Source organism: Protomyctophum bolini (genome assembly GCF_963924005.1).
Source record: "Protomyctophum bolini genome assembly, chromosome: 9".
In the NCBI taxonomy this organism is placed as follows: domain Eukaryota; kingdom Metazoa; phylum Chordata; class Actinopteri; order Myctophiformes; family Myctophidae; genus Protomyctophum; species Protomyctophum bolini.
The window spans coordinates 39,879,725-39,951,257 of NC_137870.1; the positions used below are offsets into that span (position 1 = coordinate 39,879,725).

Consider the following 71,533-nt stretch of genomic DNA (forward strand, 5'->3'; position numbering starts at 1 on the left):
TGGTTCTGGAATCTGGTTAGGATGCCTCTCGGACGTCTCCCTAGGGAGGGACGTCACTGGGAAGAGACCCCGGGGCAGACCAAGGCGCAGTTGGAGGAAACACATCGACTCACTGGCCTTGGAACGTCTCGGGATCCCCCAGGAGGAAGTCACTAATGTTGCTCTGGAGAGGGAAGTCTGGAGCTGTTGCCCCCCACGACCCGACTACGGATAAGCGGTTGAAGATGGATGGATAATGTGTTGTTGTGAACTGGTCTCTCACCTCTTTGAAATACATAATGACGTGGTCGTCCTTCTGCTCTACACGATCCACCAGCAGCGCCTTTTTCAGCTGTGGAGAAACCATCACATTGATCTGGTTATCTGTGAACTCTGCACTCAAATAGAAACATGTACAAAGGTAATGTTAAAAGGTTTTTATACACTCAGGCAAAAAAAGGTGTACAATAACTCACCTTTTTCAAAGACTCTGGGTCTGGGATGAATCCAGAAAGCATCGTTACAACCAACACCATGTTTGTTGTTGCTTCAGGTCCAGTATATCTGTACGTATAAAATAATTGAAAATATATACAGTATTACATTATCATTGGTACATTCTTTATGATCAGTACTTTATTTTAGATTTTTTACAAACACATAAAACAGAGAACTTAAAATACAAACACAAACAACAACAGCAGAGTACGTATTCATGGACAGGCAAGATAGATAAGAAAAAAAGGAAAAAGAAAAATCAAATTAAAATGTGAAAATAGTTTACATTATTTACACGACCAAACGCAGCATCATCAACCGTATCATAATGTGTAGTAATACAATAAACAATCAAGAGGGCATTGCCTGACCATGGATCACACCAAGGGACCTGCAACATGACTGAGGAACACGTCCCACTTCAGATCATATTTATCCAACTGATTATTCATCTTAAAGGATAACCTCTCCAAAGCAGCCACAATACAGAGCTGAGTGAACCATACATGTGCTGGAGGTAAAACCTCAGACTTCCATTCCTTAACAATGATTTTCCTACCCACCATTAATGCTGTTTGAATCCAGTCAGCTAGAGGTGCAGGGAGGTGTTTTAGTGGCGATGGATCACCCAGAATAAAGAGAGCCGGTGTATATGAAATATCCTGGTTTGTGATTTGCATTATATTCTCATGAATAGCACACCATAGCGTCTGTACCCTAGGGCACTCCCACAGTACATGAATAAGTGTACCAAGGTCCTATCATTGGTACATTCTTTAATATGTTTAACTTTTTTAGTTAGTGTGGATTTCATTTTTCTGTGCGGCATTGAGTTTATCGTGTCATTGACATGTCTGTCTCTACAGGTGATCCTTACAGGCTTTGTAGTTTCAGAGTCATCGTCCGTCTCAGAGAGTTGCTGTTGCATTCGGCCTCGGGCGTGACCTTGATGGACAAACTGCTTTCCTCGACTGGTGTCGGGATGTTGTAGTTAAGAGACATCTTGAGGAAACGGAAGTATAGAGTTTGATTTGTACAGAGAGTAATAAAGAGCCCTTCTCTTACATCATTACAACTACAAGGCATGACGAATAAGAGTTCTAAGTACTGTAGTGTATTTATAGATAGTGAGCTGACCTGCGCTGAGACACACGCAGTGCCCTTGACCTCCAGGCTGTACTTCCCCGTCACGTCCTGCAGCGCCCTCTCCTGGTAAAGCAGTCTGTTGCTCTGATCCACCTGGAAGACTTGGTCCCCCTGGGAGGATTTGACCGTCACAGTGCTGGAGCCCTCTGGGCTGAAGACCAGAGTTGAGTAGCGAGCCAGAGCCTGCAGAGCCACTACGGTGTCCTACAAGAGCACACAAACCACCAGCTGACATCAGTCTGCCACGTACGAAACAAAGGTAGGGGGACATAAACATTCAGTGATGTAAATAGGTTTTCAATGTAATGAGTCCCCCTGGCCAGCCGGGGCGCCTGATGGAGGGGAAAGGAACTGGTTGGAATAACGTGTTCCTTCCACGCGCTATACGTCCAACCAGGGAAACTCCCCCCTGTCAGGTGTAAAAGGAGCAACTTGGGACACTCATGCATGAAGGCAGCATGAGTTCAAGTCCGTTGCTCACCCGTTGCTTATTTTCATGTAGAAAACAGAAGAAGAAATAATTATTATAAGCAAAATAAACTAGAATGCGTCCCTTAACTATAAACTGCGCTTTGGGATGCAAATCTCTGAAACATTGTATTGTCTGAAGGTTGTTTGGCACTACTACAATTGCTTTAGCATGAAGAATGAGTCATTTTTAACTGGTGTCATGCTTGTTTTCTGCAATGTGCAGCAGTCTCAGAGCAGACGCTAGTTTCCGTGTGCCTAATGAACACATTCAATGAATTAGACTATATTATCTTGTGGAAACACTTGTATGAAGTTCATTAGTATCTAATTGTATACATATTTTGTTCATTATGTCTATGGGGTTGGCAGTGTCCCAGACAGAACAGATCTCTCCAGGAGGGACGAGATCATTTTAACGACGTGCGACCTATAGGTCACGACGTGTAAGCCACACGTCGCGACATAAGCCATATCTGTCACGACGTATATTGATTGATTGATTATTTATTTATTTTCGTGTCCTGCACACAAAGTTGGCCAGCCCTCATGGGTTTATAAGACAAACATTTTACATTTGCGTTTACAGCATTATATTATATTATATTCATAATCCATTGCATTACAGCCCAGAGTTATACAGAGTACACTCTGCCTTCTCTCCCAAGCTTGACAAATAAAATCTGCCGCAACAAAAGTCCCTTTTGGCAAAACATATCTCAGTTTTTTCATAATCATGTAACTCTAGGAAATCCACCCAAATAGAAGACATCTTGTTAACCAGAATGTCCCTTATGTCATCATATTTAGGGCAATAAAGCAAAAGGTGAACCTCGTTTTCAATTTCACCCAAGTTCACAGAACAAGTAATATCTCTCTTCTTCTGGAGTGGCATTAAAACTGGCAGCCTCCAGTGCTAATTGAAATGTTCCTGACCGTATTTGTGCACAGAGAGATCGTTGTCTTTTGTTTAATACATTGTAATACATTTTAAATGGTGCAATCTTATAATCATCTCGTTGTGTGTGTGTGTGTGTGTCATTTTACAGGTAGAGGCTGAACTCCAGAAAACGGGAAGACGAATGATGGAAGGAACTGAGTGAAACGCTGATGTGAAGTCTGTGGACATGAACGTGGACATGAAGCTGGGGAGAAGCAGAGGTATCAGTTCGGTCTGGAGGCATTGGGAACATGTCGTTCCATCAGAGGAGGTAAGATGATGGAAGGACATTTTCCCAAGGCCAGCGTCAGACGAGCATTTTTGCCCTTCCCCCAGGTCGCCCACTAGTAATGTTGAGAGAAGAATGTTTCCTGTCATTACTACATACCCTTAATTTTCTGTGCACGGTAGGTACGAAGTGGGTAAGTTGTATAATCATGTGACAATATCCACTTAACTGTATTGTTTTCAGTAGCATATTTGATTGTGTTTTCCCGGGATCTTATAATCATCTCGTTGTGTGTGTGTGTGTGTGTGTGTCATTTTACAGGTAGAGGCTGAACTCCAGAAAACGGGAAGACGAATGATGGAAGGAACTGAGTGAAACGCTGATGTGAAGTCTGTGGACATGAAGCTGGGGAGAAGCAGAGGTATCAGTTCGGTCTGGAGGCATTGGGAACATGTCGTTCCATCAGAGGAGGTAAGATGATGGAAGGACATTTTCCCAAGGCCAGCGTCAGACGAGCATTTTTGCCCTTCCCCCAGGTCGCCCACTAGTAATGTTGAGAGAAGAATGTTTCCTGTCATTACTACATACCCTTCATTTTCTGTGCACGGTAGGTACGAAGTGGGTAAGTTGTATAATCATGTGACAATATCCACTTAACTGTATTGTTTTCAGTAGCATATTTGATTGTGTTTTCCCGGGATCTTATAATCATCTCGTTGTGTGTGTGTGTGTGTGTCATTTTACAGGTAGAGGCTGAACTCCAGAAAACGGGAAGACGAATGATGGAAGGAACTGAGTGAAACGCTGATGTGAAGTCTGTGGACATGAAGCTGGGGAGAAGCAGAGGTATCAGTTCGGTCTGGAGGCATTGGGAACATGTCGTTCCATCAGAGGAGGTAAGATGATGGAAGGACATTTTCCCAAGGCCAGCGTCAGACGAGCTTTTTTGCCCTTCCCCCAGGTCGCCCACTAGTAATGTTGAGAGAAGAATGTTTCCTGTCATTACTACATACCCTTCATTTTCTGTGCACGGTAGGTACGAAGTGGGTAAGTTGTATAATCATGTGACAATATCCACTTAACTGTATTGTTTTCAGTAGCATATTTGATTGTGTTTTCCCGGGATCTTATAATCATCTCGTTGTGTGTGTGTGTGTGTGTCATTTTACAGGTAGAGGCTGAACTCCAGAAAACGGGAAGACGAATGATGGAAGGAACTGAGTGAAACGCTGATGTGAAGTCTGTGGACATGAACGTGGACATGAAGCTGGGGAGAAGCAGAGGTATCAGTTCGGTCTGGAGGCATTGGGAACATGTCGTTCCATCAGAGGAGGTAAGATGATGGAAGGACATTTTCCCAAGGCCAGCGTCAGACGAGCATTTTTGCCCTTCCCCCAGGTCGCCCACTAGTAATGTTGAGAGAAGAATGTTTCCTGTCATTACTACATACCCTTAATTTTCTGTGCACGGTAGGTACGAAGTGGGTAAGTTGTATAATCATGTGACAATATCCACTTAACTGTATTGTTTTCAGTAGCATATTTGATTGTGTTTTCCCGGGATCTTATAATCATCTCGTTGTGTGTGTGTGTGTGTCATTTTACAGGTAGAGGCTGAACTCCAGAAAACGGGAAGACGAATGATGGAAGGAACTGAGTGAAACGCTGATGTGAAGTCTGTGGACATGAACGTGGACATGAAGCTGGGGAGAAGCAGAGGTATCAGTTCGGTCTGGAGGCATTGGGAACATGTCGTTCCATCAGAGGAGGTAAGATGATGGAAGGACATTTTCCCAAGGCCAGCGTCAGACGAGCATTTTTGCCCTTCCCCCAGGTCGCCCACTAGTAATGTTGAGAGAAGAATGTTTCCTGTCATTACTACATACCCTTAATTTTCTGTGCACGGTAGGTACGAAGTGGGTAAGTTGTATAATCATGTGACAATATCCACTTAACTGTATTGTTTTCAGTAGCATATTTGATTGTGTTTTCCCGGGATCTTATAATCATCTCGTTGTGTGTGTGTGTGTGTGTCATTTTACAGGTAGAGGCTGAACTCCAGAAAACGGGAAGACGAATGATGGAAGGAACTGAGTGAAACGCTGATGTGAAGTCTGTGGACATGAAGCTGGGGAGAAGCAGAGGTATCAGTTCGGTCTGGAGGCATTGGGAACATGTCGTTCCATCAGAGGAGGTAAGATGATGGAAGGACATTTTCCCAAGGCCAGCGTCAGACGAGCTTTTTTGCCCTTCCCCCAGGTCGCCCACTAGTAATGTTGAGAGAAGAATGTTTCCTGTCATTACTACATACCCTTCATTTTCTGTGCACGGTAGGTACGAAGTGGGTAAGTTGTATAATCATGTGACAATATCCACTTAACTGTATTGTTTTCAGTAGCATATTTGATTGTGTTTTCCCGGGATCTTATAATCATCTCGTTGTGTGTGTGTGTGTGTCATTTTACAGGTAGAGGCTGAACTCCAGAAAACGGGAAGACGAATGATGGAAGGAACTGAGTGAAACGCTGATGTGAAGTCTGTGGACATGAACGTGGACATGAAGCTGGGGAGAAGCAGAGGTATCAGTTCGGTCTGGAGGCATTGGGAACATGTCGTTCCATCAGAGGAGGTAAGATGATGGAAGGACATTTTCCCAAGGCCAGCGTCAGACGAGCATTTTTGCCCTTCCCCCAGGTCGCCCACTAGTAATGTTGAGAGAAGAATGTTTCCTGTCATTACTACATACCCTTAATTTTCTGTGCACGGTAGGTACGAAGTGGGTAAGTTGTATAATCATGTGACAATATCCACTTAACTGTATTGTTTTCAGTAGCATATTTGATTGTGTTTTCCCGGGATCTTATAATCATCTCGTTGTGTGTGTGTGTGTGTGTCATTTTACAGGTAGAGGCTGAACTCCAGAAAACGGGAAGACGAATGATGGAAGGAACTGAGTGAAACGCTGATGTGAAGTCTGTGGACATGAAGCTGGGGAGAAGCAGAGGTATCAGTTCGGTCTGGAGGCATTGGGAACATGTCGTTCCATCAGAGGAGGTAAGATGATGGAAGGACATTTTCCCAAGGCCAGCGTCAGACGAGCTTTTTTGCCCTTCCCCCAGGTCGCCCACTAGTAATGTTGAGAGAAGAATGTTTCCTGTCATTACTACATACCCTTCATTTTCTGTGCACGGTAGGTACGAAGTGGGTAAGTTGTATAATCATGTGACAATATCCACTTAACTGTATTGTTTTCAGTAGCATATTTGATTGTGTTTTCCCGGGATCTTATAATCATCTCGTTGTGTGTGTGTGTGTGTGTCATTTTACAGGTAGAGGCTGAACTCCAGAAAACGGGAAGACGAATGATGGAAGGAACTGAGTGAAACGCTGATGTGAAGTCTGTGGACATGAACGTGGACATGAAGCTGGGGAGAAGCAGAGGTATCAGTTCGGTCTGGAGGCATTGGGAACATGTCGTTCCATCAGAGGAGGTAAGATGATGGAAGGACATTTTCCCAAGGCCAGCGTCAGACGAGCATTTTTGCCCTTCCCCCAGGTCGCCCACTAGTAATGTTGAGAGAAGAATGTTTCCTGTCATTACTACATACCCTTCATTTTCTGTGCACGGTAGGTACGAAGTGGGTAAGTTGTATAATCATGTGACAATATCCACTTAACTGTATTGTTTTCAGTAGCATATTTGATTGTGTTTTCCCGGGATCTTATAATCATCTCGGTGTGTGTGTGTGTGTGTGTGTCATTTTACAGGTAGAGGCTGAACTCCAGAAAACGGGAAGACGAATGATGGAAGGAACTGAGTGAAACGCTGATGTGAAGTCTGTGGACATGAACGTGGACATGAAGCTGGGGAGAAGCAGAGGTATCAGTTCGGTCTGGAGGCATTGGGAACATGTCGTTCCATCAGAGGAGGTAAGATGATGGAAGGACATTTTCCCAAGGCCAGCGTCAGACGAGCTTTTTTGCCCTTCCCCCAGGTCGCCCACTAGTAATGTTGAGAGAAGAATGTTTCCTGTCATTACTACATACCCTTCATTTTCTGTGCACGGTAGGTACGAAGTGGGTAAGTTGTATAATCATGTGACAATATCCACTTAACTGTATTGTTTTCAGTAGCATATTTGATTGTGTTTTCCCGGGATCTTATAATCATCTCGTTGTGTGTGTGTGTGTGTGTGTGTGTGTCATTTTACAGGTAGAGGCTGAACTCCAGAAAACGGGAAGACGAATGATGGAAGGAACTGAGTGAAACGCTGATGTGAAGTCTGTGGACATGAACGTGGACATGAAGCTGGGGAGAAGCAGAGGTATCAGTTCGGTCTGGAGGCATTGGGAACATGTCGTTCCATCAGAGGAGGTAAGATGATGGAAGGACATTTTCCCAAGGCCAGCGTCAGACGAGCTTTTTTGCCCTTCCCCCAGGTCGCCCACTAGTAATGTTGAGAGAAGAATGTTTCCTGTCATTACTACATACTAGGGCTGCCGTAATTGTCCAAAAATTGGATTCGGATATTCGTTTTAAAAACCCACGTGGATTCGAGCAATTCGAGCCATTCGGATTTCGGATTTCAATTCGAGCCAATCGGATTTTTTAATAATTATATTTACACCAATACAACCTTAGACATAACATTTGATTTAAGATCGCATTGCTGGCGCAACTCTCTCTCTCCGCGCATTGGTGTTGCTGAAAACTGAGATGGAACGGAACGCATACATTCTCCCTTCTCCAGTAACATTTTTTTCTTAAATGAGCAATCCTACCACACAGCCTTATCAAAACGAGGCACGGAGGCAGTGTTAATTCTGCTGCATTATTATTATCTGTGGACTGTGGGTCTGCTGCCGACGTTATGAAACTTTTTAGCTGGCTAGCGCCTATGCTCCGCTGTTATGCTCAAATTAGTGACCCTAAAGAATTCTGAGGCAACATGGCTGGAGACGAGGCAGCCAATCAGAACTGCGCTGCGCTGCGCTGTATAGTCTGTGTTTAGGAAATGTGCGAGGCAGCTGATTTATTCTTCAATGTATGCCGTTGTCGGCGTGTCGCATGGCAAATATAACTAATCTACAAGCTCACAAGTCACAACGCTTACCCATGGCACGGAAAACTAATAATAATAATAAATAAATAAATATTTTGTATTATTATTTTTAATTCGAACCTTAATTTTATATATTCGGTTATTAATTAAAAAAATTGATTCGAATCTATATTCGGATATAGAATATTCGTTGGCAGCACTACTACATACCCTTCATTTTCTGTGCACGGTAGGTACGAAGTGGGTAAGTTGTATAATCATGTGACAATATCCACTTAACTGTATTGTTTTCAGTAGCATATTTGATTGTGTTTTCCCGGGATCTTATAATCATCTCGTTGTGTGTGTGTGTGTGTGTGTGTGTGTGTGTCATTTTACAGGTAGAGGCTGAACTCCAGAAAACGGGAAGACGAATGATGGAAGGAACTGAGTGAAACGCTGATGTGAAGTCTGTGGACATGAACGTGGACATGAAGCTGGGGAGAAGCAGAGGTATCAGTTCGGTCTGGAGGCATTGGGAACATGTCGTTCCATCAGAGGAGGTAAGATGATGGAAGGACATTTTCCCAAGGCCAGCGTCAGACGAGCATTTTTGCCGTTCCCCCAGCTCGCCCACTAGTAATGTTGAGAGAAGAATGTTTCCTGTCATTACTACATGCGCTTCATTTTCTGTGCACGGTAGGTACGAAGTGGGTAAGTTGTATAATCATGTGACAATATCCACTTAACTGTATTGTTTTCAGTAGCATATTTGATTGTGTTTTCCCGGGATCTTATAATCATCTCGTTGTGTGTGTGTGTGTGTGTCATTTTACAGGTAGAGGCTGAACTCCAGAAAACGGGAAGACGAATGATGGAAGGAACTGAGTGAAACGCTGATGTGAAGTCTGTGGACATGAACGTGGACATGAAGCTGGGGAGAAGCAGAGGTATCAGTTCGGTCTGGAGGCATTGGGAACATGTCGTTCCATCAGAGGAGGTAAGATGATGGAAGGACATTTTCCCAAGGCCAGCGTCAGACGAGCATTTTTGCCCTTCCCCCAGGTCGCCCACTAGTAATGTTGAGAGAAGAATGTTTCCTGTCATTACTACATACCCTTCATTTTCTGTGCACGGTAGGTACGAAGTGGGTAAGTTGTATAATCATGTGACAATATCCACTTAACTGTATTGTTTTCAGTAGCATATTTGATTGTGTTTTCCCGGGATCTTATAATCATCTCGGTGTGTGTGTGTGTGTGTGTGTGTCATTTTACAGGTAGAGGCTGAACTCCAGAAAACGGGAAGACGAATGATGGAAGGAACTGAGTGAAACGCTGATGTGAAGTCTGTGGACATGAACGTGGACATGAAGCTGGGGAGAAGCAGAGGTATCAGTTCGGTCTGGAGGCATTGGGAACATGTCGTTCCATCAGAGGAGGTAAGATGATGGAAGGACATTTTCCCAAGGCCAGCGTCAGACGAGCTTTTTTGCCCTTCCCCCAGGTCGCCCACTAGTAATGTTGAGAGAAGAATGTTTCCTGTCATTACTACATACCCTTCATTTTCTGTGCACGGTAGGTACGAAGTGGGTAAGTTGTATAATCATGTGACAATATCCACTTAACTGTATTGTTTTCAGTAGCATATTTGATTGTGTTTTCCCGGGATCTTATAATCATCTCGTTGTGTGTGTGTGTGTGTGTGTGTGTGTGTCATTTTACAGGTAGAGGCTGAACTCCAGAAAACGGGAAGACGAATGATGGAAGGAACTGAGTGAAACGCTGATGTGAAGTCTGTGGACATGAACGTGGACATGAAGCTGGGGAGAAGCAGAGGTATCAGTTCGGTCTGGAGGCATTGGGAACATGTCGTTCCATCAGAGGAGGTAAGATGATGGAAGGACATTTTCCCAAGGCCAGCGTCAGACGAGCTTTTTTGCCCTTCCCCCAGGTCGCCCACTAGTAATGTTGAGAGAAGAATGTTTCCTGTCATTACTACATACCCTTCATTTTCTGTGCACGGTAGGTACGAAGTGGGTAAGTTGTATAATCATGTGACAATATCCACTTAACTGTATTGTTTTCAGTAGCATATTTGATTGTGTTTTCCCGGGATCTTATAATCATCTCGTTGTGTGTGTGTGTGTGTGTGTGTGTGTGTGTGTCATTTTACAGGTAGAGGCTGAACTCCAGAAAACGGGAAGACGAATGATGGAAGGAACTGAGTGAAACGCTGATGTGAAGTCTGTGGACATGAACGTGGACATGAAGCTGGGGAGAAGCAGAGGTATCAGTTCGGTCTGGAGGCATTGGGAACATGTCGTTCCATCAGAGGAGGTAAGATGATGGAAGGACATTTTCCCAAGGCCAGCGTCAGACGAGCATTTTTGCCGTTCCCCCAGCTCGCCCACTAGTAATGTTGAGAGAAGAATGTTTCCTGTCATTACTACATGCGCTTCATTTTCTGTGCACGGTAGGTACGAAGTGGGTAAGTTGTATAATCATGTGACAATATCCACTTAACTGTATTGTTTTCAGTAGCATATTTGATTGTGTTTTCCCGGGATCTTATAATCATCTCGTTGTGTGTGTGTGTCATTTTACAGATAGAAGCTGACATCCAGAAAAACGGAAGATGAAAGCGACGAGGAAGTGAAATGCTGAAGTTTGTGGACGTGAAGGTGGACATGAAGCTGGAGAGAAGATGAGGTCTCAGTTCGGCATTGTGCAGCTGAAATGTAATCCAATCATTCTCACTTTAAAGTTTACTTCAAAGTACTTTTTGTCAACAAAATCAGTTTACTTGTTGATCCTGACAAACTCACAGACCAAGAAATTGTATTAGCCTTTATATCAGAACTGTACACGTCTCCTGTATACTGCTACTGCTCTTTGCACTTCTAATGGTTATTTAATCCCTCCTCGTGGAAGCACACGACAGCCAGACATTCAGCAGTTCTTTTCTCTTTTACGTTTTTAAATCACTAATTCTACTAATTCTGTTTGTCAATCTACAAGCTCATGTGTTGAGACCTTGTAGACCTTGTTTGTCTCTGTACTACTTGTTGAAAATGACATTGTAACATTTTGATGATCTGTGTACCGTCAAATATGTATATATGTAAATGGCAAACTATAGCAAAGGTCTCATGTACATTTTGTAAATACCTATGAATTGTGTAAATATCCATTAATATAATAAATTGATAATTTTTAACCATGAGAATTTTGGGTCTGACTCTTGAATTTGAGGTATAATCTTTCAGTAGTATAGTAAAGTTTAAAAGAAAATGTGTAATTCACATTGACTCCACACGGTTTACTAATGTTTCTGTGTAATGTACAATACTTACAATGAATCTAAAATGTACCTTTGCATACTTCATATTTTATAGAAACAATGTATTCAGATATATTATATTCCTATAATATTAGTTGAACAGTGAAAGTTAACTATTCTATGTTGATCTCCTCAAGTGGTCCCTGGACCACTGGTTGAAAACCACTGCTCTAGTGAGAACAGAAATAGAATATGTTTGCAGCTGATGTGGACATGAAACGAAACATGAAATATGACCTTATAGGCTTACATCCACAACTAAAAACAAAGAAATAGTGACATCAATCCCCATTCCCCATACCTTCTCTTTAAATAGAGCATTATTGCCACCTCTTGGACATGTGCGGTTACTGCAGCATGAAACCAGTCTCAAGTGTTCCTGATCCAATATTCTAATTAATTGAAGTAAATAAGGAGACCATGTAAAAACTATACCAAAAGTTATTTACAAATTCAAACTGTCAGTGTAATCAGGGAGGCCTATTAATATATCCTTAAGTGATTGTTTAAAATGTAGGCTACATTTGCACTTGCTTGGTCCTGTTAAATGAATATATAGGCTACAGGAATGCTATTTTGAACAGACTAAAAGATGAATGTCTTGAGGGACAATGGGGGTTAAGTGGTTAATGTAGACTATTCATAATGTACTTTTTCCTTTCTAGAAATGTAGTGTAGTCAAAAGTACTATATTTGTCTTTGATATATTGTATAGTGGAGTTATTTTTTTTATATATAAAAATGAAATGGCTGTGTGTGTGTGTGTGTGTGTGTGTGTGTGTGTGTGTGTGTGTGTGTGTGTGTGTGTGTGTGTGTGTGCGTGCGTGCGTGCGTGCGTGCGTGTGTGTGTGTGTGTGTGTGTGTGTGTTTTATATTAGTCATATATATATAATCTCATTTTGGGAAATTCAATGTCAAGTCGTGTAGCCTACTTGACATGCTGCGTCATGTAGCTTATCATAAATGCGCATTGATGATGTGACGTCCTCGGTCCTCGGGAGCGACAGATGATCGAGTTTATTGTCAACGATCGCTGCGGGAACCATGTAAGTTTACCGGTTCCATATTTATTTTGTAAATGGTCTAGTTGGTTCATATACTTTATACCTAACGCTTAAATCATTTAGCAGAGGTTTATGCTGAACCATGGTGAACATCCAAGGTGTAGTGCAGTCTCATTGGAAGTTTGCGAACAGCTAGGATAACCGTTACTATTTTAGCCCAGGTCCAGTGCGTCAGTAGCGTTGGCAGTCAGCGCCTTTCGGATTGGAAACCCTTGTTGTTTTTTCGACTAACACCAAACAAAACTAATTTAACTGGTCTATCGAGCGATATTTCAAGTTAAATTTGCGGGAGGATAGATCTAACGTCAAACTAGGATGATTGCACAATTATTTTTGACCAGTCGACACTCACTGCGGATGATAATGCTTGTTGGCATACTTGATGCCGTATGCCGAAGAAGTCCTACACGTTCGTTAGTTGACTTAAAATCCCTCTCAAGGTATTGTTATATGGGTGTCTACAGTTCCTGAAAACATATATGATAATTGCTTAGAATTTAGTAGGCCTACATAATTTATGGGTAAGGGTCAGATGCATAGAACGAAATCGGCATGTGCACTGCAAGTGCAAAGTATGAATCCATAAGGGTTGTTTATCTTCTAGACTTCTAGTCACTTAATTGTCATGCTGAATTTTCCTTTTACACCTATATACTGCAATATTTTAGAATTTTCGCCACAATGTTAATATTACTAAAATTGACAAATCATAATGTGTTTTCCTCTCTATTATATTTTAGTAGGTAAAACACCAGAAACCCTGAAACAGTTGGTTCACCAACTTCAAGATGGATGTCCACAATGTTAACAAGAGGAATTCATATGATTCTGGTCTTGTTGACAATTATGACACACCAGCAAAAAAGGTCTGCATTCCAAATAGTGCTTCTCCTGACCCTGGCTGTTTTGTAGGCTCTGTTTCAAGCACCTCCTCACCCTTGTCACAAGATGAACTGAAAAATAAGCAGCCAGTACAAACTGTGAACTCAAGCAGTAGTGAAAAGGATTCAAATGCATCAAGCGGCATCCTGCCTGGTTTAGAGCACTCCCCGGATCGATCTGAGAAAGTTGCAGTAAGCCTCGGCCCTACTTTTGACTCTGACGTCAAGGAGATCCTTTGTCTGAGCCCCATTAAGAAAAGCTCCTGCCTGTCTGAACCTTCTATAATGAGCGCAGACTGCGAGAAGAGTGTGGTGGGCATAGGGGAGATGAAGGACTGCCAGGGCAAACTGAAGGAGGTATGCTTTTTGGCATGCTTTTTGTTCTTGCCTAATGTAAATCGCTCTGGATTAAGAGCGTCTGTCAAATGGCTAAATTGTAAATTGTAGAAGAGGTCACTGTGGAGACAAGATTGTAAGATTAGCTTGGAGAATACCCTTCTTAAAGTGCTAGTATGGATAATGCAGTAGTCACATTCTTGATCCTCTAGTCTTTATTTAAACCTGAGTTGTGACATACTTGGACAACTTTTCTGTCTGTTCACCAGCATATAGATGCTGGGGTTCAAGTGGTTAATGTATCCAACAGAGTCACAGTAGTTTCATACATATTTAAAGGGATAATGAATTAACTTTATTGCATAATAGAGGGTATGTGCATGCATAAAGTGAGTGGCGAAATGAGTTTAACATTGTTTAACGTTTAATGCAATCACATAGGACTTGTTTGGATGTATTTGCCACTCAGTAGGCGTTCCGCATAACTTCCAGGTATGATAATGATGTCACACATCCCCTCTATTGTGGCACACACAAATAGGAAAAATAGCTTGTAGGCTTGTAGATCTTCTATTTTAACTACTTTTTATAATTATCATTCATAAATTGTAATCGAAGCAAATATTTGAAATAATCACGATACTGATTTTATGTCATATTGACCAGCCCTACTTATTTACACATGTTTTGCATTCTTTCCCTTGTACTACGGTAACTCTCTTGAATCAAGGTGAAGTCTGAGGTGGTCGCGGTTCCGAGCCAGAAGATGGAATCAGAGCCGTCTCAGGCCGTGCCAGAGACCACCAGTGCTAAACCAAACCAGAGTCAAAGGTTGTGTTCAAGGCTTATTGACACGAGGCGATAATGTGGAAATTGTGATCAAAGTATAATGTTTTAACATTTGTAGAGGTGACCATGCCTGAGAATATTTGTATATAGTTAAATCCATTCATAATAGATTCTGCGTCTCTTTTGTGTTCTCCATTTAGCATTGCTTGTGACTGTACTGTAACTAACTGGCTAACAAAGTATTCAATCGATCAATGTTGATGTTTTACTGCCCTCTCTGTGCCAAAGTGCCACAGTGATGTCGAATGCAGACTGTGAGGCGGGCGTAGGGGAGACGCAGGGCTGCCAAGGCAAAGAGGAGGGAGATGTCACCCCGGAGACTAGCTTCAACGATACCAGCTTCGAGGATACCCCTATCAAAGTACAGGTGTGGATTATGCAGCTAATGTATCCAATACAGTCAAGGTAGTGGGTGCAGTACTTGGGGCAGCACACCTAAACCTAACCTTAACCCTCTCTCAACCCTTAACGCACCCCTCACCAACCTTATGTCTAACCAATGACTAAGTATGCCTCCCAAGATGGTATCCTAGTTATTTAGTAGGGCTGTCACGATTTGCCTAATCCACGATTCAATTCATCTTTCGATTTTAAGGTCACAATTCGATTCAATATATATATTTTTAAACCTATTTTCAGCACAGAGCGTTATGTGATTGATTATTAATCACTGTATCGAACGTCAATTACGATTCAATTTCGATACATATCAAGAATCGTGACTGCCTTATTATTTAGTATTTACCAATATTTGTGTGTGTCCTCCCCCCTACTCTTTTGTGTTAAGGTGAAGTCCAAGGTGGTCGTTCCAAGCCGCCGGAACGTGCAAGCTTACAAGAACAGCAGTACTACAGCGACAGACCAGAGTCTAAGGTTGTGTTCAGTGCTCTGGGTTGCCTCTAGATCTCAAGTGGGGGGTAACGTTTGCATAGGACCACAAGTCTTAAGTATTTTACTGTATCTCTGTGCTGTTTACATTTTTGACTAACAAAGTATTCAATCAATCAATCAATTACTAGCTAGAAGGTCCTGGGTTCGATTCCCGCTTGGGGCGCTGTGGGTGCTGGCGGCGTGTTTCCTCCTCCACGTCATCAGTGCCCATACCCGAGGCGGGGTTGGCGAAAGTGTGGAGTTTGCATGTTCTCCCCGTGTCCCCTAGGGTAGGTACCCTCACAAAAACATGCAGTAATCCTGGTCTCTAAACTGCCTCCCCCTGGCCGGCCGGGGCGCCTGATGGAGGGGAAAGGAACTGGTTGGAATAACGTGTTCCTTCCACGCGCTACGTCCAACCAGGGAAACTCCCCCCTGTCAGGTGTAAAGGAGCAACTTGGACACTCAAGCATGAAGGAAGCATGAGTTAAGTCCGTTGCTCTCCCCAGGTTGGCGGAGGGTGTGTAGAGCCCAGGATCACATTAGATGATTGACACAGGGGTGAAAAATGGGTTACAAAATCGTGGGATAAAAAATATAATTTTTTGAATCAATCAATGACTTGATATAGATCAATTTAACCACTTTGACCATATACATTGGTACATTGATACTGTATATATCGGTTACATCGGTTCGATATACATCGGTTTTGCCACATTAGAGTAAATTCTTTGAAATTAGTTAGTTTTTGGAATATTTTATCAAAATTGTATGGGGTTCCCTGGCAGAAAATATTCAGATGGGTTCAACGGCCAAATACATATTCATTTTGGGATCCCTGACCAGATTTTTGCCTTTATTGAAAGATATATAGTTGGTTGACAGACAACGGGATGGGGAGGGGGCATGCAGCAAAGGTCGTCGGGATCGGGACTCGAACTAGCAACACGCAGTCAGTCAGGCTGGATTACCAGCCTAGTTGCCCGGATTTTGGATTTATATGTATTTTGTTTATTATTAATGGTATTGTAGCGTTCAATTTGAATGGGGAAGTGGGGGCGGGGGGGGAGGGGGGTGGGTGGTTACGAGACTTTTGTATTTGGGGGGTTTTCGCCAGCCCAAAAGGTGGAGAGAACACCTGCTCTATATATAGGGTGCTGTCACTGTGCTAGCAGATAAGGCATGATGTGTAAATTGTGGATAAAGTATGATGTTCTAACTTTCGTAAAGACGACTGCCCGAGAATATTTGAATGCCACAGACGAAGAACAGTCTAAGTCCACACTATTGATCTATAATGTATAAATGATAGATAAGGGTTCAGGACAACGAGGCCTTTTCGTGGAGGGGTCAGAAAGAAATTTGGACTTAGACTGTTTTTCGTCTGTGGTACTCATTTATACTCATAATAAATACTTTTATCCTTTTATGATTAGATGCTTCTGTTTTCCCCAGGTCGTCCTTTAATGCAGATTACCATCGTGCGAAGCAGCAGTATGTGGGGGCAGTCAGAAGGCACGTGGAGGAGAATCCAGGTTTGGCCACAATTTGTGTGAATGTTTGTTACCTGCCCTCCAGAGACTTTACCACCAGGCCTTGTTTCATGAATGTTTGTTACCTGCCCTCCAGAAACTTTACCACCAGGCCTTGATTCATTAATGTTTGTTACCTGCCCTCCAGAGACTTTACCACCAGGCCTTGATTCATTAATGTTTGTTACCTGCCCTCCAGAGACTTTACCACCAGGCCTTGATTCATTAATGTTTGTTACCTGCCCTCCAGAGACTTTACCAGGCCTTAATGTTTGTTACCTGCCCTCCAGAGACTTTACCACCAGGCCTTGATTCATTAATGTTTGTTACCTGCCCTCCAGAGACTTTACCACCAGGCCTTGATTCATTAATGTTTGTTACCTGCCCTCCAGAGACTTTACCACCAGGCCTTGATTCATTAATGTTTGTTACCTGCCCTCCAGAAACTTTACCACCAGGCCATGTTTCATGGAGATTTTCGTTGTCAAGCTGATTACATTTTGTGTATTTGTGTTTTCCTTGAGGTGTAATGGCTGAGCTGCAGAACACGATGCACAATGTTGCTAACCGGCGATGGCACTCTGCAAGTGGCCACCAGTGGCAGCATCCATCTGACCTCACAGTCAGGTTAGTTGTACGCGTGTGTGTGTGTGTGTGTGTGTGTGTGTGTGTGTGTGTGTGTGTGTGTGTGTGTGTGTGTGTGTGTGTGTGTGTGTGTGTGCGTGTGCGTGTGTTTGTGTGTGCATGCGTGCCCATTCTGAGAAAAAATATATAGGGAACTGCTGGTACCCATTTCACCAAGAATGTCTTTTTTGGGCATCAAACACAAATAACCCAATACTTGGAATATCAAAGTATGAATTTGCAATCATAAAGGTGGATGATTATGGAAGAGCACATCCTCCCCAGATCCCAAAACGTGGATGGAAGATATGGTAGAAATCATATGAACGGATGTTGGCAAGATTAAATAATAATGAAGGGGACAGCTTTTCTTTCTCGATAACTCCATTTGTTGTGCTGTGGGTTTCTCCTAAAGTTCTTTCCTGATGCCGTCATGAATTAGCCTTTCACACACAGCGAGCAAAACCTCGCCAATCAAAGCCCGATCTTTGGTCGAGATCGGGAGTTTTGTCGGCGAGCGCCAAAAATGGTCCCCGACAGCATAATCGGAGCAAATATCGTGCAGTGTGTACATGCCATAAGATAGCATTTGATACAGACTTATAGCACGTCATGTAGACAGCACTATAATTGCATAGTATGTAGTCATAGCACTTCATAGTACATATGTATAGCATAGTATAGTATATATGTATAGTTTATATGTATAGTTTCATTATATAGATATTCCACTGTTACGTTCTTAGCTTACGCATGTTTCATGATAAATGCTTTTTATATATGTGATGTATTCCCATGATTTTTTTGTTCTTGCCTAATGTAAATCGCTCTGGATTAAGCGTCTGCTAAATGCCTAAATTGTAAATTGTAAATTGCAGTCTACTCTAGAGTGGCTCTTGCCAGACTTCTGCAGTGCAGCGCAGGGCTTACTAGGTAGTACTTACTAGGTAGAAGTCCTAAATTAGTGTAGGGTTTAAGTCGTTATGAAGTTAGACAGTAAAATCCTTCGCTTCTCTTTTAACAATTATATATTTCTTGTATTTATTTGACAGGGACAGTTTTCACATCCATGTAAATGGGCCAGAGTTAGCCAAAGGCTCATTTTCATCTGTAGTCCCTGAGCAGGCTCAAAATGTTTGGTTACATTTTGTACACATTCAAATGGATTAACATTGAGGATTTTGTTAGATGACAGTCCTACTCTAATTCAAACAAAATGTCCTTTTCAGAAACTATCGAAGGCCATTTGAACACAAGACTCATGTGAGATCTCTTCACGAGTGGCGGGCCCAAAACGCTGGGAGTGGTGCACGCTTTTTCACAGTCCCACACACATTTCAGCGAAGTCCAGTTGTTTTCCCCTAACGTTTTGTTTACACTGTAATATGTTGTTTTTGTGTTTAATATAAGTGTAGCTTTTTATTTTAATATACGTGTGGTTTTGTCTCTTGTTTGCACGGTTATATTGTTTTTGTGTTATATACATGTGGCTTAGATTGTTTTTGTTTGCACTATTGTTTATATTTTTGTTTTAATTTAAGTGTGGCTTAAGATGTTGGGCTCAATTCATTTGTATTAATACAATTTCATACAACTCTTCCCCGGATTTATTCATTTTATCGCATTCCCAAACAGTGAGAAATTTGTTCCTTGGGTCTTGCATCTCTCATCTTGACAGTACACCATAGTTTCTCTATATATTTATATTTAAAATTTTAATCAACTGACATATTTGCAATTTCATTTGCAAAGGTCTTTTTTGTACCTACCCATTACCGTCACTGTGTTAAGATGCAATGGGAGCTCATGAGCTGTGTTAGCCTAAGATTTAGACTCTTGTAGATGTATTTTATCGATTCTGACATTTTCAGTCTTTGAAAATGTCCGAATTGATAAAATACATCTACAAGAGTCTAAATCTTAGGCTATAGAGCTGTGTAGGATATTAGTACAATCTTACTCACAATTGTTTACAGTAAAACAACAAAATAATTGGGGGCAGATGACAAGTTCACAAGTTTTGTTTTATTTGATAGATCACGAATATATAGAAACAATGCACTTAACGCGTGCTATAGTATGCCGTACGATATGGGCTATAGCCCATGGTCAAAAATGATGAAAAACGAGGATAATTTTTTTTCAAATACTCAAAAATGATGAAAAACGGCGTGCTATAGTATGCCGTTCGATATGGGCTATAGCCCATGGTCAAAGATGATGAAAAACGAGGATATTTTTTTTTCAAAAATTCAAAGAACTATGGGCTATAACTCACTGTCTGTGAGCATACATGTCCATCTTTCATGGGTGACAGGTCCATACTGTGGAAGTTGTTGACTTTTCCTGTGTGGGGGCGTGTGTGTGTGTGTGTGTGTGTGTGTGTGTGTGTGTGTGTGTGTGTGTGTGTGTGTGTGTGTGTGTGTGTGTGTGTGTGTGTGTGTGTGTTGTGTGTGTGTGTGTGTGTGTGCGTGCGTGCATGTCACGTGACCCTCTCACGCGGCTCTCACATCGTGACCAGAACCAACCAATCACGTTACGGGGGTAAGAAACACGCCTCTCCCTTTGCACCAATGAGCAAACGGCCGCAGCAAGCAACCCGGAAGATGTAGAAGGAACGTTGGAGAAAGTTCCAAATATGAAGGAAAACATTTCTACCAAAACTTCATAGAGATTATTAATGACGGCGCAGGTAAGATACATACCGTATTCATTATGTGTGGTGTGTCAGCACTAATAGTAGTATTATTGGTTATTTAGTAGTGGTTGGAGCCAGGACTGATAACAGCAATAGTATTGAATCATTTTATGTACTTTTTCTTGGGATGTCTGGAGCCTTGTTTTAAGGGCATTTGAGGTGCTGTGGTAGCAAGAGGTGCATGCGAGGGCTCCTGTTAGGGTCTTCAATATGTTTTTGTTGACCAGTCATTGTGATGACTGATAATAATCTCAATTACAGAGGAAAGCAACCAATGTGTAACTGCCAGTGACAGTTGGTTCTGCAATAATTTCTTTAGTTTGAAGTCTGTTTATTCTTTATTTATTGTTTGTCTTATTTTGTTGTTTGTTTGGATACTTCCTGTAATTTGGCATACTTTTACTTTGACACCTCCTGTTACCTGTCCATATATAGCTGAAGCCTGTTAGCTTCACTCACCTCAAACCAATAGACTCATTTCACACAGCCAGACTCCAGACTGTGAGCAGAGGGAGAGAGCACCAGTGTGTGTGTGTGTTTGCACCAGACCACACGGTATGAAATGTTTGACTGTTTGTGACTCTTATTATGTTTGTATTCTTATTGATTAAGCAGCATTGAAGCCTGTGACATTTGCAGTGGTAGTGAACTTGTAGTGACTGAAGTTGTCTATTGTCTACAGTGCCTGTCCTATATGTAAATGTGACCATCGGTGACGGTTGGTTCGGTGACTGTTGGTTCAAGTTGGTTATGCAGCCCTTTAGCACCCTCGATACGCGGAGTGAGGTATACATGATTATTTATTTGTCTAGTTTCCATTTGGAGTATCATTCATGATTGTATTTGTTTGGTTTTCGTTTGGTTGTGGTACTTTTGGTTATTGTGCATTTTCCTTGTCTTATAATTGAAATGACTTGAGTTTTGTATCACTGTATTTATAATTGACCATAAATTAACCATTTTTATTGTTGATTGTACTGCTGAAGTGACAAGTTTAATGCACAGATTTTAGTAGTGAAACTATGAGATTATTCGATTGTAACTGTATTTATTCTATATCCTTATAGTTTTCACGGTGTTGGAACAATAAACACACCCGTCGAGACCACCCAAACTTGTCATTCTTTCATCAATCGAGGGGCAGCTACACAATGAACTGTACTTTCCTGTGCTTTTTTCTGCAAACTGTTAATAAAGTATTACACCAATCAATACTAGTATTAGTAGTAGTAATATTACTAACAGTAGTAGACTATAGTACTAGTAGTAAAAAAAAGTTGGTGAAATTATTTTATTCATGCATCATTTGGTAGTTTTGGTGAGAGTAGTTAGAGAGTTAAGGAAACCAACACAGGATTGTTTATTGTTTATAAGGATCCCCATTAGCTTTTGCCTTGACAAAAGCTAGTCTTCCTGGGGTCCGACACAGACAAACATTTAACATAGGCAATACTTACAATTGTTTACAAACACTAACTCAAAATAAAACATAGTAAAATAAAATATAAAATAAGAAATAAAAAACAAAGAAAAACATAGCAAAAATCACTTTAAACAAATTATACATTTTAATTATTTTCCCAGGGTTACAACGGGTACCATTTGGTTCCATTTATACATTGTCAGAGTTAAGGGACGACCTTGAAATGTAAAAGTTTGAGAACCGCTGGTATCTAGTATCTACAGTACGAAAACTAGTAGTAATATAATAGTATAATAGTATTATATAGATAATAGTAGTAGTAGTAAATAGTCATGTAATTTACAATGTAGGCATTTAGCAGATGATCATCCAGAGAGACTTACAGGTGTGATATCTATCAGAGTAAATGTCATCATAACTCTGTAAAAAAAAGTATAGCACTGCTGCACTAGTCAGGTGTAGTGCCTCAAAATAACTACACCAGGTGAACTCAAACCTCGCACCTGTCTAAACCAAATAGCATTCCTAATTTGTGGCCATGCAAAACAAATATAACTAAACGTGTGAGAAGTTGCCGGTATGCACTGCATTTCTAGCTTCCCCACCATTTCTTTAACTATGAAATATCCTCTAAATTCCCGCTGTCATCCATGGTTTATCCTGGCAATTGATTGCTTTCCTCTGTAATTGAGATTATTATCAGTCATCATTCACAATGACATTGTCAATGTCTTGTCACTTCAGTTGAACCACTTAAAACCTCTATAGTATACTTAGTAAGACGGACCACCAAACCTCGCCAAAAAATAGCAGATCTTTGGTGGACGCACTCTGAGCCCCCCCACCACACCACTGAATGAAATGCACGTTTTGGCCAGAAAAGAAACTAAAGTAACTAAAACATATTCTTTTCTTCCGGGGAAATATTTTCTTTTCTGTCCAAAAAGTCTGTGCACTAGGGAAATTAGGCCTCTTTGTATTGGTGGTCTTTTTTTTGCAGTCGATACAGGAAGTGTCATTTTATTTTCAGTTTCATGCGTGCGCAGGAAGTTGAATACCATAGTGTTAAGGACTTACTCTTCTCTATTTCTCTTCTCTCTCTGCATGGTTTGTAAGTGTTGTATTTAACTCTATATTTCACTTCTCTCTCTGCATGGTTGTAAGTGTTGTATTTAACTCTATATTTCACTTCTCTCTCTGCATGGTTTGTAAGTGTTGTATTTAACTCTATATTTCACTTCTCTCTCTGCATGGTTGTAATTGTAAGTGTTGTATTTAACTCTATATTTCTCTTCTCTCTCTGCATGGTTGTAACTGTTGTATTTATCTCTCTAATAGTCTATATTTCTCTTCTCTCTCAGGTGTTGGTGTTGTATTTTGCACAGAGTGCAGAGGTAGCTGGACTCAGGTCAGAGACCTTGACTCTGCCGGCACAGCTCTCCAGTAGCCTCCTGTGGCAACAGCTGGTACTACGACACCCACGGTAAATGCAGTATTAATATTATCAATATATTATATTATAGAGGGTATGCGCATGCTTAAAGTGAATGGCACATTGAGTGGCAAAGCAACATGCAAAGTGAGTTTAACATTGTTTAATGTTGTTTAATGCAATCAGATATGACTTTTCTGTTTGGATGTCTGGGCTGTCGAGGCCAGAAAGTAGTTTTTTGCCACTCAGTAGGCATTCCTGCATAACTTCCGGGTTTGATGATGTCACACGCATACCCTCTATTATTAGGGATGTCAAAATAACGGAGTTAATTCATTTGTGAAATTAATTCGATCCACTCTGCACTATCTATCTGGATGGGGAAAGAGTCAGTTATTGCCTTAAAATGCTGCACAATTTACATAGGCATGTAGCTCAAATCGCATAGCACGACAACGGGGTGTGAGACACCATCCTACCACACTGGATTTGTTATAAAGAATAAAACATACGTACAGTATGTAAAATCTATATATCTGCCTTCTGTTATTTATCTTTGCATTCCCACAACAATATACAGAAAAACATGGCATATTTTGGACATAGTTCAAATGGTGATTCATCAGGATTAATTGATTTTTAAGCAGTAATTAATCAGATAAAATAATGTAATCGTTTGACAGCCCTAATTATTATTGTAGTTATTATTGATGTGATTATTGGCATCAAACAACAAAACATGTGTTGCTCTTCTCTCCCTCTCCCGCGCTCTCATGATATTTCATTGGCATGAATGTACCACAAATAATATTGGCAAAGCAAGCAATTATATCAGAATCAGAAGACATTATTGCCATGACATGTAAACATGTTAGGAATTTGGTTTGGTGGGACAGCAGAGTGCAGTTACAACAACATTAGGACAAGTGCAAAACAGGACAAGAATAGTGAATAAAATAAAGTGCAGAGAGTTCAAGTGATCCGTTCAGAGCACAAGTCAGTCCATTCCACTCTTGAGTGGGGGTGGAGGGATTATGGCATGGAAATAATGATTAATGATTAATAAAAACAACAAAAATACTACTTGAACAGACTGACATTTTGGGTTATACTGTAGTATACTATACTCTCTCGCTATGTCTCTCTCTGTCTTTTGGGACAGATAAACAGCACATAGCATATATGGCAAAAAAATCATTGCACATCGACATCTTGTCACCCATTTAATTAAAAAAATATTAACATCACAAAGCATCACAGACAAACACAAACATAAAAGCGACAATTTGTGGCACAGAGGGAGGGAAAACTATGGAATGCATTGTCTTATATAAATCCTTACAGCACCTAATTCCCACATCGTACCATCTATTAAATGAGTCAATAGTAGTTTGATGGGAGCATATATAGAAGGTGAAAGAAATTTAAAGTGACGTCAAAATTGGATCCAAACTTTTAAAGTTGATAATACTGTGGTATAGGGAAGGAGATAGAGGAAGATACTAGGTACACTATCTCGGGTACGTGTAACCAGTAATTTATCTTGTGAAATTAGCTCCACCATCTCCTGTCTTTCTCTACTCTTCTCTACTGAACCACTGCTTAGTTCTCTTCACCCTTCTCTAAGCTCTCTCTCTCTCTCTCTCTCGTCCTCCAGACTGGACATACTGAGTGACCAGGTGGTCCTGGCAGTGGGCCAGCAGTACGTGGAAGTGGGCGACCAGGAGGTGACGCTGTCGGACGGCGAGGAGGTCGCGGTCATCACACCCGTCAGTGGAGGCTAGAGGGGAACCCAAGGTGGGACACTTGTTTTCAAATGTAAAGTCCTTTTCCACATGTCCCCCATTGGTGGGAATGGATGGAGCTTGAAACCTGATACCCCAAAAAATCTGATAACAAGCTTATTGAGTACCCATTATCAATAAGCTTTGGGCTTATCAAGCCTGCGATCGAGCATAGCGGCCCATGAGGCGATCAAGAAATTAATGTAATTGCCCATGCTGCCACAAACATGTTGGTCTAAAAGTGTATTGATGCCTGCCAACCAGCGCTGCCCGGGTAACAAAATTATGATTTTAAAAGTACGGTACACACAATAACCAGTTAACAGTTTCTTAAATATTATTTAAGTAAAAATGGTTTTAAACGATTGAATTGTGGTTTTGGCATTGAACATTGGAACATATGAATAGTGAATACAAATGTATTTTCTGTCTGCCTTTTAAGGCTTCGTAATCAAATATTGCACAGGGTAGATATGACAAATACCTTAAATATACAAAGATTAGATATAATGCTATACTTATTATAAGAAATGGTAACTAGATCTAGACAACTAAAACTAGACTAAAACAAAAATGTGACTGAAACTAAATAAAATATGACTGTGAAAATGAACACCGATCAGGATATCGTTATTGCTGATGAGCTTAGCCGAGGAGGTGGAGGAGGAAAAGAACGCCAAGCGAAGGGATGAGAACGGAGGTGCAGAACAAGCCATGGAGGAGAGGAAGGGCAGCGATTGGCTGAAACTGACGAGCGAGCTGCTATCGGTGGACGATGCCACACGCCTCGTCGGCGACGATGGCTGTGGAGCCATCGCTATGTTTATAGGTACTGCACAAAGTGTGTGTGTGTCAGTGTCAGTGTGTGCGGTGTTGTTTTTGGTAGCACATTTCTATTTTAGTTTAGTCATAGTCTTTGGAACGAAACTTAATTTGGTTTTAGTCACATTTTAGTCACCTGGAATGTGACCTGTGTTACCTGTAACCTGTGTTACGTGCTGCGACATGTTGTGAACTTGTAGATCTGCTATTTTCAACATGCAACCAAGTGTAAAATGACTTGTCTTACTTATACTGGATCTTTTGTCCACTAATCCCTTTCAAACATTTTAGTCTAGTTTTTATTTATATATTTAGTCTTACTTTTAGTCATCATAGCTTAGTTTTCATGTAGTTTCCATTTAGTTTTCGTCAGTGAAAAGAGGTAGTCGACAAACCTCATAGTTTTAGTCGTCGAAATCAAGTGTGTGTGTGTGTGTGTGTGTGTGTGTGTGTGTGTGTGTGTGTGTGTGTGTGTGTGGGTGCGTGGGTGCGTGGGCGCTCCAGGCACGACGAGGGACACATTCGAGGGGAGGCGTGTGATTCGCCTGGAGTACGAGGCATATGAGGCCATGGCCCAATCGGAGCTAAGAAAGGTGTGCCGAGGCGCCAGGGAGGCGTGGCCAGGCGTGAGACACATCTGCATCCATCACAGACTGGGGTATTGATTGATTATATTAGCTATCGTATCGTCACTGGCGGGTAGAAATGATATATATACTATGTGTGTGTGTGTGTGTGTGTGTGTGTGTGTGTGTGTGTGTGTGTGTGTGTGTGTCCAGCATCGTGCCAGTGGGCGAGGCCAGTGTTGTCATAGCGATATCGTCACCCCATCGTCAAGACTCCCTTCAGGCTGTCCAGTACTGCATCAATACCCTGAAATCTACTGTCCCCATCTGGAAAAAGGTACTACTACTTTAGGAGTACAGTGATTCATACTCAGGGGTTCTCAACCCGTGGGTCGCGACCCCTTGGGGGTCGCCAAATTATTTTGGGGGGGGGGGTCCCCTAATTATTGAAAAAAATAAAATAATAACTTCCAACTGAATGGCTGGAAAATGGAAATGAAGAGTTTACACATAGTACATGCGTACACCTTCCCTAATATAACGATTATATCTGGTTTCAGTATTTATTTATGGTGTATTGTCTCTATTATTAAGGTTATTGTAGAAGTCAATTAATATTGGGGGCGGGGCGGGGGTCCAGAGACATTGCCAAAGCATTTCCGGGGGTCTCCGGCCAAAAACGTTGAGAACCCCTGTACTAGGAGAACAGTGATTCATAGTGGTGCACCACTATTATATTATAGTATATGTACTACTAGTTTAGTAAATGTTTCTATTATCAGTGGTGCTCACACCTTCTTGGGCCCCTCAAAATATATGTATTTGGTCGCTGAGCCCCATCTCAAAAGATGTCGCGGGGCCCCCAAAAGCAAAGATTTGAGTTAATTGATTTTGCTATAGAAAATCTTGAAGATCAGCGATTTATACTATGACACTATTGACAAAGTGCAAAAACAATGACCAATTTCTGTAGAATTTTGAGGGGCAATTTGTGTAAAAATAATAGTAATTGATAATTACTAAGAAGATCACTACTAGTAGTACTAGTTATAGTAGTACAACAGTAGTTGTATTAATGTACAGTAATTGGTATAATAGTAGTAATGTGTTTTAGGGGGCACGGTGGCACAGTTGGTAGTGCTGTCGCCTCACAGCTAGAAGGTCCTGGGTTCGATTCCCGCTGGGGACGCTGTGGGCACTGGCGGCGTGTTCCCTCCTCCGCGTCATCAGTGCCCATACCCGAGGCGGGGGTTGGCGATAGGGCCTTTCTGTGTGGAGTTTGCATGTTCTCCCCGTGTCCCCTAGGGTAGATACCCTCACAAAAACATGCCGTAATCCTGGTCTCTAAAACTACCTCCCCCTGGCCAGCCGGGGCGCCTGATGGAGGGGAAAGGAACTGGTCGGAATAACGTGTCCCTTCCACGCGCTACGTCCGGCCGGGGAAATTCCCCTCTGTCAGGTGAAAAGAAGCAGCTTGGACTCCTCATGCATAGAAGGAGGCATGAGGTCAGTCCGCTGCCCCCCAGGTTGGCAGAGGAAGTGTAGCGCCCAGGATTACATTAGATAATTGGCACTGGGTGAAAAGAAAACTGGGTTACAAAATCGTGGGATAAAAATTTAAAAAAAAAAAGTAATGTGTTTTCTACACTGAATTTAGCGTGTGTGTGTGTGTGTGTGTGTGTGTGTGTGTGTGTGTGTGTGTGTGTGTGTGTGTGTGTGTGTGTGTGTGTGTGTGTGTGTGTGTGTGTGTGTGTACACAGGAGGTATATGAGGACGATGGTGCGAGCTGGAAGGAGAATCAGGAATGTCCATGGGGTCACTCTAAACGAACCTGAATCTATTATTATTAGTTATTGTAATGATTATAATAACAATATGTCTTATCATTATAATGTTAATGTTTTATAATTATATACTATTATCTCTATTGCTCTATTTAATATTATAATTTACAGTGCTAGTATTGGCTTTTACTGTTAGCAATATTAAAGGCTCTAGAGTCTAGAGGTACTTTTTAGTACTGACAGGCTAGATGGAGAAAATCTAATAAAACTCTGGCTGTATTCATTTATTTCATTGTAGTCATGTTAATTCATTAGCAATACTGGTAATGCAAAATTCTATTTATTTTTATGAACACTACTTGCAATCGTACAAGCAAAAGCACAATTTTCATAGTTTTCCCTGTGTAGAAATATTCTTTCTTGTAATACTAGTAACTGCCGTATAGTAATACCAAGTTCCATACCGATTTATGGGTCACAGATGATTGTGTACACTGGTGTGATGGGGCATTCTGAGTGTGGCATTGATTGTTTAGGTAAAGAGAAGGGAACCCGCACACTCGTATGCTCCAAAAGATAACTTTTATTGACGACGTTTCGAGCCAAGGCTCTTCATCTGGTTAAAACTCTTGATTGTTTAGGTGCCCTACTGTACCTGTACCTCTGCTCCTGTAGTCCTATCATCAAGTGGCAGGTAGTAGTTATAGAAACGAGAATATTTCAGCTCCAGCTCAGAGAAACATCACTGCAACAACAGTTTCTTCAAGGGGTAGAACACCCTTGTAGATAACCCTCAAGGCCCTTTATTATATATCCTGTTTTGTTTGTCTTACCATTTTCTGTAATCTGACTGGTATGACAATCTCAGTGTTGCACTGCACTTTCCAGTCAACAAATTTATATGCCTTGATATTGTAAATAATGGCTGATTTTATTTTACACACGCGATATACAAGCTCACAACGTCTCTGATGTCATGGACTACAATTCCCACAATTCTTTGGTGCACTGCTCCTCCTTGTGGACAGGGGGAGAGCTGTCTTACTGAGACAACATGTAGTCCAGGAAGGAAGTGAGCCCAGTGAGACATGAAACACTGAAAAGGAATCTTTGAAATGTGTTATAGTTTTAGAAATATAGTGCTTTCAAATTTGAAAAACGATGGGCTATAACCAATCGTTTTTTGATTTTATTTCTTTATCCTGTTTTTTTTTATTTTTGACCATGGGCTATAGCCCCTACCGTACGCCATACTATAGCACGCCGTTTTTCATCATTGAAAGCATTTCAGCATTTAGGTTTTTTGGTTAGGCATTTGGATTGTTTTGGTTGATGATTTTTGTTTTCTGCATATTGCTTTTGTTTTGTTATTTGACATGTTTAGTTTGTTTTGTTGTTTCAGTTTGTATATTGACTCATTTTTTTAACCTACAACGTTTGGTTTATAAATCCTTGTCTTTATTTTTATGCCACAAAGGCATGGGAGATGCATGGTGCAGAGTTCTGTCTCCATGCCCCCAATTACCCAGGTGTAAGCAGTCACTGATTAGTCCCTCCCCTATAAAGCCTGGTGGCCATTTTAGCTTTCCTGTTTGGTCTTTGTTTGTTTGCACTGACTGAGCAAAGTAGGAAACTGCTTTAGCACTTTTTGAGTTTAGGCCATTGTGCAGAAATGTTGCCTTTGTTAGAACCACAATATGAAGGTACAGATCACAGAGTTCTACTTATAGGCTTGTCTACTCTCGCCATTGTGGTTCTGACAGAGTTCTACTTATAGGCTTGTCTACTCTTGCCATTGTGGAACACATCAACAGTGTGGTTATCTTAGCACTTGTAATGGATTCCCAAGATGGAAAACCATCAAGTTGAATTTACTGAGCTGTTCTTACTCTGCCATGGTCACATATACAATTTCCATAGTCCTGTTCTTACCCCCAAATCTCAACTAGGAGGAACAAGACTTTTGTGCTTCCTGCTGGTCATGTGACTAGGTCAGGTGCAGTAGGTGCACCCATTCACCTGGATTCCCACATACATTTTGACCATATTTGAAAATAGCCGATCTACAAGCTCGCAATGCGGCGCATTGTTTGAGCTTGTAGCTGCTATTTTCGAAAAGGTTTTTATACATTTGAAAACTTGAAATGGGACATTCGGCACAATGAGCATAGGCGGATCTAGAGATAAAGGGCCCCTGGGCCACCGAACCCCGAATGTTTTTTTGATTGTTTTTTACACTCTCAAGCGTTAAAGATCTTATTTGTAGTAGTTAACAGTAGCACAATTAGAAATGTGCCCCCTATGGCCTGAAGAATAATGGCAGAATAGATATGATATGATAACACTTATTCAACACTGCAGAACATTTGAACAAACATGTGAGAAATAAAAATCACACCTGTGTGAAGTGAGGGTCACTCTTATCATTCATCATCTCATTCGGGCCAATCACAATTTGCGTCCTCACCTTCGTCATCAATAGTTGTGTTTACACAAACCCTCAGAGTGAGAGGCTAGCACCCCTCAAAAATAGATTTCTTCTGAAAATATCTACAAGCTGAGCTTGTAGCTTGGCCATTTTCACTATTTTTTAAACTGCCTGCTCTATTTTGAGGGGCACTGTCTTACACAAACATTAAATTCCCATTGACAATGAATGGACAATTTTACATCAGTGTCTGAGCAAATAGACATAGTGTCTATTATAGGCTACATCATGACGATGTAGAGAGCACCCCTCACTTCTTTTTTTTATACTATTTTAATAGGGTTATTAGTGGTTAATTTTTTTCTTCCTGGAAATAATGTCTGTGTTTCCGAGGCTAGTGTGGCTGCAGAGTAAAGCCACCATGTGCTAAAGGTGTAATCACAGAGCTATCTGGTCGTAGGACAGTGTCTACAAGAAAACATAAGTGGGTTTCAGATGAGCCGATCTTAATTTGTTAACTGGACAGTGTGACAATGAATTGAACATTTAGTGTAAACATACAACTACTGGACAGTGGACAGCAGTGAGACAGCATTTGACAGCCCTCCTGGGAGTAGCACCCAGATCGCGGCAGATCCCAACATATAGCTGGCATGTACTACCTACCAGGGCTTTGTTTGCTATGTCATCGCTACTTAGTACTTACCATCACTACTTGCATGTGACTAAATAAATTAAAATAGGGATGTGTTGCAGTGGTTGATAACGAACCGTCCAAAGCCTCAACTCTAAATATGACACTAGTTGGCAACATATGCTGAACACAGCATCCACAATCATGTACACTACACAAAGGCACCTACACATGCATGTCTCAAATAATGAATACACACAATCAGTACACCCTATAACAATCAATCCTTAGGATATTATTAGGCTAGCATGGATGGACACATAGCACACAACTTAGTACCTATTATAAAATCCCAGGTTGATCTAACAAATCAGTCCTGTGTGATCACCAACTCACCACAACTTGCCCTATTCTGCTATATTTGGTGATCTTAATTTAATTTTGGCCTACAGACAGAATAGCCCTGAAAAAAAAATCACTCTTAAACAACACAACTTAATCTACATGTTAATTTCACTCGTCCATATAATATTATGTTAAAATGTTATACCGGTACTTTCAAAAGTTTCAAAGTGTTTTAGCGGTCGGCTGCTCGGTTGCTAGGCAACACAGCACCTGTGTTGACGACAGTTTGGACCAATAAGCAGGACGCCTGTGCCAGCCCATGTGCCAGCCACGCACACGCTGGGCGCCTGTCAACCTATCACAAGCTTGGGTGCGGGAGGGGGAGGAGCAAATAGTCAGGTCCGAAAGCACAGTGTACCAGAATTTCAGAAGACGTCGTGCCACCACCCTGACCAGCAGCACCTGTCCGCAACTAACTAGTTTTATAGAGATAGACTGTTGACTAGTCTGTCCCGGACTCCCGGCGCTGTTTTTCCTTTATTTTTTGACGGCATGGGCTCTCAGATTGGCAACTGATCGATGGCAACGTGACTGTCAACTTTAACTGGACGGGTAAAGAGCAAGGAATAGTCGCAACGGCTTTTTTCGATGGTTTCGCCAGCAGATGGGCCTCCAAGCTTGGCGACGTTTAGCCCCTCTCGGAACCCTCCGAAAGCTTTTATGATCGGACCTAGCTTTGCTCAAAATGTCAGAAACTTTACTACATTTGGGTTCTGCTTGTGGGGCTAGGCGACGTTCACCACTAGGCCCGCTGGCCCAGGGACTCTTTTGGATACCACATTTCGGTTTTGAAGTTGTTTTTATGTATGTACTATAATGTACTAGTCTGTCTCGGCGCTGTTTTTCCTTTTTTGACGATGGGCATGAGCTCTCAGGTTGGCAACTGACCGACGACACGCACCGACCGTCAACTTTAACTGGACGGTGAAAGAGAAAGGAGCAGCCGCAACGGCTTTTTTCGACGGTTTCGCCAGCAGATGGGCCTCCAAGCTTGGCGACGTTCACCACTAGCCCCGGGGGACTCTTTTGGATACCTTTACATGCATGCAGGTAGATGATTTATTTTAAGAATTAGGCAGAATCATTATGTTTCGTTTGTACTTGGTTTCTCTGTGTGTGGTGGTGCCCGTGTTTGTATAGGGTTAGTGCTGGTTAGCCCCACAAGCAGAACCCAATGGTAGTAAAGTTTCTGACATTTTTAAGACTTTAAGTTAAAGTCCAAATTTCATAAAAGCTTTATGGAGGGTTCCGAGAGGGGCTAAGTGCTGGTCAGAGCCATCTTATAGTATGTCCGATGTCTAGATATCTGGTGCTGGTTAAATTGTAAGCAATTTTGGCCTGGCTCTGGCTCTGTACGAGGCCACAAAGCACCATCGATTTTTCAGTTAATTTGCAGTCTGGGAAACTGTTTTGATCGTGTCATTTTCAGCTGTTGTTAACAAGCTAGTAGCAACTGTCATGTTGAATGCGTATGTCATCTGATGCTAATAATTTATGTACATCATGTCCCCGCGACCTATTTAAAACTAACGTCCGAATTGATATATTTTTTCAAACACAGAGATTAGGCTATGTTAATGTCAGTTGTGATATGCTAACGTAATGTAGCCTAATGCTAACGTAAAAGTACACAATGATTTTAAAAACGTTTATTGGGAGTATTTTTGAACCATGGGACTTGGCGCTTACGACCAATGAGAGTGACTCATTCCGCAATGACGTCACGGTCGGCCAATCACAACAGTCCTTTTCCGGGACTTTCCAGGGCCTTGGGAGGACTTTCCAACCGTCTGTTCTGCCGCAGATAAGTAAGCCTGGAACCGAGGCTACTGTTCTGCTAGTCTCGCATTGCCAGACTGTTGGTTGTTTGTCATGGTCTGCTGATTCACAAACACAATACGTTGTGACCTTGTAGATCGGTTATTTTCAAATATCCAATGCATGCATATAGTTTTAAAGTCATGATGTGGCCTTCTTCTTTCGTCAGTTTCTGGCTAGTTTTCATAGACCTGGTTGCTTATTTCTCCCGCAAAATCTGGCAACGCCGCTTGTACAGTGAACGTTAACGATTCAGGGACTACTCGTTTTACCAGTGGAGAGCGCTAAAGTTCTGTAAGTAATGCAAAATGAAACATTTAAGTTATTAAATTATTTTTGTGTATTATTTGTCCTGTTAGAAAGACACTAATAACGGTAATGGTTGGTTGTCTGTTGTCATGGTTAAATACGTTGTGGTTGGTTAAAAATCTTATTGAAGGTTGGTTGTAAATAGTTAAGGTGTTGTTGAGGCTTGATTGATGGGTCATATTTCCCTTTTATGCATAATTTAACATTTCGGTTTCGGTCGAACCATGGTCCGCTAAAAAAGGCCGGACTCGGTTCGCTTCCAAACGAACCACGGTGCGGTTCGTTACTGGTGTGAATGCATTCGGACTTTATAGAGGACCAAATACAGTACGATAGCCAAAATAGCTGTCGGGCTTCGGCAGTTGTGAGGCTGCATTAATAATTAGTTATAAAAGCATGTATTTTTTACGGGGATCACTATTGATATGACAGCTGACAGTCTGATTTTATTTTAATAGTAGACGCATGTCGAGGCGCAGCGCAAATGTAATGGCAGCGTAGCCTACGAGGTTCACATGCGCAAAAATAACAGATGTATAATTATCGACACGGAATGGTGTACGGTATATGGTACACGTGGATGTAAGCTTGTAGATCTGTTTATTTTAAGCATGCGCAGCCGTCACGCAAAGTTATGACAAAGCATGCGATGCATGAGTCTTCATGCGAGAGTTTCTCTTTCAACTCGTGTCCCCTACTTTCTGTCTGTGTTTGTGTGTGTGTGTGTGTGGGGGGGGGGGGGGGCGCACATGAGGGGGAGAGAACCATATATTTATATGGGAGAGACGCAGAGACAGAGAATTTGAAATATTTAAAATCATCCATGTCGCGCACGGCCGCACGTATAGAGAAAAAGCCAATGTTAAATAAGCTATACACAGGTGGTCCCAAATGATTAATTGATTACATCACTATAGCAAAAGACGTAAAACTAGGTCAACTCAATTAGCTGCAGCGGAGCTTTTCTGACTTGAAGCTCAATAACCTACAACTGACCACCTTCAAGTTTAAACCATAAGATGACATGGAAATGCCTGCCGATTTGATGCGCAGAAATAACATAACTAATCAGGTCAAGGTGCACACATGGAAGAAAAGTCATTTTTATCGGGGATACCTTGTTGTTGTAGGCTATACGTCTCCGTGAATTGTATGCATCAGCAGCAAGCACATTATTGTTCAAACACCTGCTCCTCTGTTCACCTGTTGCTCTTATTTGGCTAATAAAATAATTAAGAATGAATGCAATAGCAAGTTGTTGCTGTCATGTTGCTGTTCTCTTCTCTCTCTGTGTGACTGAAGGTTGCCCCAAAAATTGTAGACAGTGATTTCCCCTCATGTTCTTTTTCCCTCACTATTTGGTTCGCTTAACATGTCCACGTGTCATTTGTTTACATATTTGGTACGCTTTACAAAGTCCAGTGTGAACACCAAACGGACCAAAATCAAAATGCTAATATTTGGTCCTTGGTCCTTGATCCGGACCTTCTAAGCGAACTTTGGGTGTGAAAGAGCCCTTAATTATAATCATCTCGTTTTCAGTAGCATATTTGATAGTGTTTTCCTGTGCTTTTTGTAATGTCACTGCGTGATCTTATAATCATCTCGTTGTGTGTGTGTGTGTGTGTGTGTGTGTCAGTGTGTGTCATTTTACAGGTAGAGGCTGAACTCCAGAAAAAGGGAAGACGAATGATGGAAGGAACTGAGTGAAACGCTGATGTGAAGTCTGTGGACATGAACGTGGACATGAAGCTGGGGAGAAGCAGAGGTATCAGTTCGGTCTGGAGGCATTGGGAACATGTCGTTCCATCAGAGGAGGTAAGATGATGGAAGGACATTTTCCCAAGGCCAGCGTCAGACGAGCATTTTTGCCCTTCCCCCAGGTCGCCCACTAGTAATGTTGAGAGAAGAATGTTTCCTGTCATTACTACATACCCTTAATTTTCTGTGCACGGTAGGTACGAAGTGGGTAAGTTGTATAATCATGTGACAATATCCACTTAACTGTATTGTTTTCAGTAGCATATTTGATTGTGTTTTCCCGGGATCTTATAATCATCTCGTTGTGTGTGTGTGTGTGTCATTTTACAGGTAGAGGCTGAACTCCAGAAAACGGGAAGACGAATGATGGAAGGAACTGAGTGAAACGCTGATGTGAAGTCTGTGGACATGAACGTGGACATGAAGCTGGGGAGAAGCAGAGGTATCAGTTCGGTCTGGAGGCATTGGGAACATGTCGTTCCATCAGAGGAGGTAAGATGATGGAAGGACATTTTCCCAAGGCCAGCGTCAGACGAGCATTTTTGCCCTTCCCCCAGGTCGCCCACTAGTAATGTTGAGAGAAGAATGTTTCCTGTCATTACTACATACCCTTAATTTTCTGTGCACGGTAGGTACGAAGTGGGTAAGTTGTATAATCATGTGACAATATCCACTTAACTGTATTGTTTTCAGTAGCATATTTGATTGTGTTTTCCCGGGATCTTATAATCATCTCGTTGTGTGTGTGTGTGTGTCATTTTACAGGTAGAGGCTGAACTCCAGAAAACGGGAAGACGAATGATGGAAGGAACTGAGTGAAACGCTGATGTGAAGTCTGTGGACATGAACGTGGACATGAAGCTGGGGAGAAGCAGAGGTATCAGTTCGGTCTGGAGGCATTGGGAACATGTCGTTCCATCAGAGGAGGTAAGATGATGGAAGGACATTTTCCCAAGGCCAGCGTCAGACGAGCATTTTTGCCCTTCCCCCAGGTCGCCCACTAGTAATGTTGAGAGAAGAATGTTTCCTGTCATTACTACATACCCTTAATTTTCTGTGCACGGTAGGTACGAAGTGGGTAAGTTGTATAATCATGTGACAATATCCACTTAACTGTATTGTTTTCAGTAGCATATTTGATTGTGTTTTCCCGGGATCTTATAATCATCTCGTTGTGTGTGTGTGTGTGTGTCATTTTACAGGTAGAGGCTGAACTCCAGAAAACGGGAAGACGAATGATGGAAGGAACTGAGTGAAACGCTGATGTGAAGTCTGTGGACATGAACGTGGACATGAAGCTGGGGAGAAGCAGAGGTATCAGTTCGGTCTGGAGGCATTGGGAACATGTCGTTCCATCAGAGGAGGTAAGATGATGGAAGGACATTTTCCCAAGGCCAGCGTCAGACGAGCATTTTTGCCCTTCCCCCAGGTCGCCCACTAGTAATGTTGAGAGAAGTATGTTTCCTGTCATTACTACATACCCTTAATTTTCTGTGCACGGTAGGTACGAAGTGGGTAAGTTGTATAATCATGTGACAATATCCACTTAACTGTATTGTTTTCAGTAGCATATTTGATTGTGTTTTCCCGGGATCTTATAATCATCTCGTTGTGTGTGTGTGTGTGTCATTTTACAGGTAGAGGCTGAACTCCAGAAAACGGGAAGACGAATGATGGAAGGAACTGAGTGAAACGCTGATGTGAAGTCTGTGGACATGAACGTGGACATGAAGCTGGGGAGAAGCAGAGGTATCAGTTCGGTCTGGAGGCATTGGGAACATGTCGTTCCATCAGAGGAGGTAAGATGATGGAAGGACATTTTCCCAAGGCCAGCGTCAGACGAGCATTTTTGCCCTTCCCCCAGGTCGCCCACTAGTAATGTTGAGAGAAGAATGTTTCCTGTCATTACTACATACCCTTCATTTTCTGTGCACGGTAGGTACGAAGTGGGTAAGTTGTATAATCATGTGACAATATCCACTTAACTGTATTGTTTTCAGTAGCATATTTGATTGTGTTTTCCTGGGATCTTATAATCATCTCGTTGTGTGTGTGTGTGTGTGTGTGTGTCATTTTACAGGTAGAGGCTGAACTCCAGAAAACGGGAAGACGAATGATGGAAGGAACTGAGTGAAACGCTGATGTGAAGTCTGTGGACATGAACGTGGACATGAAGCTGGGGAGAAGCAGAGGTATCAGTTCGGTCTGGAGGCATTGGGAACATGTCGTTCCATCAGAGGAGGTAAGATGATGGAAGGACATTTTCCCAAGGCCAGCGTCAGACGAGCATTTTTGCCCTTCCCCCAGGTCGCCCACTAGTAATGTTGAGAGAAGAATGTTTCCTGTCATTACTACATACCCTTAATTTTCTGTGCACGGTAGGTACGAAGTGGGTAAGTTGTATAATCATGTGACAATATCCACTTAACTGTATTGTTTTCAGTAGCATATTTGATTGTGTTTTCCCGGGATCTTATAATCATCTCGTTGTGTGTGTGTCATTTTACAGGTAGAGGCTGAACTCCAGAAAACGGGAAGACGAATGATGGAAGGAACTGAGTGAAACGCTGATGTGAAGTCTGTGGACATGAACGTGGACATGAAGCTGGGGAGAAGCAGAGGTATCAGTTCGGTCTGGAGGCATTGGGAACATGTCGTTCCATCAGAGGAGGTAAGATGATGGAAGGACATTTTCCCAAGGCCAGCGTCAGACGAGCATTTTTGCCCTTCCCCCAGGTCGCCCACTAGTAATGTTGAGAGAAGAATGTTTCCTGTCATTACTACATACCCTTAATTTTCTGTGCACGGTAGGTACGAAGTGGGTAAGTTGTATAATCATGTGACAATATCCACTTAACTGTATTGTTTTCAGTAGCATATTTGATTGTGTTTTCCCGGGATCTTATAATCATCTCGTTGTGTTTGTGTGTGTGTGTCATTTTACAGGTAGAGGCTGAACTCCAGAAAACGGGAAGACGAATGATGGAAGGAACTGAGTGAAACGCTGATGTGAAGTCTGTGGACATGAACGTGGACATGAAGCTGGGGAGAAGCAGAGGTATCAGTTCGGTCTGGAGGCATTGGGAACATGTCGTTCCATCAGAGGAGGTAAGATGATGGAAGGACATTTTCCCAAGGCCAGCGTCAGACGAGCATTTTTGCCCTTCCCCCAGGTCGCCCACTAGTAATGTTGAGAGAAGAATGTTTCCTGTCATTACTACATACCCTTAATTTTCTGTGCACGGTAGGTACGAAGTGGGTAAGTTGTATAATCATGTGACAATATCCACTTAACTGTATTGTTTTCAGTAGCATATTTGATTGTGTTTTCCCGGGATCTTATAATCATCTCGTTGTGTGTGTGTGTGTGTGTCATTTTACAGGTAGAGGCTGAACTCCAGAAAACGGGAAGACGAATGATGGAAGGAACTGAGTGAAACGCTGATGTGAAGTCTGTGGACATGAACGTGGACATGAAGCTGGGGAGAAGCAGAGGTATCAGTTCGGTCTGGAGGCATTGGGAACATGTCGTTCCATCAGAGGAGGTAAGATGATGGAAGGACATTTTCCCAAGGCCAGCGTCAGACGAGCATTTTTGCCCTTCCCCCAGGTCGCCCACTAGTAATGTTGAGAGAAGAATGTTTCCTGTCATAACTACATACCCTTAATTTTCTGTGCACGGTAGGTACGAAGTGGGTAAGTTGTATAATCATGTGACAATATCCACTTAACTGTATTGTTTTCAGTAGCATATTTGATTGTGTTTTCCCGGGATCTTATAATCATCTCGTTGTGTGTGTGTGTGTGTGTGTGTGTGTGTGTGTGTCATTTTACAGGTAGAGGCTGAACTCCAGAAAACGGGAAGACGAATGATGGAAGGAACTGAGTGAAACGCTGATGTGAAGTCTGTGGACATGAACGTGGACATGAAGCTGGGGAGAAGCAGAGGTATCAGTTCGGTCTGGAGGCATTGGGAACATGTCGTTCCATCAGAGGAGGTAAGATGATGGAAGGACATTTTCCCAAGGCCAGCGTCAGACGAGCATTTTTGCCCTTCCCCCAGGTCGCCCACTAGTAATGTTGAGAGAAGAATGTTTCCTGTCATTACTACATACCCTTAATTTTCTGTGCACAGTAGGTACGAAGTGGGTAAGTTGTATAATCATGTGACAATATCCACTTAACTGTATTGTTTTCAGTAGCATATTTGATTGTGTTTTCCCGGGATCTTATAATCATCTCGTTGTGTGTGTGTGTCATTTTACAGGTAGAGGCTGAACTCCAGAAAACGGGAAGACGAATGATGGAAGGAACTGAGTGAAACGCTGATGTGAAGTCTGTGGACATGAACGTGGACATGAAGCTGGGGAGAAGCAGAGGTATCAGTTCGGTCTGGAGGCATTGGGAACATGTCGTTCCATCAGAGGAGGTAAGATGATGGAAGGACATTTTCCCAAGGCCAGCGTCAGACGAGCATTTTTGCCCTTCCCCCAGGTCGCCCACTAGTAATGTTGAGAGAAGAATGTTTCCTGTCATTACTACATACCCTTAATTTTCTGTGCACGGTAGGTACGAAGTGGGTAAGTTGTATAATCATGTGACAATATCCACTTAACTGTATTGTTTTCAGTAGCATATTTGATTGTGTTTTCCCGGGATCTTATAATCATCTCGTTGTGTGTGTGTCAGAGGCGGAAAGTTCTTATAACGGCAGGGGGTTCAAGCAGCCACGCCCCCCCCCCCCCCCAGCGGTGGAAAAAAAAACGAGTTTTGTTTTTTTTATCCGACATTTGTACTCTCTACCTGGCAGCAGAACAAAAGCCACCTTTTTAGCATTTGAATGCGGCATGGGCGGCGCCGCGGCGGCCCAACACCTATCTTGTAAGTAACCCCTCGTAAAGGTATGTGACTACGTGCATGACAACATGACCACTGGGGAGGGGACATTTCAGTGGACAGTCAGTGGGTGCATAATTTACTGCTTTCAGTCGCGCCTTTGCCAAAATGCCAGGGGGTTCAATCGCGCCTCTGAACCCACGGAGTTTCCGCCACTGGTGTGTGTGTGTGTCATTTTACAGGTAGAGGCTGAACTCCAGAAAACGGGAAGACGAATGATGGAAGGAACTGAGTGAAACGCTGATGTGAAGTCTGTGGACATGAACGTGGACATGAAGCTGGGGAGAAGCAGAGGTATCAGTTTGGTCTGGAGGCATTGGGAACATGTCGTTCCATCAGAGGAGGTAAGATGATGGAAGGACATTTTCCCAAGGCCAGCGTCAGACGAGCATTTTTGCCCTTCCCCCAGGTCGCCCACTAGTAATGTTGAGAGAAGAATGTTTCCTGTCATTACTACATACCCTTAATTTTCTGTGCACGGTAGGTACGAAGTGGGTAAGTTGTATAATCATGTGACAATATCCACTTAACTGTATTGTTTTCAGTAGCATATTTGATTGTGTTTTCCCGGGATCTTATAATCATCTCGTTGTGTGTGTGTGTGTGTGTGTGTGTCATTTTACAGGTAGAGGCTGAACTCCAGAAAACGGGAAGACGAATGATGGAAGGAACTGAGTGAAACGCTGATGTGAAGTCTGTGGACATGAACGTGGACATGAAGCTGGGGAGAAGCAGAGGTATCAGTTCGGTCTGGAGGCATTGGGAACATGTCGTTCCATCAGAGGAGGTAAGATGATGGAAGGACATTTTCCCAAGGCCAGCGTCAGACGAGCATTTTTGCCCTTCCCCCAGGTCGCCCACTAGTAATGTTGAGAGAAGAATGTTTCCTGTCATTACTACATACCCTTAATTTTCTGTGCACGGTAGGTACGAAGTGGGTAAGTTGTATAATCATGTGACAATATCCACTTAACTGTATTGTTTTCAGTAGCATATTTGATTGTGTTTTCCCGGGATCTTATAATCATCTCGTTGTGTGTGTGTCAGAGGCGGAAAGTTCTTATAACGGCAGGGGGTTCAAGCAGCCACGCCCCCCCCCCCCCCCAGCGGTGGAAAAAAAAACGAGTTTTGTTTTTTTTATCCGACATTTGTACTCTCTACCTGGCAGCAGAACAAAAGCCACCTTTTTAGCATTTGAATGCGGCATGGGCGGCGCCGCGGCGGCCCAACACCTATCTTGTAAGTAACCCCTCGTAAAGGTATGTGACTACGTGCATGACAACATGACCACTGGGGAGGGGACATTTCAGTGGACAGTCAGTGGGTGCATAATTTACTGCTTTCAGTCGCGCCTTTGCCAAAATGCCAGGGGGTTCAATCGCGCCTCTGAACCCACGGAGTTTCCGCCACTGGTGTGTGTGTGTGTCATTTTACAGGTAGAGGCTGAACTCCAGAAAACGGGAAGACGAATGATGGAAGGAACTGAGTGAAACGCTGATGTGAAGTCTGTGGACATGAACGTGGACATGAAGCTGGGGAGAAGCAGAGGTATCAGTTTGGTCTGGAGGCATTGGGAACATGTCGTTCCATCAGAGGAGGTAAGATGATGGAAGGACATTTTCCCAAGGCCAGCGTCAGACGAGCATTTTTGCCCTTCCCCCAGGTCGCCCACTAGTAATGTTGAGAGAAGAATGTTTCCTGTCATTACTACATACCCTTAATTTTCTGTGCACGGTAGGTACGAAGTGGGTAAGTTGTATAATCATGTGACAATATCCACTTAACTGTATTGTTTTCAGTAGCATATTTGATTGTGTTTTCCCGGGATCTTATAATCATCTCGTTGTGTGTGTGTGTGTGTGTGTGTGTCATTTTACAGGTAGAGGCTGAACTCCAGAAAACGGGAAGACGAATGATGGAAGGAACTGAGTGAAACGCTGATGTGAAGTCTGTGGACATGAACGTGGACATGAAGCTGGGGAGAAGCAGAGGTATCAGTTCGGTCTGGAGGCATTGGGAACATGTCGTTCCATCAGAGGAGGTAAGATGATGGAAGGACATTTTCCCAAGGCCAGCGTCAGACGAGCATTTTTGCCCTTCCCCCAGGTCGCCCACTAGTAATGTTGAGAGAAGAATGTTTCCTGTCATTACTACATACCCTTAATTTTCTGTGCACGGTAGGTACGAAGTGGGTAAGTTGTATAATCATGTGACAATATCCACTTAACTGTATTGTTTTCAGTAGCATATTTGATTGTGTTTTCCCGGGATCTTATAATCATCTCGTTGTGTGTGTGTGTGTGTCATTTTACAGGTAGAGGCTGAACTCCAGAAAACGGGAAGACGAATGATGGAAGGAACTGAGTGAAACGCTGATGTGAAGTCTGTGGACATGAACGTGGACATGAAGCTGGGGAGAAGCAGAGGTATCAGTTCGGTCTGGAGGCATTGGGAACATGTCGTTCCATCAGAGGAGGTAAGATGATGGAAGGACATTTTCCCAAGGCCAGCGTCAGACGAGCATTTTTGCCCTTCCCCCAGGTCGCCCACTAGTAATGTTGAGAGAAGAATGTTTCCTGTCATTACTACATACCCTTAATTTTCTGTGCACGGTAGGTACGAAGTGGGTAAGTTGTATAATCATGTGACAATATCCACTTAACTGTATTGTTTTCAGTAGCATATTTGATTGTGTTTTCCCGGGATCTTATAATCATCTCGTTGTGTGTGTGTGTCATTTTACAGGTAGAGGCTGAACTCCAGAAAACGGGAAGACGAATGATGGAAGGAACTGAGTGAAACGCTGATGTGAAGTCTGTGGACATGAACGTGGACATGAAGCTGGGGAGAAGCAGAGGTATCAGTTCGGTCTGGAGGCATTGGGAACATGTCGTTCCATCAGAGGAGGTAAGATGATGGAAGGACATTTTCCCAAGGCCAGCGTCAGACGAGCATTTTTGCCCTTCCCCCAGGTCGCCCACTAGTAATGTTGAGAGAAGAATGTTTCCTGTCATTACTACATACCCTTAATTTTCTGTGCACGGTAGGTACGAAGTGGGTAAGTTGTATAATCATGTGACAATATCCACTTAACTGTATTGTTTTCAGTAGCATATTTGATTGTGTTTTCCCGGGATCTTATAATCATCTCGTTGTGTGTGTGTGTGTGTGTGTCATTTTACAGGTAGGGGCTGAACTCCAGAAAACGGGAAGACGAATGATGGAAGGAACTGAGTGAAACGCTGATGTGAAGTCTGTGGACATGAACGTGGACATGAAGCTGGGGAGAAGCAGAGGTATCAGTTCGGTCTGGAGGCATTGGGAACATGTCGTTCCATCAGAGGAGGTAAGATGATGGAAGGACATTTTCCCAAGGCCAGCGTCAGACGAGCATTTTTGCCCTTCCCCCAGGTCGCCCACTAGTAATGTTGAGAGAAGAATGTTTCCTGTCATTACTACATACCCTTAATTTTCTGTGCACAGTAGGTACGAAGTGGGTAAGTTGTATAATCATGTGACAATATCCACTTAACTGTATTGTTTTCAGTAGCATATTTGATTGTGTTTTCCCGGGATCTTATAATCATCTCGTTGTGTGTGTGTGTCATTTTACAGGTAGAGGCTGAACTCCAGAAAACGGGAAGACGAATGATGGAAGGAACTGAGTGAAACGCTGATGTGAAGTCTGTGGACATGAACGTGGACATGAAGCTGGGGAGAAGCAGAGGTATCAGTTCGGTCTGGAGGCATTGGGAACATGTCGTTCCATCAGAGGAGGTAAGATGATGGAAGGACATTTTCCCAAGGCCAGCGTCAGACGAGCATTTTTGCCCTTCCCCCAGGTCGCCCACTAGTAATGTTGAGAGAAGAATGTTTCCTGTCATTACTACATACCCTTAATTTTCTGTGCACGGTAAGTACGAAGTGGGTAAGTTGTATAATCATGTGACAATATCCACTTAACTGTATTGTTTTCAGTAGCATATTTGATTGTGTTTTCCCGGGATCTTATAATCATCTCGTTGTGTGTGTGTGTCATTTTACAGGTAGAGGCTGAACTCCAGAAAACGGGAAGACGAATGATGGAAGGAACTGAGTGAAACGCTGATGTGAAGTCTGTGGACATGAACGTGGACATGAAGCTGGGGAGAAGCAGAGGTATCAGTTCGGTCTGGAGGCATTGGGAACATGTCGTTCCATCAGAGGAGGTAAGATGATGGAAGGACATTTTCCCAAGGCCAGCGTCAGACGAGCATTTTTGCCCTTCCCCCAGGTCGCCCACTAGTAATGTTGAGAGAAGAATGTTTCCTGTCATTACTACATACCCTTAATTTTCTGTGCACGGTAGGTACGAAGTGGGTAAGTTGTATAATCATGTGACAATATCCACTTAACTGTATTGTTTTCAGTAGCATATTTGATTGTGTTTTCCCGGGATCTTATAATCATCTCGTTGTGTGTGTGTGTCATTTTACAGGTAGAGGCTGAACTCCAGAAAACGGGAAGACGAATGATGGAAGGAACTGAGTGAAACGCTGATGTGAAGTCTGTGGACATGAACGTGGACATGAAGCTGGGGAGAAGCAGAGGTATCAGTTCGGTCTGGAGGCATTGGGAACATGTCGTTCCATCAGAGGAGGTAAGATGATGGAAGGACATTTTCCCAAGGCCAGCGTCAGACGAGCATTTTTGCCCTTCCCCCAGGTCGCCCACTAGTAATGTTGAGAGAAGAATGTTTCCTGTCATTACTACATACCCTTAATTTTCTGTGCACGGTAGGTACGAAGTGGGTAAGTTGTATAATCATGTGACAATATCCACTTAACTGTATTGTTTTCAGTAGCATATTTGATTGTGTTTTCCCGGGATCTTATAATCATCTCGTTGTGTGTGTGTGTGTGTGTGTGTGTCATTTTACAGGTAGAGGCTGAACTCCAGAAAACGGGAAGACGAATGATGGAAGGAACTGAGTGAAACGCTGATGTGAAGTCTGTGGACATGAACGTGGACATGAAGCTGGGGAGAAGCAGAGGTATCAGTTCGGTCTGGAGGCATTGGGAACATGTCGTTCCATCAGAGGAGGTAAGATGATGGAAGGACATTTTCCCAAGGCCAGCGTCAGACGAGCATTTTTGCCCTTCCCCCAGGTCGCCCACTAGTAATGTTGAGAGAAGAATGTTTCCTGTCATTACTACATACCCTTAATTTTCTGTGCACGGTAGGTACGAAGTGGGTAAGTTGTATAATCATGTGACAATATCCACTTAACTGTATTGTTTTCAGTAGCATATTTGATTGTGTTTTCCCGGGATCTTATAATCATCTCGTTGTGTGTGTGTCAGAGGCGGAAAGTTCTTATAACGGCAGGGGGTTCAAGCAGCCACGCCCCCCCCCCCCCCCAGCGGTGGAAAAAAAAACGAGTTTTGTTTTTTTTATCCGACATTTGTACTCTCTACCTGGCAGCAGAACAAAAGCCACCTTTTTAGCATTTGAATGCGGCATGGGCGGCGCCGCGGCGGCCCAACACCTATCTTGTAAGTAACCCCTCGTAAAGGTATGTGACTACGTGCATGACAACATGACCACTGGGGAGGGGACATTTCAGTGGACAGTCAGTGGGTGCATAATTTACTGCTTTCAGTCGCGCCTTTGCCAAAATGCCAGGGGGTTCAATCGCGCCTCTGAACCCACGGAGTTTCCGCCACTGGTGTGTGTGTGTGTCATTTTACAGGTAGAGGCTGAACTCCAGAAAACGGGAAGACGAATGATGGAAGGAACTGAGTGAAACGCTGATGTGAAGTCTGTGGACATGAACGTGGACATGAAGCTGGGGAGAAGCAGAGGTATCAGTTTGGTCTGGAGGCATTGGGAACATGTCGTTCCATCAGAGGAGGTAAGATGATGGAAGGACATTTTCCCAAGGCCAGCGTCAGACGAGCATTTTTGCCCTTCCCCCAGGTCGCCCACTAGTAATGTTGAGAGAAGAATGTTTCCTGTCATTACTACATACCCTTAATTTTCTGTGCACGGTAGGTACGAAGTGGGTAAGTTGTATAATCATGTGACAATATCCACTTAACTGTATTGTTTTCAGTAGCATATTTGATTGTGTTTTCCCGGGATCTTATAATCATCTCGTTGTGTGTGTGTGTGTGTGTGTGTGTCATTTTACAGGTAGAGGCTGAACTCCAGAAAACGGGAAGACGAATGATGGAAGGAACTGAGTGAAACGCTGATGTGAAGTCTGTGGACATGAACGTGGACATGAAGCTGGGGAGAAGCAGAGGTATCAGTTCGGTCTGGAGGCATTGGGAACATGTCGTTCCATCAGAGGAGGTAAGATGATGGAAGGACATTTTCCCAAGGCCAGCGTCAGACGAGCATTTTTGCCCTTCCCCCAGGTCGCCCACTAGTAATGTTGAGAGAAGAATGTTTCCTGTCATTACTACATACCCTTAATTTTCTGTGCACGGTAGGTACGAAGTGGGTAAGTTGTATAATCATGTGACAATATCCACTTAACTGTATTGTTTTCAGTAGCATATTTGATTGTGTTTTCCCGGGATCTTATAATCATCTCGTTGTGTGTGTGTGTGTGTCATTTTACAGGTAGAGGCTGAACTCCAGAAAACGGGAAGACGAATGATGGAAGGAACTGAGTGAAACGCTGATGTGAAGTCTGTGGACATGAACGTGGACATGAAGCTGGGGAGAAGCAGAGGTATCAGTTCGGTCTGGAGGCATTGGGAACATGTCGTTCCATCAGAGGAGGTAAGATGATGGAAGGACATTTTCCCAAGGCCAGCGTCAGACGAGCATTTTTGCCCTTCCCCCAGGTCGCCCACTAGTAATGTTGAGAGAAGAATGTTTCCTGTCATTACTACATACCCTTAATTTTCTGTGCACGGTAGGTACGAAGTGGGTAAGTTGTATAATCATGTGACAATATCCACTTAACTGTATTGTTTTCAGTAGCATATTTGATTGTGTTTTCCCGGGATCTTATAATCATCTCGTTGTGTGTGTGTGTGTGTGTCATTTTACAGGTAGAGGCTGAACTCCAGAAAACGGGAAGACGAATGATGGAAGGAACTGAGTGAAACGCTGATGTGAAGTCTGTGGACATGAACGTGGACATGAAGCTGGGGAGAAGCAGAGGTATCAGTTCGGTCTGGAGGCATTGGGAACATGTCGTTCCATCAGAGGAGGTAAGATGATGGAAGGACATTTTCCCAAGGCCAGCGTCAGACGAGCATTTTTGCCCTTCCCCCAGGTCGCCCACTAGTAATGTTGAGAGAAGAATGTTTCCTGTCATTACTACATACCCTTAATTTTCTGTGCACGGTAGGTACGAAGTGGGTAAGTTGTATAATCATGTGACAATATTCACTTAACTGTATTGTTTTCAGCATTTTTGCCCTTCCCCCAGGTCGCCCACTAGTAATGTTGAGAGAAGAATGTTTCCTGTCATTACTACATACCCTTAATTTTCTGTGCACGGTAGGTACGAAGTGGGTAAGTTGTATAATCATGTGACAATATCCACTTAACTGTATTGTTTTCAGTAGCATATTTGATTGTGTTTTCCCGGGATCTTATAATCATCTCGTTGTGTGTGTGTGTGTGTGTGTGTCATTTTACAGGTAGAGGCTGAACTCCAGAAAACGGGAAGACGAATGATGGAAGGAACTGAGTGAAACGCTGATGTGAAGTCTGTGGACATGAACGTGGACATGAAGCTGGGGAGAAGCAGAGGTATCAGTTCGGTCTGGAGGCATTGGGAACATGTCGTTCCATCAGAGGAGGTAAGATGATGGAAGGACATTTTCCCAAGGCCAGCGTCAGACGAGCATTTTTGCCCTTCCCCCAGGTCGCCCACTAGTAATGTTGAGAGAAGAATGTTTCCTGTCATTACTACATACCCTTAATTTTCTGTGCACGGTAGGTACGAAGTGGGTAAGTTGTATAATCATGTGACAATATCCACTTAACTGTATTGTTTTCAGTAGCATATTTGATTGTGTTTTCCCGGGATCTTATAATCATCTCGTTGTGTGTGTGTGTGTGTGTGTGTGTCATTTTACAGGTAGAGGCTGAACTCCAGAAAACGGGAAGACGAATGATGGAAGGAACTGAGTGAAACGCTGATGTGAAGTCTGTGGACATGAACGTGGACATGAAGCTGGGGAGAAGCAGAGGTATCAGTTCGGTCTGGAGGCATTGGGAACATGTCGTTCCATCAGAGGAGGTAAGATGATGGAAGGACATTTTCCCAAGGCCAGCGTCAGACGAGCATTTTTGCCCTTCCCCCAGGTCGCCCACTAGTAATGTTGAGAGAAGAATGTTTCCTGTCATTACTACATACCCTTAATTTTCTGTGCACGGTAGGTACGAAGTGGGTAAGTTGTATAATCATGTGACAATATCCACTTAACTGTATTGTTTTCAGTAGCATATTTGATTGTGTTTTCCCGGGATCTTATAATCATCTCGTTGTGTGTGTGTGTGTGTGTGTCATTTTACAGGTAGAGGCTGAACTCCAGAAAACGGGAAGACGAATGATGGAAGGAACTGAGTGAAACGCTGATGTGAAGTCTGTGGACATGAACGTGGACATGAAGCTGGGGAGAAGCAGAGGTATCAGTTCGGTCTGGAGGCATTGGGAACATGTCGTTCCATCAGAGGAGGTAAGATGATGGAAGGACATTTTCCCAAGGCCAGCGTCAGACGAGCATTTTTGCCCTTCCCCCAGGTCGCCCACTAGTAATGTTGAGAGAAGAATGTTTCCTGTCATTACTACATACCCTTAATTTTCTGTGCACGGTAGGTACGAAGTGGGTAAGTTGTATAATCATGTGACAATATCCACTTAACTGTATTGTTTTCAGTAGCATATTTGATTGTGTTTTCCCGGGATCTTATAATCATCTCGTTGTGTGTGTGTGTGTGTGTCATTTTACAGGTAGAGGCTGAACTCCAGAAAACGGGAAGACGAATGATGGAAGGAACTGAGTGAAACGCTGATGTGAAGTCTGTGGACATGAACGTGGACATGAAGCTGGGGAGAAGCAGAGGTATCAGTTCGGTCTGGAGGCATTGGGAACATGTCGTTCCATCAGAGGAGGTAAGATGATGGAAGGACATTTTCCCAAGGCCAGCGTCAGACGAGCATTTTTGCCCTTCCCCCAGGTCGCCCACTAGTAATGTTGAGAGAAGAATGTTTCCTGTCATTACTACATACCCTTCATTTTCTGTGCACGGTAGGTACGAAGTGGGTAAGTTGTATTATCATGTGACAATATCCACTTAACTGTATTGTTTTCAGTAGCATATTTTATTGTGTTTTCCCGGGATCTTATAATCATCTCGTTGTGTGTGTGTGTCATTTTACAGGTAGAGGCTGAACTCCAGAAAACGGGAAGACGAATGATGGAAGGAACTGAGTGAAACGCTGATGTGAAGTCTGTGGACATGAACGTGGACATGAAGCTGGGGAGAAGCAGAGGTATCAGTTCGGTCTGGAGGCATTGGGAACATGTCGTTCCATCAGAGGAGGTAAGATGATGGAAGGACATTTTCCCAAGGCCAGCGTCAGACGAGCATTTTTGCCCTTCCCCCAGGTCGCCCACTAGTAATGTTGAGAGAAGAATGTTTCCTGTCATTACTACATACCCTTAATTTTCTGTGCACGGTAGGTACGAAGTGGGTAAGTTGTATAATCATGTGACAATATCCACTTAACTGTATTGTTTTCAGTAGCATATTTGATTGTGTTTTCCCGGGATCTTATAATCATCTCGTTGTGTGTGTGTGTGTGTGTGTCATTTTACAGGTAGAGGCTGAACTCCAGAAAACGGGAAGACGAATGATGGAAGGAACTGAGTGAAACGCTGATGTGAAGTCTGTGGACATGAACGTGGACATGAAGCTGGGGAGAAGCAGAGGTATCAGTTCGGTCTGGAGGCATTGGGAACATGTCGTTCCATCAGAGGAGGTAAGATGATGGAAGGACATTTTCCCAAGGCCAGCGTCAGACGAGCATTTTTGCCCTTCCCCCAGGTCGCCCACTAGTAATGTTGAGAGAAGAATGTTTCCTGTCATTACTACATACCCTTAATTTTCTGTGCACAGTAGGTACGAAGTGGGTAAGTTGTATAATCATGTGACAATATCCACTTAACTGTATTGTTTTCAGTAGCATATTTGATTGTGTTTTCCCGGGATCTTATAATCATCTCGTTGTGTGTGTGTGTCATTTTACAGGTAGAGGCTGAACTCCAGAAAACGGGAAGACGAATGATGGAAGGAACTGAGTGAAACGCTGATGTGAAGTCTGTGGACATGAACGTGGACATGAAGCTGGGGAGAAGCAGAGGTATCAGTTCGGTCTGGAGGCATTGGGAACATGTCGTTCCATCAGAGGAGGTAAGATGATGGAAGGACATTTTCCCAAGGCCAGCGTCAGACGAGCATTTTTGCCCTTCCCCCAGGTCGCCCACTAGTAATGTTGAGAGAAGAATGTTTCCTGTCATTACTACATACCCTTAATTTTCTGTGCACGGTAGGTACGAAGTGGGTAAGTTGTATAATCATGTGACAATATCCACTTAACTGTATTGTTTTCAGTAGCATATTTGATTGTGTTTTCCCGGGATCTTATAATCATCTCGTTGTGTGTGTGTCAGAGGCGGAAAGTTCTTATAACGGCAGGGGGTTCAAGCAGCCACGCCCCCCCCCCCCCCCCAGCGGTGGAAAAAAAAACGAGTTTTGTTTTTTTTATCCGACATTTGTACTCTCTACCTGGCAGCAGAACAAAAGCCACCTTTTTAGCATTTGAATGCGGCATGGGCGGCGCCGCGGCGGCCCAACACCTATCTTGTAAGTAACCCCTCGTAAAGGTATGTGACTACGTGCATGACAACATGACCACTGGGGAGGGGACATTTCAGTGGACAGTCAGTGGGTGCATAATTTACTGCTTTCAGTCGCGCCTTTGCCAAAATGCCAGGGGGTTCAATCGCGCCTCTGAACCCACGGAGTTTCCGCCACTGGTGTGTGTGTGTGTCATTTTACAGGTAGAGGCTGAACTCCAGAAAACGGGAAGACGAATGATGGAAGGAACTGAGTGAAACGCTGATGTGAAGTCTGTGGACATGAACGTGGACATGAAGCTGGGGAGAAGCAGAGGTATCAGTTTGGTCTGGAGGCATTGGGAACATGTCGTTCCATCAGAGGAGGTAAGATGATGGAAGGACATTTTCCCAAGGCCAGCGTCAGACGAGCATTTTTGCCCTTCCCCCAGGTCGCCCACTAGTAATGTTGAGAGAAGAATGTTTCCTGTCATTACTACATACCCTTAATTTTCTGTGCACGGTAGGTACGAAGTGGGTAAGTTGTATAATCATGTGACAATATCCACTTAACTGTATTGTTTTCAGTAGCATATTTGATTGTGTTTTCCCGGGATCTTATAATCATCTCGTTGTGTGTGTGTGTGTGTGTGTGTGTGTCATTTTACAGGTAGAGGCTGAACTCCAGAAAACGGGAAGACGAATGATGGAAGGAACTGAGTGAAACGCTGATGTGAAGTCTGTGGACATGAACGTGGACATGAAGCTGGGGAGAAGCAGAGGTATCAGTTCGGTCTGGAGGCATTGGGAACATGTCGTTCCATCAGAGGAGGTAAGATGATGGAAGGACATTTTCCCAAGGCCAGCGTCAGACGAGCATTTTTGCCCTTCCCCCAGGTCGCCCACTAGTAATGTTGAGAGAAGAATGTTTCCTGTCATTACTACATACCCTTAATTTTCTGTGCACGGTAGGTACGAAGTGGGTAAGTTGTATAATCATGTGACAATATCCACTTAACTGTATTGTTTTCAGTAGCATATTTGATTGTGTTTTCCCGGGATCTTATAATCATCTCGTTGTGTGTGTGTGTGTGTCATTTTACAGGTAGAGGCTGAACTCCAGAAAACGGGAAGACGAATGATGGAAGGAACTGAGTGAAACGCTGATGTGAAGTCTGTGGACATGAACGTGGACATGAAGCTGGGGAGAAGCAGAGGTATCAGTTCGGTCTGGAGGCATTGGGAACATGTCGTTCCATCAGAGGAGGTAAGATGATGGAAGGACATTTTCCCAAGGCCAGCGTCAGACGAGCATTTTTGCCCTTCCCCCAGGTCGCCCACTAGTAATGTTGAGAGAAGAATGTTTCCTGTCATTACTACATACCCTTAATTTTCTGTGCACGGTAGGTACGAAGTGGGTAAGTTGTATAATCATGTGACAATATCCACTTAACTGTATTGTTTTCAGTAGCATATTTGATTGTGTTTTCCCGGGATCTTATAATCATCTCGTTGTGTGTGTGTGTCATTTTACAGGTAGAGGCTGAACTCCAGAAAACGGGAAGACGAATGATGGAAGGAACTGAGTGAAACGCTGATGTGAAGTCTGTGGACATGAACGTGGACATGAAGCTGGGGAGAAGCAGAGGTATCAGTTCGGTCTGGAGGCATTGGGAACATGTCGTTCCATCAGAGGAGGTAAGATGATGGAAGGACATTTTCCCAAGGCCAGCGTCAGACGAGCATTTTTGCCCTTCCCCCAGGTCGCCCACTAGTAATGTTGAGAGAAGAATGTTTCCTGTCATTACTACATACCCTTAATTTTCTGTGCACGGTAGGTACGAAGTGGGTAAGTTGTATAATCATGTGACAATATCCACTTAACTGTATTGTTTTCAGTAGCATATTTGATTGTGTTTTCCCGGGATCTTATAATCATCTCGTTGTGTGTGTGTGTGTGTGTGTGTGTGTGTGTGTGTCATTTTACAGGTAGAGGCTGAACTCCAGAAAACGGGAAGACGAATGATGGAAGGAACTGAGTGAAACGCTGATGTGAAGTCTGTGGACATGAACGTGGACATGAAGCTGGGGAGAAGCAGAGGTATCAGTTCGGTCTGGAGGCATTGGGAACATGTCGTTCCATCAGAGGAGGTAAGATGATGGAAGGACATTTTCCCAAGGCCAGCGTCAGACGAGCATTTTTCCCTTCCCCCAGGTCGCCCACTAGTAATGTTGAGAGAAGAATGTTTCCTGTCATTACTACATACCCTTAATTTTCTGTGCACGGTAGGTACGAAGTGGGTAAGTTGTATAATCATGTGACAATATCCACTTAACTGTATTGTTTTCAGTAGCATATTTGATTGTGTTTTCCCGGGATCTTATAATCATCTCGTTGTGTGTGTGTGTGTGTGTGTGTGTGTGTGTGTGTGTGTCATTTTACAGGTAGAGGCTGAACTCCAGAAAACGGGAAGACGAATGATGGAAGGAACTGAGTGAAACGCTGATGTGAAGTCTGTGGACATGAACGTGGACATGAAGCTGGGGAGAAGCAGAGGTATCAGTTCGGTCTGGAGGCATTGGGAACATGTCGTTCCATCAGAGGAGGTAAGATGATGGAAGGACATTTTCCCAAGGCCAGCGTCAGACGAGCATTTTTCCCTTCCCCCAGGTCGCCCACTAGTAATGTTGAGAGAAGAATGTTTCCTGTCATTACTACATACCCTTAATTTTCTGTGCACGGTAGGTACGAAGTGGGTAAGTTGTATAATCATGTGACAATATCCACTTAACTGTATTGTTTTCAGTAGCATATTTGATTGTGTTTTCCCGGGATCTTATAATCATCTCGTTGTGTGTGTGTGTGTGTGTCCAAAATGATGAGAAACGAGGATAACTTTGTTTTTCAAAATTTCAAAAAACATGGGCTATAACTCATCGTTTTTTTCATTTTGTCATTTTTGTCAAATCGTCAAAAATGATGAAAAACGGCGTGCTATAGTATGCCGTACCATATGGGCTATAGCCCATGGTCCAAAATGATGAGAAACGAGGATAACTATTTTTTTCAAAATTTCAAAAAACATGGGCTATAACCCATCGTATTTTTCATTTTGTCATTTTTGTCAAATCGTCAAAAATGATGAAAAACGGCGTGCTATAGTATGCCGTACCATATGGGCTATAGCCCACTGTCCAAAATGATGAGAAACGAGGATAACTTTGTTTTTCAAAATTTCAAAAAACATGGGCTATAACCCATCGTTTTTTTCATTTTGTCATTTTTGTCAAATCGTCAAAAATGATGAAAAACGGCGTGCTATAGTATGCCGTACCATATGGGCTATAGCCCATGGTCCAAAATGATGAGAAACGAGGATAACTTTTTTTTTCAAAATTTCAAAAAACATGGGCTATAACCCATCGTTTTTTTCATTTTGTCATTTTTGTCAAATCGTCAAAAATGATAAAAACGGCGTGCTATAGTATGCCGTACCATATGGGCTATAGCCCACGGTCCAAAATGATGAGAAACGAGGATAACTTTGTTTTTCAAAATTTCAAAAAACATGGGCTATAACCCATCGTTTTTTTCATTTTGTCATTTTTGTCAAATCGTCAAAAATGATGAAAAACGGCGTGCTATAGTATGCCGTACCATATGGGCTATAGCCCATGGTCCAAAATGATGAGAAACGAGGATAACTTTTTTTTCCAAAATTTCAAAAAACATGGGCTATATATAACCCATCGTATTTTTCATTTTGTCATTTTTGTCAAATCGTCAAAAATGATGAAAAACGGCGTGCTATAGTATGCCGTACCATATGGGCTATAGCCCATGGTCCAAAATGATGAGAAACGAGGATAACTTTGTTTTTCAAAATTTAAAAAAACATGGGCTATAACCCATCGTTTTTTTCATTTTGTCATTTTTGTCAAATCGTCCAAAATGATGAAAAACGGCGTGCTATAGTATGCCGTACCATATGGGCTATAGCCCACGGTCCAAAATGATGAGAAACGAGGATAACTTTGTTTTTCAAAATTTCAAAAAACATGGGCTATAACCCATCGTTTTTTTCATTTTGTCATTTTTGTCAAATCGTCAAAAATGATGAAAAACGGCGTGCTATAGTATGCCGTACCATATGGGCTATAGCCCATGGTCCAAAATGATGAGGAACGAGGATAACTTTTTTTTTCAAAATTTCAAAAAACATGGGCTATAACCCATCGTTTTTTCATTTTGTCATTTTTGTCAAATCGTCAAAAATGATGAAAAACGGCGTGCTATAGTATGCCGTACCATATGGGCTATAGCCCACGGTCCAAAATGATGAGAAACGAGGATAACTTTGTTTTTCAAAATTTCAAAAAACATGGGCTATAACCCATCGTTTTTTTCATTTTGTCATTTTTGTCAAATCGTCAAAAATGATGAAAAACGGCGTGCTATAGTATGCCGTACCATATGGGCTATAGCCCATGGTCCAAAATGATGAGAAACGAGGATAACTTTTTTTTTCCATGGGCTATAACCCATCGTATTTTTCATTTTGTCATTTTTGTCAAATCGTCAAAAATGATGAAAAACGGCGTGCTATAGTATGCCGTACCATATGGGCTATAGCCCATGGTCCAAAATGATGAGAAACGAGGATAACTTTGTTTTTCAAAATTTCAAAAAACATGGGCTATAACCCATCGTTTTTTTCATTTTGTCATTTTTGTCAAATCGTCCAAAATGATGAAAAACGGCGTGCTATAGTATGCCGTACCATATGGGCTATAGCCCACGGTCCAAAATGATGAGAAACGAGGATAACTTTGTTTTTCAAAATTTCAAAAAACATGGGCTATAACCCATCGTTTTTTTCATTTTGTCATTTTTGTCAAATCGTCAAAAATGATGAAAAACGGCGTGCTATAGTATGCCGTACCATATGGGCTATAGCCCATGGTCCAAAATGATGAGGAACGAGGATAACTTTTTTTTTCAAAATTTCAAAAAACATGGGCTATAACCCATCGTTTTTTCATTTTGTCATTTTTGTCAAATCGTCAAAAATGATGAAAAACGGCGTGCTATAGTATGCCGTACCATATGGGCTATAGCCCACGGTCCAAAATGATGAGAAACGAGGATAACTTTGTTTTTCAAAATTTCAAAAAACATGGGCTATAACCCATCGTTTTTTTCATTTTGTCATTTTTGTCAAATCGTCAAAAATGATGAAAAACGGCGTGCTATAGTATGCCGTACCATATGGGCTATAGCCCATGGTCCAAAATGATGAGAAACGAGGATAACTTTTTTTTTCCATGGGCTATAACCCATCGTATTTTTCATTTTGTCATTTTTGTCAAATCGTCAAAAATGATGAAAAACGGCGTGCTATAGTATGCCGTACCATATGGGCTATAGCCCATGGTCCAAAATGATGAGAAACGAGGATAACTTTGTTTTTCAAAATTTCAAAAAACATGGGCTATAACCCATCGTTTTTTTCATTTTGTCATTTTTGTCAAATCGTCCAAAATGATGAAAAACGGCGTGCTATAGTATGCCGTACCATATGGGCTATAGCCCACGGTCCAAAATGATGAGAAACGAGGATAACTTTGTTTTTCAAAATTTCAAAAAACATGGGCTATAACCCATCGTTTTTTTCATTTTGTCATTTTTGTCAAATCGTCAAAAATGATGAAAAACGGCGTGCTATAGTATGCCGTACCATATGGGCTATAGCCCATGGTCCAAAATGATGAGGAACGAGGATAACTTTTTTTTCAAAATTTCAAAAAACATGGGCTATAACCCATCGTTTTTTCATTTTGTCATTTTTGTCAAATCGTCAAAAATGATGAAAAACGGCGTGCTATAGTATGCCGTACCATATGGGCTATAGCCCACGGTCCAAAATGATGAGAAACGAGGATAACTTTGTTTTTCAAAATTTCAAAAAACATGGGCTATAACCCATCGTTTTTTTCATTTTGTCATTTTTGTCAAATCGTCAAAAATGATGAAAAACGGCGTGCTATAGTATGCCGTACCATATGGGCTATAGCCCATGGTCCAAAATGATGAGAAACGAGGATAACTTTTTTTTTCAAAATTTCAAAAAACATGGGCTATAACCCATCGTTTTTTTCATTTTGTCATTTTTGTCAAATCGTCAAAAATGATGAAAAACGGCGTGCTATAGTATGCCGTACCATATGGGCTATAGCCCATGGTCCAAAATGATGAGAAACGAGGATAACTTTTTTTTTCAAAATTTCAAAAAACATGGGCTATAACCCATCGTTTTTTTCATTTTGTCATTTTTGTCAAATCGTCAAAAATGATGAAAAACGGCGTGCTATAGTATGCCGTACCATATGGGCTATAGCCCATGGTCCAAAATGATGAGAAACGAGGCTAACTTTGTTTTTCAAAATTTCAAAAAACATGGGCTATAACCCATCGTTTTTTTCATTTTGTCATTTTTGTCAAATCGTCAAAAATGATGAAAAACGGCGTGCTATAGTATGCCGTACCATATGGGCTATAGCCCACGGTCCAAAATGATGAGAAACGAGGATAACTTTGTTTTTCAAATTTTCAAAAAACATGGGCTATAACCCATCGTTTTTTTCATTTTGTCATTTTTGTCAAATCGTCAAAAATGATGAAAAACGGCGTGCTATAGTATGCCGTACCATATGGGCTATAGCCCACGGTCCAAAATGATGAGAAACGAGGATAACTTTGTTTTTCAAAATTTCAAAAAACATGGGCTATAACCCATCGTTTTTTTCATTTTGTCATTTTTGTCAAATCGTCAAAAATGATGAAAAACGGCGTGCTATAGTATGCCGTACCATATGGGCTATAGCCCATGGTCCAAAATGATGAGAAACGAGGATAACTTTTTTTTTCAAAATTTCAAAAAACATGGGCTATAACCCATCGTATTTTTCATTTTGTCATTTTTGTCAAATCGTCAAAAATGATAAAAAACGGCGTGCTATAGTATGCCGTACCATATGGGCTATAGCTCACGGTCCAAAATGATGAGAAACGAGGATAACTTTGTTTTTCAAAATTTCAAAAAACATGGGCTATAACCCATCGTTTTTTTCATTTTGTCATTTTTGTCAAATCGTCAAAAATGATGAAAAACGGCGTGCTATAGTATGCCGTACCATATGGGCTATAGCCCATGGTCCAAAATGATGAGAAACGAGGATAACTCCGGGGTGATGCTCAGGTGATGCTGAAAAAGCTCTGTTGGACATGGACATGTTTGCCTGAAAAGGACTCTTTGAAATGCTAGTATCATGGTCAGTATTATGTCAGTATCATGGTCAGTATCATGGCAGTAACAATGTCAGTATCAAGGACAATAGGATGTCACTATCATGGTCGGTATTGTGTCAGTATCATGGTCGGTATTGTGTCAGTATTATGTCAGTATCATGGTCAGTATATTATCAGTATCATGGTCAGTATCATGGCAGTAACAATGTCAGTATCAAGGACAATAGCATGTCACTATCATGGTCGGTATTGTGTCAGTATCATGGTCGGTATTATGTCAGTATCCTATCAGTATCATGGTCAGTATATTATCAGTATCATGGTCAGTATCATGGCAGTAACAATGTCAGTATCAAGGACAATAGCATGTCACTATCATGGTCGGTATTGTGTCAGTATCATGGTCTGTATTGTGTCAGTATTATGTCAGTATCCTATCAGTATCATGGTCAGTATATTATCAGTATCATGGTCAGTATCTTATCAGTATCATGGTCAGTATCATCATGTTCGGGATCATGTCAGTATCTGGTCAGTATCATGTCAGTGTCACTATATTGCCAGTATGTAGGACCTGCAGGAATTCATTTTACTCAAGGTGTGAGAGCATGAAACGGCACACAAAAAAACCTCAATGTGTGAGACATTAGCTGATTAGCTGACAATATCAATGTGGAAACCATGTGTGTGCTTAATGTCCACTGATCCAGTATCATTAACCCCCCCCCCCATCCCTCCCTCTCTTTCCCACTCCCCCTCTTCTCCCGTTATATCTCTTCTTTCCCTTCCTCTCTTTCCCGTTTGTATGTTTTTGTTTTACCTCTGGAGTAAAGAGTAATGAATATCTGGACGTGCAGAAGTGAGTACATGCAGAGGCTGTGGACGAAGACTGGACAGCTATACAGACAGACAGACACACACGTCCTGTTCCTGTCCCATCACTTCCTGTCCTGTCTGTTCTCTGTCTGTTTTCAGGCTCAGGCCTGACGATGCGTTCAAGCCCACCTCTAGAGACATTTTTATTTTATGTTTGAATGTGGAATTATGTCATGGACAGCCTTGGTTTTCTGTTATTTAATGGCTCTCAACTAGTCAAACCAAAACAACAACGCCACCAACAACAATAGCACCCTTCCCTATTTCAGCTTTGGCTTACTTATTGTATATCCTGGAACATATTTTCGTTGCTATGCAACTCGAGCTCCATGGACATTGTGTGAGAAAGGATTTGAGCGCTTCATGACATAACTCTGCCGCACCGACCTCCGTCACAGCTCCAAGGACTTAACATGCGAGCCCCGTAAACTGCTGATCATCCATAGAACCATAATGTCACTTAATTATAAGCATAATTTATACTCCGTAGTACGACATGAATAAATCTACAAGCTAACAATGCGTCTCGTTGTGACGCGTTTGTAGCTTGTAGATCTGTTCTTGTCGGGTATCGACACCATCGTGCGATGGAGTAGGTTCGATATATTAAGCTTAACTCTGACCAGGGACTGTTTTTATAGCCAATCAACTGCCACCTCAGGCACACCGATCACTGAAGAGTGGCCTTAAATGGCTATTTATTATGTACATATATTCTATTCTTTGTATATATACATACCATATTTGTCTTTATTTAAAATAACCTAAAAAAAAAGAAGAAAGAAAGTAAATACAAGGTCAGACTATAGAGGGTTTTTGTTCCAGTGCTCTTTACAGAGCAAGATACTTAGCTATTGTGCCCAAACCCTTGTGCTTTGGTCAGTCGTGGTTTCTGCTTTGCCTAAAGACTAATTTACACCAAAGATCGCTGATTTTCAGTGAGTAACACCATATCAAAGTTTAGATGAGGCTTAAGTCTGTATACACTGTAACCCTGGGAGTCTGCTGCCCCCTGTAGGGGAATACTGCCTCCTGCAGCCCAATCACCTGCTTCTGATGTTTTGTTTGAAAAATCATATTTTTTGCTGATACTGGTAGGTTTTCTTTATCCGTTCATACAAAATGCTCATTCAGTACCTGACCCTAGCTTTTGTTATTATTATGGGAAATAAAGATTATTTTGTGGAATGGTCATTTCTGTAGACTATTCTAGAGTAGAATAGTGAATTGCGTATTTATTCACGGTTGCCTTTTTGTTAGTTTAGAAGGACTTATTGTTTCTTGAAGTCATACTTTATATCTAATCATTTTCTTTCTTCTGTCATCCACAAGATTCAACATACTGTACTGTAGCATATACATAATCAGGTAGAGCATCGCCACCACTCTAGTTTCATGTACAGGTAGCCTTATGAATTCAGTTTTAAGAATTAGGGAAACCCCTTTGTCCCAAAGAATTGTAACTTCCATGTGCACTGATTTATTTGTAATTATTATTTTATGTATTTGTGTTGTTTTGTGAAACAGTAGTTTTGTTGTTGCTTTTTGACTGTATGTGAAACAAAACGTTTTGTTGAAGGACAATTTTATGACTGACAATGTTTTTGTATTTGTTTTTGTTTTTGATGATGAATAATAATAAGGCAGACAGACTATTGGCTCATGCAGAACATGAGTCAAGACATGACAGGCTACCTTATTAGGAGTGATACATGTTGCTTTAGTTATTTTAGTTGGATCCCTGATAGGGCTGGGAAATAATGTAACACATGGTGTGAACATTTATGACATCACATTTATGACAATCAACCATCCAACCCGCATGTTCTGTTCTGGAAATGTCATTCTAACTTTTATTTAGCCCATGTTTTGGTGTTTTTGAGTTATCAATGTTAATTTTGGATTAATTTTCTGAAACCAGTACATTGCCGTTTAATGCATATTATTTGTAAACTGAATTAATTTCAGGACATGTAAAAGTATTTTGGAACAAACTCAACGTTTGTAAAAAAAATACAAGCCAACTGTTGAATATATAAAAATAAAACACCTCCTTTAATGTCCCATTCCTAATAGTATGATCATTAGTAAGAACTCTGGCTGGATGTGATCCTGGGAGCCGCACCTGTGTTCTGGTCCTCTTTATTGGACAATTTCCGCAATTTCCAATTCCCGCAATTTCCGCAATTTACAATTTCCTCAATTTGCAATTTCCGCAATTTGCAATTTCCGCAATTTCCACAATTTGCAATTTCCAGCAATTTTCAATTTCCGCAATTTCCACAATTTGCAATTTCCGCAATTTTCAATTTCCGCAATTTCCAATTTCCGCAATTTGCAATTTCCACAATTTGCAATTTGCAATTTCCGCAATTTCCACAATTTCCACAATTTCCACAATTTGCAATTTCCAGCAATTTTCAATTTCCGCAATTTCCGCAAAAATACGCAATTCCGACGTGTCCCATTCCTAATAGTATGATCATTAGTAAGAACTCTGGCTGGATGTGATCCTGGGAGCCGCACCTGTGTTCTGGTCCTCTTTATTGGACAAATTCCGCAATTTCCAATTTCCGCAATTTACAATTTCCTCAATTTGCAATTTCCGCAATTTCCGCAATTTGCAATTTCCGCAATTTCCACAATTTTCAATTTCCAGCAATTTTCAATTTCCGCAATTTCCGCAATTTCCACAATTTCCGCAATTTTCAATTTCCGCAATTTCCGCAATTTTCAATTTCCAATTTCCGCAATTTTCAATTTCCGCAATTTTTAAAAATAAAAATACCGATGGGCTATAACCCATTGTTTTTTTCCGCAATTTTTCCGAACACTAAGAAATTCCTCCGCAACACTCCACCAATTTTTTCTTTTTTTAAACTCTCCGCAATTTGCTAATGTTTCTCATCCGCAATTTTTTCGGTAAATACAACACATTGAGCAGGGCACTGCAGGGAGTTGAACCCCGTTCCGGTAAACCAGAAGTACCAGTACCAGTGCCTTAGCTTTTGTGTATTCAACTATTTGGGTAACATATCCCATATCCTCTAATTCATGGGCCTGGATTTTTTTCCAAAATTTCAAAAAACATGGGCTATAACCCATCGTTTTTATATTTTATATTTTTATATTTATACAAAATGATGAGAAACGAGGATAACTGTCACGATCGGCAGGAGACAGAACCCAAGCGCAGAGCCACAAGCAGAGAAGTTCAAATAAACTCTTTATTAATTCCAAAAAAAGGTAAGCTTACACAAAAATACAACAAGTTGCAAGCAGAACTCAGGGACACAAACGCTAAACTGTTCACACTCAAAGCAGGGGTGCAAAACAGTTCAAAAAGCAAACCTACAAAGGAGTACATTCTGTAAGTGACATTACATTTGAAGGGTTGACATTGTCAATATTTGTTTTTTTAATGAAGACCTAGACTGAATGTTTTGCCATGCATTACTCATCCAGAGTGACTTCCCCAATGTCAGTTCAATGAATATGGAATACATTATGATCAACATCAACGACTTATGTATTATTTTTGCAGCAGTTTTCTTATTATTTATCTCCAAGTTCTGTAAAACTATGCATAACTATGCAACCTTAACTTCAGTAATACTTTGCCTGCCAGTAAGCCAATCAGGCAGGGTGGATGGGTGGTTCTTCTTATAACCTTGGTTGAGTCCATAATTCAGCGTCAAAGACATATGCACCTGCTGGTCCTGTACTTTATCCTTTCAAAAGCATTGTTAAAAGAATATATAGCATTCGAGTATATTTCTCAGTGTTGAATGTTCAGCTGTCTGAGGGGAGCCAAAGGACTTATCCTCGTCCTAGTTGTCATCATCATCTTCATCCAATAGGAATTCTCTGATCTCCTGTCTCATCTCAGACCTAGATAACCGAACACACAGAATTTGTTTTTATGGAAAGGCCTTTTGATATATATATTGATATATTGATATTGTATATGCAAGCTTGCTTGGTGCCTAAAAGCAATCCTAATTCTAATCAGGACAGAATTCTGCGACTGTCCAGTAAACAGCATTCACTGCACAATGCATGTTGAGCAATAGCCTACGTTCATTAGTGTAGTCCTGAGTTTCCAGAAACGTATGAAGAAGTCATATGGGAATCACATCAGATCTACTGCCGAGCCAATCAAACAAAGATGAGGAAAATGAACCGGAACAGGAATCGGGTATGCCACCTTCTGGAAACCCGGGACTACACTACTACAGTTATGCAAAGAGCCATTTTGGAACTTGTTAAAACTAAATATCCCCCTCACCTGTTCTTCCTCTTTTGTCCCTCTGAGAGGATGTAGTCAGGTAGATCCTCCACCGATGACTGTCAATGGACGGGAAGAGAGAAATATTAAAATGTATCAGAGGCTTTTAAATGAGCTAATAGATGAGGGGAGAAAACAACAGATCATAATAAATAAGGGGGTAGACTACTAGACAGACAGATGTGACATATCCGACATATTTTAAATGATTCCACTGATCATACAAGCTGTGTTTCACCCACCATATCTTTGATGGTCAGGCGACAACTGTAACACAACAGGCTCTTCAGCTCCAGTGTTTGTGGGACCCTGGAATATAACAACAATTGGTCACCACTCACCAACAGCTGCATTGGAATATGATATGCATAATCATACTACCTAATGAATCACTGATGAAAGCCTATAACCTAATTGTCTATTTTGACTATGTTTTTCCCCCTGTCTGTCCGTCCGTGAACAGCTAATGTTTTGCAATATTGGCCCGTTTGAAGTGAAACTGTGCACGCACTCCTTGCTAGAGCAGAACCTCTGCCCCAGACTATTCTTTTCAATAATATTTTGTGAGGGGCACTAGCCGCTCCAACGTCTGGCTTTCGGAAATACGTCATATGGCTGCCAAGTCTATGGACTTTCTTTTTATGTTGTTAAGAGCACTTTAAACAAACAGAGTATCAGCCAAGTCTAGAAAGCCACGGCTCTGAGGTGAACTATTTCTAGTTTATAATATAAACATTTATACACAGTATGAAAAAAATATAATCTCATATATGGAAATATATGGATTATATTTCTCATCATTTTGGACCGTGGGCTATAGCCCATATCGTACGGCATACTATAGCGCGCAGTTTTTCATCATTTTTGCGGATTTGAAAAAATGACGAAATGACAAAAACGATGGGTTATAGCCCATGTTTTTTGAAATTTTGGAAAAAAAAGTTAGCCTCGTTTCTCATCATTTTGGACCGTGGGCTATAGCCCATATCGTACGGCATACTATAGCGCGCAGTTTTTCATCATTTTTGAGGATTTGAAAAAAATGACGAAATGACAAAAACGATGGGTTATAGCCCATGTTTTTTTAAATTTTGGAAAAAAAAGTTAGCCTCGTTTCTCATCATTTTGGACCGTGGGCTATAGCCCATATCGTACGGCATACTATAGCGCGCAGTTTTTCATCATTTTTGAGGATTTGAAAAAAATGACGAAATGACAAAAACGATGGGTTATAGCCCATGTTTTTTGAAATTTTGGAAAAAAAAGTTAGCCTCGTTTCTCATCATTTTGGACCGTGGGCTATAGCCCATATCGTACGGCATACTATAGCGCGCAGTTTTTCATCATTTTTGAGGATTTGAAAAAAATGACGAAATGACAAAAACGATGGGTTATAGCCCATGTTTTTTGAAATTTTGGAAAAAAAAGTTAGCCTCGTTTCTCATCATTTTGGACCGTGGGCTATAGCCCATATCGTACGGCATACTATAGCGCGCAGTTTTTCATCATTTTTGGGATTTGAAAAAAATGACGAAATGACAAAAACGATGGGTTATAGCCCATGTTTTTTGAAATTTTGGAAAAAAAAGTTAGCCTCGCTTCTCATCATTTTGGACCGTGGGCTATAGCCCATATCGTACGGCATACTATAGCGCGCAGTTTTTCATCATTTTTGAGGATTTGAAAAAAATGACAAAATGACAAAAACGATGGGTTATAGCCCATGTTTTTTGAAATTTTGGAAAAAAAAGTTAGCCTCGTTTCTCATCATTTTGGACCGTGGGCTATAGCCCATATCGTACGGCATACTATAGCGCGCAGTTTTTCATCATTTTTGAGGATTTGAAAAAAATGACGAAATGACAAAAACGATGGGTTATAGCCCATGTTTTTTGAAATTTTGGAAAAAAAAGTTAGCCTCGTTTCTCATCATTTTGGACCGTGGGCTATAGCCCATATCGTACGGCATACTATAGCGCGCAGTTTTTCATCATTTTTGAGGATTTGAAAAAAATGACGAAATGACAAAAACGATGGGTTATAGCCCATGTTTTTTGAAATTTTGGAAAAGAAAGTTAGCCTCGTTTCTCATCATTTTGGACCGTGGGCTATAGCCCATATCGTACGGCATACTATAGCGCGCAGTTTTTCATCATTTTTGAGGATTTGAAAAAAATGACAAAATGACAAAAACGATGGGTTATAGCCCATGTTTTTTGAAATTTTGGAAAAAAAAGTTAGCCTCGTTTCTCATCATTTTGGACCGTGGGCTATAGCCCATATCGTACGGCATACTATAGCGCGCAGTTTTTCATCATTTTTGAGGATTTGAAAAAAATGACGAAATGACAAAAACGATGGGTTATAGCCCATGTTTTTTGAAATTTTGGAAAAAAAAGTTAGCCTCGTTTCTCATCATTTTGGACCGTGGGCTATAGCCCATATCGTACGGCATACTATAGCGCGCAGTTTTTCATCATTTTTGAGGATTTGAAAAAAATGACGAAATGACAAAAACGATGGGTTATAGCCCATGTTTTTTGAAATTTTGGAAAAAAAAATTAGCCTCGTTTCTCATCATTTTGGACCGTGGGCTATAGCCCATATCGTACGGCATACTATAGCGCGCAGTTTTTCATCATTTTTGAGGATTTGAAAAAAATGACGAAATGACAAAAACGATGGGTTATAGCCCATGTTTTTTGAAATTTTGGAAAAAAAAGTTAGCCTCGTTTCTCATCATTTTGGACCGTGGGCTATAGCCCATATCGTACGGCATACTATAGCGCGCAGTTTTTCATCATTTTTGAGGATTTGAAAAAAATGACGAAATGACAAAAACGATGGGTTATAGCCCATGTTTTTTGAAATTTTGGAAAAAAAAGTTAGCCTCGTTTCTCATCATTTTGGACCGTGGGCTATAGCCCATATCGTACGGCATACTATAGCGCGCAGTTTTTCATCATTTTTGAGGATTTGAAAAAAATGACGAAATGACAAAAACGATGGGTTATAGCCCATGTTTTTTGAAAGTTTGGAAAAAAAAGTTAGCCTCGTTTCTCATCATTTTGGACCGTGGGCTATAGCCCATATCGTACGGCATACTATAGCGCGCAGTTTTTCATCATTTTTGAGGATTTGAAAAAAATGACGAAATGACAAAAACGATGGGTTATAGCCCATGTTTTTTGAAATTTTGGAAAAAAAAGTTAGCCTCGTTTCTCATCATTTTGGACCGTGGGCTATAGCCCATATCGTACGGCATACTATAGCGCGCAGTTTTTCATCATTTTTGAGGATTTGAAAAAAATGACGAAATGACAAAAACGATGGGTTATAGCCCATGTTTTTTGAAATTTTGGAAAAAAAAATTAGCCTCGTTTCTCATCATTTTGGACCGTGGGCTATAGCCCATATCGTACGGCATACTATAGCGCGCAGTTTTTCATCATTTTTGAGGATTTGAAAAAAATGACGAAATGACAAAAACGATGGGTTATAGCCCATGTTTTTTGAAATTTTGGGAAAAAAAGTTAGCCTCGTTTCTCATCATTTTGGACCGTGGGCTATAGCCCATATCGTACGGCATACTATAGCGCGCAGTTTTTCATCATTTTTGAGGATTTGAAAAAAATGACGAAATGACAAAAACGATGGGTTATAGCCCATGTTTTTTGAAATTTTGGAAAAAAAAGTTAGCCTCGTTTCTCATCATTTTGGACCGTGGGCTATAGCCCATATCGTACGGCATACTATAGCGCGCAGTTTTTCATCATTTTTGAGGATTTAAAAAAAATGACGAAATGACAAAAACGATGGGTTATAGCCCATGTTTTTTGAAATTTTGGAAAAAAAAGTTAGCCTCGTTTCTCATCATTTTGGACCGTGGGCATATCGTACGGCATACTATAGCGCGCAGTTTTTCATCATTTTTGAGGATTTGAAAAAAATGACGAAATGACAAAAACGATGGGTTATAGCCCATGTTTTTTGAAATTTTGGAAAAAAAAGTTAGCCTCGTTTCTCATCATTTTGGACCGTGGGCTATAGCCCATATCGTACGGCATACTATAGCGCGCAGTTTTTCATCATTTTTGAGGATTTGAAAAAAATGACGAAATGACAAAAACGATGGGTTATAGCCCATGTTTTTTGAAATTTTGGAAAAAAAAGTTAGCCTCGTTTCTCATCATTTTGGACCGTGGGCTATAGCCCATATCGTACGGCATACTATAGCGCGCAGTTTTTCATAATTTTTGAGGATTTGAAAAAAATGACGAAATGACAAAAACGATGGGTTATAGCCCATGTTTTTTGAAATTTTGGAAAAAAAAGTTAGCCTCGTTTCTCATCATTTTGGACCGTGGGCTATAGCCCATATCGTACGGCATACTATAGCGCGCAGTTTTTCATCATTTTTGAGGATTTGAAAAAAATGACGAAATGACAAAAACGATGGGTTATAGCCCATGTTTTTTGAAATTTTGGAAAAAAAAAGTTAGCCTTGTTTCTCATCATTTTGGACCGTGGGCTATAGCCCATATCGTACGGCATACTATAGCGCGCAGTTTTTCATCATTTTTGAGGATTTGAAAAAAATGACGAAATGACAAAAACGATGGGTTATAGCCCATGTTTTTTGAAATTTTGGAAAAAAAAGTTAGCCTCGTTTCTCATCATTTTGGACCGTGGGCTATAGCCCATATCGTACGGCATACTATAGCGCGCAGTTTTTCATCATTTTTGAGGATTTGAAAAAAATGACGAAATGACAAAAACGATGGGTTATAGCCCATGTTTTTTGAAATTTTGGAAAAAAAAGTTAGCCTCGTTTCTCATCATTTTGGACCGTGGGCTATAGCCCATATCGTACGGCATACTATAGCGCGCAGTTTTTCATCATTTTTGAGGATTTGAAAAAAATGACGAAATGACAAAAACGAAGGGTTATAGCCCATGTTTTTTGAAATTTTGGAAAAAAAAGTTAGCCTCGTTTCTCATCATTTTGGACCGTGGGCTATAGCCCATATCGTACGGCATACTATAGCGCGCAGTTTTTCATCATTTTTGAGGATTTGAAAAAAATGACGAAATGACAAAAACGATGGGTTATAGCCCATGTTTTTTGAAATTTTGGAAAAAAAAGTTAGCCTCGTTTCTCATCATTTTGGACCGTGGGCTATAGCCCATATCGTACGGCATACTATAGCGCGCAGTTTTTCATCATTTTTGAGGATTTGAAAAAAATGACGAAATGACAAAAACGATGGGTTATAGCCCATGTTTTTTGAAATTTTGGAAAAAAAAGTTAGCCTCGTTTCTCATCATTTTGGACCGTGGGCTATAGCCCATATCGTACGGCATACTATAGCGCGCAGTTTTTCATCATTTTTGAGGATTTGAAAAAAATGACGAAATGACAAAAACGATGGGTTATAGCCCATGTTTTTTGAAATTTTGGAAAAAAAAGTTAGCCTCGTTTCTCATCATTTTGGACCGTGGGCTATAGCCCATATCGTACGGCATACTATAGCGCGCAGTTTTTCATCATTTTTGAGGATTTGAAAAAAATGACGAAATGACAAAAACGATGGGTTATAGCCCATGTTTTTTGAAATTTTGGAAAAAAAAGTTAGCCTCGTTTCTCATCATTTTGGACCGTGGGCTATAGCCCATATCGTACGGCATACTATAGCGCGCAGTTTTTCATCATTTTTGAGGATTTGAAAAAAATGACGAAATGACAAAAACGATGGGTTATAGCCCATGTTTTTTGAAATTTTGGAAAAAAAAGTTAGCCTCGTTTCTCATCATTTTGGACCGTGGGCTATAGCCCATATCGTACGGCATACTATAGCGCGCAGTTTTTCATCATTTTTGAGGATTTGAAAAAAATGACGAAATGACAAAAACGATGGGTTATAGCCCATGTTTTTTGAAAGTTTGGAAAAAAAAGTTAGCCTCGTTTCTCATCATTTTGGACCGTGGGCTATAGCCCATATCGTACGGCATACTATAGCGCGCAGTTTTTCATCATTTTTGAGGATTTGAAAAAAATGACGAAATGACAAAAACGATGGGTTATAGCCCATGTTTTTTGAAATTTTGGAAAAAAAAGTTAGCCTCGTTTCTCATCATTTTGGACCGTGGGCTATAGCCCATATCGTACGGCATACTATAGCGCGCAGTTTTTCATCATTTTTGAGGATTTGAAAAAAATGACGAAATGACAAAAACGATGGGTTATAGCCCATGTTTTTTGAAATTTTGGAAAAAAAAGTTAGCCTCGTTTCTCATCATTTTGGACCGTGGGCTATAGCCCATATCGTACGGCATACTATAGCGCGCAGTTTTTCATCATTTTTGAGGATTTGAAAAAAATGACGAAATGACAAAAACGATGGGTTATAGCCCATGTTTTTTGAAATTTTGGAAAAAAAGTTAGCCTCGTTTCTCATCATTTTGGACCGTGGGCTATAGCCCATATCGTACGGCATACTATAGCGCGCAGTTTTTCATCATTTTTGAGGATTTGAAAAAAATGACGAAATGACAAAAACGATGGGTTATAGCCCATGTTTTTTGAAATTTTGGAAAAAAAAGTTAGCCTCGTTTCTCATCATTTTGGACCGTGGGCTATAGCCCATATCGTACGGCATACTATAGCGCGCAGTTTTTCATCATTTTTGAGGATTTGAAAAAAATGACGAAATGACAAAAACGATGGGTTATAGCCCATGTTTTTTGAAATTTTGGAAAAAAAAGTTAGCCTCGTTTCTCATCATTTTGGACCGTGGGCTATAGCCCATATCGTACGGCATACTATAGCGCGCAGTTTTTCATCATTTTTGAGGATTTGAAAAAAATGACGAAATGACAAAAACGATGGGTTATAGCCCATGTTTTTTGAAATTTTGGAAAAAAAAGTTAGCCTCGTTTCTCATCATTTTGGACCGTGGGCTATAGCCCATATCGTACGGCATACTATAGCGCGCAGTTTTTCATCATTTTTGAGGATTTGAAAAAAATGACGAAATGACAAAAACGATGGGTTATAGCCCATGTTTTTTGAAATTTTGGAAAAAAAAGTTAGCCTCGTTTCTCATCATTTTGGACCGTGGGCTATAGCCCATATCGTACGGCATACTATAGCGCGCAGTTTTTCATCATTTTTGAGGATTTAAAAAAATGACGAAATGACAAAAACGATGGGTTATAGCCCATGTTTTTTGAAATTTTGGAAAAAAAAGTTAGCCTCGTTTCTCATCATTTTGGACCGTGGGCTATAGCCCATATCGTACGGCATACTATAGCGCGCAGTTTTTCATCATTTTTGAGGATTTGAAAAAAATGACGAAATGACAAAAACGATGGGTTATAGCCCATGTTTTTTGAAATTTTGGAAAAAAAAGTTAGCCTCGTTTCTCATCATTTTGGACCGTGGGCTATAGCCCATATCGTACGGCATACTATAGCGCGCAGTTTTTCATCATTTTTGAGGATTTGAAAAAAATGACGAAATGACAAAAACGATGGGTTATAGCCCATGTTTTTTGAAATTTTGGAAAAAAAAGTTAGCCTCGTTTCTCATCATTTTGGACCGTGGGCTATAGCCCATATCGTACGGCATACTATAGCGCGCAGTTTT

The 71,533-nt window shown here is 41.5% G+C and overlaps 3 protein-coding genes and 1 long non-coding RNA gene across 7 annotated transcripts in view; 2 read left to right on the forward strand and 2 right to left on the reverse strand.

Moving 5' to 3' along the window:
- Positions 1-504, reverse strand: part of LOC308321084 — a 1,916-nt gene extending 1,412 nt beyond the window's left edge. Inside the window, exons 1-2 of the long non-coding RNA XR_013964588.1 lie at positions 456-504; positions 263-331 (exon numbers count right to left, since the gene is read on the reverse strand). This is a non-coding gene — a long non-coding RNA (uncharacterized lncRNA). The remainder of the gene's footprint in view (positions 1-262; positions 332-455) is intronic.
- A 12,129-nt stretch (positions 505-12,633) lies between these two features.
- Positions 12,634-19,343, forward strand: LOC308321865 (uncharacterized protein). The gene is made up of 8 exons (XM_080772957.1): positions 12,634-12,693; positions 13,448-13,945; positions 14,655-14,755; positions 15,002-15,140; positions 15,561-15,646; positions 17,102-17,181; positions 17,703-17,805; positions 19,032-19,343. The coding sequence occupies exons 2-8, from the start codon at positions 13,496-13,498 to the stop codon at positions 19,165-19,167; spliced, it is 1,095 nt and encodes a 364-aa protein (XP_080629083.1). The 5' UTR covers positions 12,634-12,693; positions 13,448-13,495; the 3' UTR covers positions 19,168-19,343.
- A 1,059-nt stretch (positions 19,344-20,402) lies between these two features.
- LOC308320835 (molybdopterin synthase catalytic subunit-like) lies at positions 20,403-28,598 on the forward strand. Of its 4 annotated transcripts, XM_080771524.1 has the most exons (8): positions 20,413-20,494; positions 21,183-21,286; positions 23,285-23,406; positions 25,013-25,152; positions 25,763-25,968; positions 26,466-26,619; positions 26,741-26,864; positions 28,288-28,598. In XM_080771524.1, exons 5-8 carry the CDS (start codon positions 25,779-25,781, stop codon positions 28,360-28,362), a joined length of 543 nt encoding a protein of 180 aa, XP_080627650.1. In that variant the 5' UTR covers positions 20,413-20,494; positions 21,183-21,286; positions 23,285-23,406; positions 25,013-25,152; positions 25,763-25,778; the 3' UTR covers positions 28,363-28,598. The 4 variants fall into 4 exon arrangements, with proteins under 4 accessions (XP_080627649.1, XP_080627651.1, XP_080627650.1 ...); XM_080771523.1 differs by lacking the exon at positions 21,183-21,286 and having other exon boundaries at positions 20,403-20,494; XM_080771525.1 differs by lacking the exon at positions 21,183-21,286 and having other exon boundaries at positions 20,403-20,494; positions 25,789-25,968.
- A 34,214-nt stretch (positions 28,599-62,812) lies between these two features.
- Positions 62,813-64,618, reverse strand: LOC308321012 (cytoplasmic tRNA 2-thiolation protein 2-like). Its single transcript, XM_080771778.1, has 3 exons — positions 64,128-64,618; positions 63,886-63,944; positions 62,813-63,488 (listed from the first exon to the last, which is right to left on the reverse strand). The coding sequence occupies exons 1-3, from the start codon at positions 64,236-64,238 to the stop codon at positions 63,428-63,430; spliced, it is 231 nt and encodes a 76-aa protein (XP_080627904.1). The 5' UTR covers positions 64,239-64,618; the 3' UTR covers positions 62,813-63,427.
- Between the last annotated feature and the right edge of the window lie 6,915 nt (positions 64,619-71,533).

What these genes read in the sequence shown, in the direction of transcription:
- LOC308321865 (XM_080772957.1), top strand. Translation starts at nt 13,496, where the DNA reads ATGGATGTCCACAATGTTAACAAGAGGAATTCATATGATTCTGGTCTT. An exon ending in GCGACAGACCAGAGTCTAAG is followed by an intron (nt 15,647 to 17,101) that starts GTTGTGTTCAGT and finishes TGTTTTCCCCAG; the next exon opens with GTCGTCCTTTAATGCAGATT. An exon ending in GCACGTGGAGGAGAATCCAG is followed by an intron (nt 17,182 to 17,702) that starts GTTTGGCCACAA and finishes GTTTTCCTTGAG; the next exon opens with GTGTAATGGCTGAGCTGCAG.
- LOC308320835 (XM_080771523.1), top strand. Translation starts at nt 25,779, where the DNA reads ATGAGCTTAGCCGAGGAGGTGGAGGAGGAAAAGAACGCCAAGCGAAGG. An exon ending in AGCCATCGCTATGTTTATAG is followed by an intron (nt 25,969 to 26,465) that starts GTACTGCACAAA and finishes TGGGCGCTCCAG; the next exon opens with GCACGACGAGGGACACATTC. An exon ending in CTGTCCCCATCTGGAAAAAG is followed by an intron (nt 26,865 to 28,287) that starts GTACTACTACTT and finishes GTGTGTACACAG; the next exon opens with GAGGTATATGAGGACGATGG.
- LOC308321012 (XM_080771778.1), bottom strand. Translation starts at nt 64,238, where the DNA reads ATGCAGCTGTTGGTGAGTGGTGACCAATTGTTGTTATATTCCAGGGTC. An exon ending in GCCTGACCATCAAAGATATG is followed by an intron (nt 63,945 to 64,127) that starts GTGGGTGAAACA and finishes GTCCATTGACAG; the next exon opens with TCATCGGTGGAGGATCTACC. An exon ending in GGACAAAAGAGGAAGAACAG is followed by an intron (nt 63,489 to 63,885) that starts GTGAGGGGGATA and finishes TCGGTTATCTAG; the next exon opens with GTCTGAGATGAGACAGGAGA.